Source organism: Peromyscus maniculatus, chromosome 13 (genome assembly GCF_049852395.1).
Source record: "Peromyscus maniculatus bairdii isolate BWxNUB_F1_BW_parent chromosome 13, HU_Pman_BW_mat_3.1, whole genome shotgun sequence".
Taxonomy (NCBI): Eukaryota; Metazoa; Chordata; class Mammalia; order Rodentia; family Cricetidae; genus Peromyscus; species Peromyscus maniculatus.
The window spans coordinates 35,822,364-35,894,452 of NC_134864.1; the positions used below are offsets into that span (position 1 = coordinate 35,822,364).

At 41.0% G+C, this 72,089-nt stretch overlaps 1 long non-coding RNA gene across 1 annotated transcript; it reads left to right on the plus strand.

Moving 5' to 3' along the window:
- The first annotated feature begins 10,361 nt into the window (after window positions 1-10,361).
- Window positions 10,362-35,736, plus strand: LOC121821907 (uncharacterized). Its single transcript, XR_006062775.2, has 3 exons — window positions 10,362-10,529; window positions 33,623-33,919; window positions 35,421-35,736. It is a non-coding gene; the product is annotated as an uncharacterized LOC121821907 (long non-coding RNA).
- Window positions 35,737-72,089: the final 36,353 nt, after the last annotated feature.

The following is a 72,089-nucleotide window of genomic DNA, read 5'->3' on the forward strand; positions in this document are numbered from 1 at the left end:
GATTTAACTCAGTTGCCTTTACAATCAAATATCTCTCTGCAGTTAAAAATCCCAAAGACAACACAATCCAGATTCTCTGGGTGATATCCATCTTTACATGGCTTATTTTTTTATATTATTTTTACTTTGTCTTTAAAGAATTTATTTTTTTAAACTTTCTATTTTTTTACTACAACAGTCTATATTCCTTTTTTTTCTCTTCCAAGCCTACATATATTTTTATACACATTGTAAACCATTTAAAGTCTTGTTCCATCTGAATCTGTCTCATTGTGAGTCTATTGTTTGGAACTGCAGCATTTTAAAGACTAAAATGGCTGTTGTGGCTGCTGGCTCTGCCCACATCAGCTTCCCAACATGGCAGTGGTACATTTACCGCCAGCTCTGGGAGCCATCAACTCTCAGAAGCAGTGGGTCTATGCTTCTATCAAAGTAGCGTGTAGCCCAGAAACCTCTTATTTTTTTTTTGTACTAGCAAAGGCTAAATCCACCATGCACCATGTTGCATGGCTTACAGAAGAAACCTCTATGTAACATAGCATAGGTCAAGCCCGCCCGCCACAAACCCACTATAGAGTAGCTCAAACCTTGAGAGAGCCAACTAGGAAGCTGTTTTTAGCTCTGTTTTAGAATCTTCTTTCTCAGGTTTTAGGTGGAAACTCTTGTAAACCAGTTGGGTGCCATTTGTAGCTGGAGAGTTTCTCTCCAGCTCCCGTCAAGCCCTGGCAGTCCTGAAGCCCATTTATAAAATAAACACACAGACACTTATATTATTTAAACTGTTTGGCCTAATGGCTCAGGCTTCTTGTTATCTAGTTCCTATATCTCAAATTAACCCATATCTATTAGTCTATAAGTTGCCACATGGCTCGTGGCTTACCGGTACCTTACATCTCACTTTTCATGGTGGCAGCTGACAGCATCTCTCTGCCTCAGCCTTCTACTTCCCAGAATTTCCCTCCTCCTTGTCTGACCTTCACTATCCTTCCTGCCTAGCTACTGGCCAATCAGCATTTTATTTATCAATCAATCATAGCAATATATATTTACACCATACAGGACATCCCATAGCAGTTATTTCTTCAGCAAAATTCCTTTTGTCCAGAATTATGTTGGCTATTCTTGATCTTTATTTAGTCACTGCAAAGAAATGAATAAGTAACATCTCAATTCATTCATCTCACCAAAATGAGGAATTTAGAATATATGGCTTTATATATATCCCTATAAAATATTAAAAACATATTACTTGGAAAATAAAAATAAGCATCAGTTTCTTAAGAACAGGGAACTTCAGAAGGAAAAACCTAATTTTATATAAACTTTCCCATATAAGATGTTTTGCAATTCTTCAGTTGTTTAACTGTTGTAGTGATGTTTATTTTCCCCTTTGATCTATTAGATATGTTTATCTTTTTATTCATTGGTATTCCTTTCAGCATCCTCTGTAGATATGGTGTATTAGTCATGATTTCCTTTAGCCTGATTTTATATTAAAAAAAATTTTATTTCTCCTTCAAATATGACAGGTAGTTTTACTGGGTATAATAGTCTGGGGTAGTACCTGTGAACTTTCAGAATTTCTAATACATCTTTCCAAATCCTTCTGGACTTTAAATTTTCTATTAAATAAATAGATGTTATTGCAGTTGATATGGCATTATATGTAAATTATCCCTTTTCTTTTGCAGTTCAAAGAAAGTACCCTTTCTTTGTTCTATAACTTTAATGTTTAGCTATAATATGAAATGTAGAGTGTTTCTTTATTGGAGAAATTATTTTGGCCACTCCACATAGTTAAAAGGATATTTATTTAATGGCGTAACTCACAAATTAAGTAATGGGTAGGTCGCAGGGTCTGGGGAAGGTGTAACGCAGTCCAGCGGTATTGTCCGGAGCTCTGCACAGTCAACCTCCACCATTCAGCGTCCCGGCACCGAGCGAGCGCACCGAGAGAGTGCTCGCCCATCCAGCTCTCGGTCCCCCGGCGCCTCCCCTGGCCCCGCCTTGTAGGCGTGACAGTTGCCAGAGTCTCAATGGGGGTTGGAACTTCCAGATCCAAGCTGGAATGGCTACCCACTACATCTCCCCCTTTTTGTCTAAATAAGAAGGTTCTAAACTAATACAAGAATATATACAAAGGAATGGTTATCAAATATTGTCCAGAAATAATGAGGGATAATGACCTAGATAAGATGTAACTACAACCAATGCAAACAATATCAAGCAAGAAACACATGCTAAAATCCAGAGGAGTATAGAGCATAGGTAAACGGCATGTTATAAAGATCATTCAAAGGTGTCCTATCCTAAAGAACCTGAATCTAATACTTAATATGTTCTATCTAAGATATTATATATACTAAGTTGTAACTATAACTGCAAGTCTTCAATCTATCTCTTCTTAGTTGTACCTTTTGGGGTCTAATTTTTTGTAGCTCTATCTTATATCCTAAGTAATTAATAGAATCTCCTCTTTGTATTTTTTCAGGAGCAATTTGCAGTCCCCAGCGAGGCAAAACTTTTTCTGGTCTTGTTTATTTTATGTCCTCTATGCCTCTTGTACTACCTGTACTGGCATCTCTTTCCCTAGATTTAAAAAATTTTCTTCTATCATTTTATTGAAAATATTTCTCATTTCTTTGTAATGAAATTAGTTTCCTGCTAGGTTCATAATTTATATTCATCTTTTAGTGGTGTCCCAAAACTCTTCTCTGTCCTGTTCAGCTCAACGTATGGAGTTGGAAACTAACATCATACACAATCAAAATCAGAACTATGAGTCTGATGAGGATTCCACCCCTCTCTAGAAAAGAAAATAATTATAGCTGGTCACTGCTTGAACTAGTCTGTATTTACTAGTGTATTTATTGCTATTTTTCAGATAGCTAAAGTAGATGATAATTAACTTACAAAAGATTTAGTCATTTCACCGTGTGGATAGTGGAGCTAAGAAACATTTGGGGTCTTTCAAATGAACTAATGCAGTTTTATAGTGGTAACTTCTTTTTTTCCTCCAGTCCTTTATACTTTCTGATCTGGAGGTAGGAAGCTTGACAACTAGATCTGGTGCAGGTGATCTTCATTATTGGTGATATTTAAGATGCATGCAATAATCTTGTTCTAATTATTCCCAAGTTTTGTGAAACTAACATATGTGAATGTAATAATTTTTGTCTTATAAGTAAAAGTTGACACAAAGATTTGCTCATAATTGAGAGTGATTTTGAAATTCTGTGTTTGATTTAAAGTTTTTACTTTTTCCACTTAACTTTTGGTTAGGATGGAATGATTTGCAACAGAACAATGCCTCTACAGAAACAAACAAAAAACCCTACAACATCAATACAAAATATGTCCTATAAAAATTATCAGAGATTTGGTGAGTGGGTGGTGAAGGCTTAGACTCTAAGATGGAAGAATCCCATATGGTATCTTGGATAGAGTACGAGTCACAGTTTGCTATGGGTAGAAGATCAGAGAAACCAGTGCAACCATTTACAGTTATGTGGGGCTGATAGACAAAAGTTGTAGACTTCCCAGAGACAACCTCTCTCTGGGATTCTTAGTTTTAATTGTCAGTTCACACTCTAGACCCTCCTCAGAAGAGTCTCAGTAAGGGATTATCTAGATAAGGTTGTCTTGTGGGCATTCCTGTGGGTGACTGTCTTCATTACAAATGTTAGTTGATGTGGGAAGAGCCAGCCACTGTGAGCAGCATCATTTCCCGGGATGGGTCCTGAACTGTGTAAGAGTGGAAACAGTGAGTTGATCAAGTAAGCATGCATCTGTTTATTCTCTGTCTGTTCTTGACTGTGGATGTGACCAGTGCTCAAGTTTCTGCCTTGACTTCCCTGCAATGATGGATTGTAATCTGGAATTGTGAGCTAAATAAACTCTATCCTAAGTTGCTTTTTGTTGGAGTATGTCATCACAGCCACATAAATAAAACTAGGGTACTCTTCCAGGACATAGCTGACTTCTGAATCTTTATATAACATGACACCAAAAGTTAAGTCAAAATCCAGCAAATGTAACAAGTTTTTCTTCTGTCTTATGGGTATAATATAATTATAGCTATAGTTCAGAATTCATCAGGATTGATTAATGATCTCTTGTTCAGGAGAATAAACCAAAGAGAGACTAGCCTTATTAAGATGGCAATATAGTCCTTATTCAACTTGTACATGGAATCGGTCATGGTAGCCAGTAATTACTACTTCCCTACCAGGAAAAGGAAAACACTCTCCTGAGAGATGCAGTATATTGCAGATCTTCCACAATGAAACAAAATAAAAATTTAATTTTTAAAATTTTTGAAATTTAAAAGTACTATGTACTTTAAAAGTAGCATCTTATAACCAAACAGTCAAAGTGTGGGAAAAGAGAGATAACGAGGGAGAGAGAGATAGAGAGAGAGAGAGAACCTGAGGTAACCACAGTATTAGAATTCCAGACAAGTGCCTCAAAATAAATATGAATAATGTTCTCATGAAGCAAGTGAGTCATTGGAAAATGTACATAAAATTATAAATAATTTCAGAAATATTAGAGTCTATATTAATCATGAGTAAAAGTAAATCCTTTCTCCCTTATTTTGTTTTATCAAGGTATCCTATCATAACGACAGAAAAATAACTAATACAAGAGGCATAGTTAATTTGTAAGTCCCTTTATTTAAACTCACAAACAAAGAAACAAAATGAATCTATGATGAATGAATTCAACTGGTGTGAAGAACGAGACATATTGAGAAGTGGAAGAGGAAGTCCTCGTGTATTATACATGCTCAACCCTGACCTGAGCATTACACAGTCTATGTATTTGTAAAAGGTCATTGCACTGCAAAGTTGAGATTGTGAGTATCACTGTTCAACACTAATTCTATAAGAAGAAGGGTTATAGAGAGATAAGTCTCACCAACCTCATTTCTCTTGTTGAAAAGGTATTGCTGCTTCATGGCATATTCCATGTGCTCAGGAACTAGAAATCGGATTCATTTCCTTGCTCACTGACTGACCCTCAAAGATGACAAGACTCCAGGGAGAACAGTTAAATGGATTCTGTTTACAGGTAAAAGCACTCAGAAGGTTTATTGACTGCCCTGCCAGTAAACCCAGGGACTAAATCAATATGGAAACCATACTAAAATTTATAGAGTAATAACAACATAATAAAAAGTCTTCAAGATGTTTACAGCCTAGTTGAAGAAATACAACACCCTGCAATGTATATAAGAGGTAGAAAACGGCATACAAGCAAATTAATACAATGCCAAGAAGCCAGTTTTCTCTCAAATCTACCCAACTATTAAATAAGACCTTCAGTTTCAAGTCAGCTTACATTTCCTTACTTCCCTTTCATTTCTAGGAAGAAATAAACACTAATTGTGATAAACTTGCTAAAATCTATGAACATTCTATTTCTTTAGAATAATCTTTTCTCAAGCCTATGATTGAAAAAAAAATTCCTTTTCTTTCCGAGTTAAAAAAAAATCTGTAAATACTTAGTTAAAACCAACATTAAACCTGTGAGGTGAAATTTAAACCATTAATCAGAGAAGAAACCAGCTTTATTGCTCATAGAAAGGAGAGAAAGAGCCACATCACTTCCCTTAAGACAAGAAGACCTTTAGAAGTGAGACGTGGGTGTTGAGATCAGGCTATGCTTATTCAAACTTAGAGCACAAAGTTGGAATAAGCATGTCCCCAGTAGACTTAATGTTTGAGTACTTGGTCCTCAGGTGGGTGACTCTCTTTGGGTAGGTTCTAGACATGTGGACTTGCTGGAGGAAGTATGTCACTGTGGGCGGTCTTTGAGGTTTCAAAGCCATACACCATTCCCAGTTTGCTCTTCCTGCTTCCTGCTTACAGGTAAGATGTGAACTCTCAACCTGCTGTGCCAGCCACCATGCCAGACTGCTGCAATGCTTCTCTTCCATAACGGTGATAGACTCTTATCCTTCTTGAGCCATAAGCCCAAAAAATCCCTTCCTTCTATTAATTGCCTTGATGACAGTTTTCTTTCACAGCAATGGAAAGAAAATAATGAATTCATATTGTGCGCAACAGTGCGCATTCAGGCTGTTCTTTGCTCCAAGAAATTCCATTTTGCAAGCACCTTTTGGCTCCCTCTTGAGGGTCGAGAATGGTTGAGCCCTGGATGGACCCACAAACACCACCATCTGTCTGATACCACCCATATAGTACAGGCTGGTAAACTGCTTGCTTGTAGTAGAAAGACTGGCATGCTATCAATTAATCAGGGTGAATTGAGACTGTAGAAGCACATGTATGTGTTAAAACTACCTCAGAGAAACCAGACCCAAGACATACTAGGCACACCATACTGTGAAAAGGGTGTAACTTCTTCACCTGGATTCAACCAAACAATGGACACCTGATATTATAATGGCATGGCCTACCACATACATGTCATGTGATACCTGGTGTGTACACTAAGGATTGACAAGCAGATGACTCCCAACTGTCCTGGGGCCTCAGCTCAGCTCCATTTATTGCTGCTTCCACCACCCATTCAACTGCCCTCTTGCCATCTGCCTGCTCACTTGTGTGGGCATGGCTCTGTCATTCCTGCTCTGATATGGTTCTTGCCTTTCAGCCGAAGCTGGACTGAACTCTGCGGCTTCACTCTCAACTCTGAATCTCCCATAGACTTAGCAGCAGCTTCTTTCCTGCTGGTTTGGGGTTCATTATCTTACCAATACACAATCTACTTCAATTTCTATCAGCCCACTTCTGAAACCTCTTGAACTCCTCTGTAATCTCTTTAACTTGTATTTATCCTGTAAACTGCAAACACGTGTGCAAACACCTGTCTACTGTGTGATGTATAATATGAGAAATAATATTAACCATTAAATTTGGAATAAAACAACCAGCATCTACCTCAACCATAATACCAGGGTTGCCAGGATTATCTGGAAATTGATGCCCTGAAACTGCTGGGCCTTGTGAATTTATTGTTGTTCAATAAATTCTGACACTAAGTGTCTGTCTGTTTTTGGCACAGCACAGTGGGGCTGGTAGGAGTCAGTAAGTGAGAACTTCACAAACACAATGTCTCTGTCTTTGGGGAGTATTCCTTCCCTGAAGAGAGATAAATGTCTATACCCTTTTTCTATATGGTCTCAACCACAAACCAAAATGCAATGCCACCGAAGTTTATTCTGGGGAACAAATGAGTCATGGGGCTCACTGAGATTGCTTACAGGAGCATGGGTAACCTCAAAGGCTGTTGTCCTGGAAAACCTTTACTGAGCATGAACGATGGTTTCCCTATAGTCATATAGATAGATGAGTTCACAATTCTGTTCATTTTCCCCAGTCTACACACCCTAGCATCTCCCAAGACCCCAGGCCATATAGAATTAGGGCAAAATTGCATTCAAATTGCTAAAAGATGCAAGAGAGGGTAGCCATAATCTTATGTGAAGGTCCAATGATACACTCACACTCTCTAGTACCTCCTTCTCTGAGTGAATGTCAACAGTCAATAGGCCTCACTGTGATGGTGGCATGGAAAAAAGGTTAACAGTTGATCTGATGCAGTTGGTGTCTTTTTTCTTTGGGAGGGATGATGTTCTATAATATTAGCCTAGCCACATATCCTGTCTGGCTACCTCAGCTCTGGTTCACTCTTGTTTCAAAGCCCAGTGTTGAGCATCTGTCCACGTTGCTCAGGATGCATTGCAATGAGATGAGATGAATTTTGAAGAATCCTTTCAAATTGTAGCTACTACAGTGGTCTTGTCTGGCAGTGAAAGGTTGCTCAGTTGATCACGTGGCTAAATATGAAAGAAAACCCGTGACACTGCATCTCTCCTTCCTTCTCCCACCCAGGCTTAATATGGCTGAGACCTGCCACTCGTGGGCACTCTTTGTTGCAACAAGGCAGGCTCAGACAACATGAACTGGAAAAGGAACAGGTTGGGGAAGGTAGTATAAGTTGTCACTGCCTCTACCAGCTGCTGGGCATGGCAACCAGTTAGGGTACAGCCCACACAGTGCAGAAATCTACTAGACTGCCAGTTGGCATCAGGCAATGTGGGGAATGTAGCTTGAGAAAACACTAAAATTTTAAAAGAGGCAGAGTCCTCCCGTGGAGTACACACGGCACTCCTAGTTGCAATTTTACAGCGGTTTTGCCTGATGTTTTATGGTATAAACCAGTGTGGCTTAGATATGATCCTCATTTATTTTATTGGCGGATTTTCTTTTTCATTTTGCATTAAGTCCTTTCAGCAGGAATGAGCTTTCAAAAAGGAATACATATTTAATGAATTAAACTTAATTTCCATTTTATATGAAAGTTCACAATGAAGGAGAGATTAAAAGAAAAAGAATAAAAGGTTTATGATGAATATGTAACTCGTACAAGATGTTTTTCAATCCTCACCAGCTGCCTTAAGAACAGCTTCACATAACGACGTCAAGACTCAAATCTATCAAGAATATGTCAGCATCTACTTTATAGTATTTACTCAAGACGACTGCTCCAAAAATGATGACCAAGTAAATGCATTTTCGGGGCTGAAATCCATCACTCTGAGAAGTATGGCTTCATTTCAACACAACGACAGCACTTCCTGAGTTAATGTCACTTGTTTCTCGGTACCAGATTTTCTTTGCATGTTTAAAAAAAAAAAGTAGTGAAGTGATAGTTGCTAATGTGATGGTTTCATGAACTGCGAGCTTGGCACACTGCGAAGTGAAGTCATGTTAGTCACCGTCGGTGGAGGCTTCAAATGGAAAATTAACGGTGTTAGTTCCAACGATGTCTGAATTTTCTTTTCATCCATGTCATGGAATCAGAATGAAAAGTTTTGGGCGATGATTCAAAAACAAAACAGCCAGTGCTATTGTGAATGGCATTGTAAATTCAATTTAAAAATCCAACATTGCAGAGATTTTCATGTACTTTTTTTTCCTGCAGCGATAATGTACATGCAATTTTGGTAGAGCATAATAGAAGAAATGATACTCATATTAAATTAGGAAATCTATGGAGCAGAAATGTACTGAGGATTGATGGTGTGGAGCACACGGACCTTGACTGCATACAAATGAGCTGCAGTGGTCTATCTCCAGGAGCAGAAGCTACGGGCATCAGGGCATCCAAATGCTTCCCCAACACACAGTAAAAGCCACCACCCTCCATACATTTTGTAATATAAATAAGCTGAGCTTTAAAATGAACTTTTGTTTTATGTCTGAGGAGACAGTTCAATAGGTAAAGTGTTTGCTGAGCAAGCATGGGTACATGAGTTCAGATCCCCAGCATCCCTGTGAAAGCTGGGTGTGATGGCATGTATCTGTAACCACAGCACCAGGGGCAGAGTGGATGCTGAGGGCTCACTGGGCCAGCCAGACTAGCCCTAAAGGTAAGTTTCAGCAAGAGACCCTGTCATGGCACCTGACATTACCTCTGACCTCCACAAGTGCTCAAATGGAATGACTATTCTCCCCAACATGCACACGCATGTAAACAACACTCACAAATCAGTAACTAAATGATAAAATACAATTCTTTTTTTTTTAAATCAACAATAACATGCCTTTTAACCATGGAAATTTTTCTTGGTTTAAAAAAAATGTCTTTTAATATGAATCTAAATATTTAAGATGATATTGAATACTTTCTAAAGAAGTACCTAAATTTTAAAAACCAGTCATAAATATTTACTCATTTCCTCAGTGACTGGCACCCTGAAAAACTTCAACTTACAGCATTTACAGAATCACAATTTTTAAAGAACAAATAAAAGGTAGCTATTGAGATTTGCCCCAATAAAAATTTAGGGAGAACTGAGTGAGTTAGACAGACTGTAAGAACTTGCCAAATTCTTCAAATGAGAAATAGAGGATTGACCATACTCTTAACACGCAACTCATAGGAAGAATTTGGTGGAGTGACTTTTTAAATTTTTTATTTATTCTTTGAGAATTTCATCCATGGATACAATGTATTTTGATCATATTCATGTCTCACTGTCCCCTATCTCACATGTCAAGACCCTTCAAGCACACCCTTTCTAACGTCATATCATCCTTAAGAATTCACTGAATTGTCATTGGAGAGCTTGGCAACCTACCACAGACCACATCCCAGAAGAAAACGGTTCCTCCTTCCCACAGCCAACAACTGCCAATAAGAATGAAGCCTCACAAGCCCCTCCCACATCTATGCTAATATATTGACTGGCTTGATCTTTCTCAAGTCTTTTGCAGGTAACCATAGCTGCCATGAGCTAACAGGTGCAGCACCCTTGTTATTGTAAAGTGACTTTTTTTTAATTTAAAAAAATTTTAATCATTTTACATACCGACCACAGATCCCTTTCATCTCTCCTTCTGCTCCCCCCAGCCTCTACCCCCACACAGGAACCCTACCCCAGCCCCTCGGATGCCTTGCTCACCCTTGATGCAGGGGGAGGGGCTTGGTCCTGCCTCAACTGAATGTACCAGGCTTTGCTGACACCCACGGGAGACCTTACCCTTTTGGATAAAGTGAGTTTTAACACAATAAATTTCTTACCTAAGCCACAATGGGAGGAAATGCAGAAAACTTCAGGCCTAACCTGTCTAAATTTGATAAAGCTTAAAAATCACAATACATGCATGTAAGGAAATACCAGTGAATCTCATTACTTTGAAAGTTTTACATTAATAATTGTAATAAAATGAACAAATAAATAATTAAAATCATAGAGAATTTATTTACTGGGTTTTATTTTCTTAGAATATTTGCTGAGATGGGTGATCTAACTAAAGTAAAAGTGACAGTGTATAAAAATGTTTAGGAAGAAATATTTATATGTTGGTATTAAAAATTAGAAATGAGGATAGCCCACCCCCCTTTAATGTAGTTCACTGTGTGCTCACTGGGTACCACAGCAGCTATGGGCAGAATACTTTTTAAATGTCAATTAAGGTCTCAGTAAATCATAGTTATTAAAAACAGTCAGTTACAGTATCAATGAATCCCATCATTAATAAGATGAAAGTTTCAACTTTTGTTGAATGTGTGTGTGTGTGTGTGTGTGTGTGTGTGTGTGTGTGTGTGTGTGATCCTCAAGAATTAACTATCAACTTGACACAGCATAGCATCATCCAGAAAAGGAGTCTCAAATGTACAGTTGTCATTACCAGGTTGATCTGTGGGCACATCTGTAGGGATTGTCTTGATTAAAAATGCATGTAAGAAGGCTCAGCTGACTAAGAGAAGCACCTTTCCTGGGCTGTATACAACAGCTGGGTGATCATGAACTTGTACAAGCCAGAGAGAAAGTCAGCAATCAGTATTCCTCCATGGTTCCTGTCTCCAGGTCCCCAACGTAACTGTTCTCAATGATGGATTGTGCCCTGGGAGTTGTAAGATGAAATCAATCCTTTCTTCCTCTAAGTTGCTTTTGGCCAAAATGTTTATATGGCCACAGAAATCGAACATAAATATGTATTGAAAGAATCTTTCAAAAATTCAAGTGTTAGAACAGAAAAGTAGACATACCTAAAGATGGGAACATGAGCAGATGATGTTAAGAAACCAAACTATATAAACACGTGCCAAGAAAAGCATTCAGATAATCTATATAGAATTTGTTTAAATTTTTTCTTTAAAGTATACATATCTATTATTTTATTTCTTCAAAAGATTTTATTTTGAAAGTAATTTTGATTTGGCTATTTAATTGTCAATATTACAAAATTAATTAATTGTGGTCCATAAAAATTCAGCCGAGCATGGTAACACACACATTTACCGAGCATTCGGGAGGCAGTAGCTGGTCGATCTCTGTGAGTTCAAGGCATCCTGGCCTTCATAGTGAGACCCTACTTTAAAATACATAAACTTGTCAAATTTCTACTTTGGGTACATTCTTTAATTCTCAAAATTGTCCCAGATTAAACTATGTGATGTAGTCTCCTCTCCCATGAGGAGATCAAAGACAAAACAAAAAAACAAGCTGATCAAGGGACAAAGTCAAAGGAACAGATACTGCTAGACGAGTTGGACATGATTTTACTGTTATTTTATGCTAAAGTTGAAATCCAAAGCAACTAAGTGGTTCAAGGTTAGACGTAAACACAGGCTGTTGAAGCTGTCTCCATATCACTTTTCCCTTCTCTTGGGCTCTGTGGTAGAACTCTGAACTTATCACCTGTCTTCTTGTGAGATGCTACAGAGAACCACGAGCCACCAAATGAATTGTCTCCTATTGCAATTTACTACACAGAGGTACTGGTTGGAATCAATTCAACAAGCATCAGTGCCTGGGGCTAAGGGTTTCTCATGTTTGACTGGGGGCTCAAATTTAAAATAACCAAAGGATGGCAGCATAATATTTTGGGGTAGAGTTGAAGACAATGACATGCCATAAAACTTCATTGTACTTAATTTTATTGAATTTAAGAAGCATTCTTTCCAAGCAGAGTTAGGGAGTTTGAAGGGGGAAGAGAAGGTGGCTGGCCAGGAGATCCATTAGAACAAGTGTGCATTATTCACACTAGGTTCTATGTGCCAAAAGTCTTATTCATTTCCCATGCGTCACAATGTGGTAAGATAGCGGCCACTGTTTATCCACTTGATTAATGGGGAAAACTGAGACCCAACAACTAGTTAAGTAGGATAAAGTGGCACCACTGTCAATGGCAGACCTTTCTGAGGAACTTGTATCTTAATTACTACTAAAATGGAACCACTTGGGCAAATTGTTCAAAATCAATCTAGCTCTTAAAAAAAACTACTTTTTTCTTTGCCCTAGGTGGTTACAGTTCATTATACTTGGTAGCTTTTATTTTGAAAATGTGTATTTAAAGAAAATGGGCTCATGAACATGATGTTCTTCAGTTGCCTGGATTTCCATTGTGTGCTTGGAGCAAAGGTCTTGTCTACACTCATTGAGTCACTCTGTCCTAAGTTGGTAGGGCATGTATACCCAACAGCACACCCAACAGAAGTCAATGACCATATTTGGTAGTAAGTTTTGTGAAATAGCTGTCTTCTTCATTATTAACCAGAACACTAAGGACTTTCCACATTTTGAAACATTTTCATTTGATCTGAGAGACTATTAAACCAAGCAAAACCCATTAAAGTAAGAAAATGCAGCCCATTTCATATTATTGAAGCAAGCTGATAGGTTCTACGTGTACTATATGCAGAGGAAGCATAATAAAGAAACGAAGCTGAACACCTGTGAGGATTATTCATGGCATCACATCCAATTCTGTTCACTAAGTGAAGCCACTTGGTCCTTAGGAAGAACTGAACACAACCAATGCATCAGTAACTTACAGCAGCTGTGGTCCCTGCACTGGGTCTACCCAACAGTGCCATCAACAGTCAGTCAGAAAGGGGGAGCCTTGTGAGCCCTACATGTTACCTCAGAATCATTGGCTATTGGTGGATTTGGGAAGAGGGGAAATCACTGTCTTTAGTCCAGTTTCCACTGCTGAGCCCACCAACAGCTGCTTACACAGATGACACTGATAAACTCTGTAGGTCACAAACCAGATGAATAAACCTGACTTGTGAGGAGGAGGAGGGAAATAGGCAGGGATGGAAAGAGGGTGGGTGAGAGTAGCCAGCATGCCCTGTGTGTGTGTGTAATGATTTATTTAATTATTAATAAATTAATTAAAACAAAATTTTAATTATTAAATAAATTGATACATTAATAAGATATTAATTAATAACATTAATTACATTTTAAGAATCAAATTTCTAATTGAGCTAACAATTTGATGTTAGTATTGTATCTATAAAGAAATGTGAAAATAAAAGCAATAATTTTGTGATAAATAAAAGTAGCAAATTTGAAATTTCTTAAGAGATTCCTCAGCTGTCTTATAATTAATTATCTCTAAATGGTCAAAAGAACATACTCTGGATAAATTAGTTCAAGGCAAGCACAGTTCATTTAGGGTTACCTCATCCCATTGTCAAAAACAGTCAGACCAATAGCAGAATCTTAGGTCCACAGAACTCTCTCCAAAGTCAGAGATGCCTTGTAACTAGGGCCAGGGCTGTATAAAGGTGCTTTAGGTCTATACATGTGAAGGAGACCAGCTCCCACTTATTCCTCTAGGGTACTCTTGAGAGGGAGAAATGAGAAATATGTAGATAGAGATATAGAGGAGAGAGAGACAGTTAGCACAGGATACCTTTGGGAGGGCCTGGGTCAAAACTCACCAGTCCCTTCTGTCTCTACTAAAGGGATTTTAAAGGAATGCCAGCGTAGAGCAAAAGATCTCCCCCGAACACAGCTAAGTGTAGGTCATCCCAGATACCTGGTGACCATGCATGTGATCAAACCATCCCCTAATGTAGCCATGCTGTGTAAAGAAAGCTCAGATCTCACTAGGAAACTTTTGTGGGCTCCCATAGGTCCCTCCTCTTAATTTATTAGAGAGCCCCTAAGGGCCCATCAGATAGACTGAGGTCTGTCTTAGGTCGTTCTCCATGATTACTTCTTCCATTACCCATCATGTAGATATGCTTTCCATCAAGCATACTCTGGAACCTATCAGGAGAAAGTTGCCCATCATTGACTCTCAGTCTCTGATAAGAGGGAGCACTGAGCTTAACTTTGCTCTGGCCCAGGTTCCTGCTGAGCATACAACCATTCACAGTGATCTCCATAGCTGCCACAGCTCCCAGTACAGGAGTAGAGGATGACAAAGATGGCCTATCTTTTTTGGAATTGGTCGTAAGATGTCCATAGCAATTTTAGCTGTGCCAAGCCCCTTTTCAACTTAAATTCTTGATGCAAGCTGCATCCAAAAAACTACATCCAACTTAAAGATTTCTTTAGCTTATTAGCAAACTCTGGTTCATTAATATCAACACAAGTCTAGTATAAACCTTACCATACATATTTACAACTCTCTTAATTGAACTATTATCACTACACATATTTACACTTCTTGCAAGCTTACATTAAACATTTAGACTTACATTCAACATTTACACCTCTCACAAACTCTCATTCAACATATATTTATGTATACTTCTTAAGGGGAGATTTATTTAAGAAGAACTAGTAGAAAGACTTTCTAAACTCTATAGGACTGCCTTTAACAGAACTAACTTACACTGGAAAGAACCTCTTAGCAGAACTTAAAAAATATCTATGAGATATTTCTTAACACCTACAAGAGATTTCTTAGCTAAAGTATTAACAAGACAAGAAGTATGCAAAGAATTACTAAAGTTCAGAGTTTATAGTAAAGTTCAGGGTTTATAGTCAGCTTTGATATCATTCTGAAAGCTCTTGAGAGTTTGAAACAAGAGTCTAATTCTTTAATGTCTCTCTCAACCCTGGGATTTAGTGAGTTCTGTTGCTAAACAGTACTTTATGCATTCCAGATCTTTTATAAAAACTCTATTAAGAGCTATCTCAGTTTACAGCAAGCCCAAAAAGGAAGAAAAGAGATGATGAGAAAAACCTTCTAAGGAACATTCTGTTTCTGAATTGCTCATCTGGCAGCTCAACAGACAATTTCCCATCGGGAGAAGATAGTTGTCTAAGTTGGAGTGGGGTTCCAGATCTGCAGCATTCAGTGGCTCCCCTTTGCACCAAAAACATTGCTGAAACTTCTCAGCAGTCTAGAGATCTCCTTATTCTCCTACTATCCCCAGACTGCAAAACAGAACCTCAATATCATCTGCTTTTCCCTCCAGTTCCACTAGAGGAGTATCATTGGAGCTGACATTCCTCTGTTCCACACTCATCACCAAACTCTCAATTTTCCCCCTTCTTAAATTATTTTAAAGCTGTATTCCCCATAAGTTCTTTTAATAATGCTGATGTTTAGACAAAGTGACAGCCTACAGAATGGGAAAAGGTCTTCACCAACCCCACATCTGACAGAGGGCGGATATCGAGAATATATAAAGAACTCAAGAAATTAGACATGAAAATGCCCAACAGTCCAATTAAGAAATGGGCATATATATATATAACTATATATAGGACTAAACAGAGAATTCTCAACAGAGGAAGCTCAAATGGCTGAAAGACATTTAAGGAATTGCTCAACATCCCTAATCATCAGGGAAATGCAAATCAAATTGACTCTGAGATACCACCTTACACCTGTCAGAATGGCTAAGATCAAAAACACTGAAGACAGCTTATGCTGTTTAATGAAAGAATGAAAGCACTTGAAACAAAGCCTTTTCACAGCCCTTTCAGAAAGACCTCCTCCCTGATAGATTCTTGTCTCAAACCCACTTGTTTCTTCCTCCCAGATACAGAGCTTCAGATGTCTTGGGCCACTGCTTTGTTCCTCTGCTAACTGCTTTTCTCCCTGAATCTGCCTCAGCTTTCCCTTGCTGCCATTGCAGCTACCACTTAGAACCCAGACTCCACCTCCCTGCACTAGCAGCTTTCCCCAGGTCCTGCACCTTTCTGGGAGGAATCTGTCTCTGCTTCGCCTTTCTGCCTGCACTTTCTCACCAGGCCCTTGCCACAGGGAACTCCAGCCACTGTTTTTTTCTAGCTTAGAGAGACAGCACTTAGCAGAGAGGATTTGTCTAGTTCCAAGAGGTCTTTTTGTTTTTTTCTTAAAGCAAACCACAGGTGAGATTCCCATAGATGTCATTAACAGGTGAATCTAATTTTGTCCTTACAGAAAGAGAAACTGAGAAAGAATGTTCTGAAAAGCTTTTCAGTTTTTTTAGAGAGAGATTTTTTTCCCAAGAAAGCTTTCAATGTTTGAGAAAGACCGCCAAGTTTTCCCCAAACTTCTGTTCTCTAAACTTTGTCTTCCATAGCCAAGAGAAAACGAATTCTGTTGGTATGGTGTTGTACATGTTTTCTGGGGCACTGCTGATAGAACCTAGGGTTTTTGTTTCATCCACATCTACCTCAGGGGAAATCTCTTTCCTCTGCTGCTTGGACTTAGCATTATAGCTGTCCCCAGGCTAAAAGCTTCTGCAGGAATCTCTTTTCTGCCTGTTTTTTCTTCTCATCTGATTTTTCCCAGCTTGTGTTCCTAGTCCCATAGCTGGAAAATTAAGGACATAGTTCCTGTCTTGCTGCTTATCTTAATCCTAATTTTTTTCCTTACACTATATTCCTGCATTCTACTTTTCTAAGTTTTTCCTATACTGTATTACTACACTCTATCTCCTTATTTTTCATGAATAGAATTTTAAGAGAGAAAACAAAGAAAGAAAGAAACCTAGATAGAGAGAAATATATGCTGCAGCCTTACTTGGGCATCTTTCAGCCTCTCATTCTTCCTCCTGAGAATAAAAACCCCCACCTACTTTCACTTCAAAACTGGACCAGTCCAACTACTTCCCATGAGGCTTTCTCCTCAAGCTTTTGTCAAGTCCTTGGTCCCTGTTCAGGTGCCATTTGAGGAAGGCCAGCTCCCTGTTTTTCCCCCTAGGGTACTCTTGAGCAGGAAGAAATGAGGAATATGTAGATAGAAAAATGAAAGAGAGAGAGACAGTTAGAAAATTCAGGATAGCCTTGGGAGGGCCAAGGTCAAAACCCACTAGTCCCTTCTGGCTCTACTAAAGGGCTTTTAAAGGAATGCCAAGGGGTGGAGCAAAAGAACTCCCCCTAGCACAGCCAAGTGAAGACCTTCCCAGATACCTGGTGACCATGCACATGGTCCAGCCATCACCAAATGAAGTTCTTCTATGTAAAGCAAGCTCAGATCTCACTAGGAAACTTTTGTGGGCTTCCACATACATGTGACCATTTGAGTCAATATCCTACAAGGAAGATGGGAGTAGAACAGAAGTCAGAGATTCTTAGACAAACAGACCATCATATCTTGAAGACATAGAAGACTTTCTGATAAAAAAAACCATATATATATATATATATATATATATATATATATATATATATATCATATAAAATTCTATCTCTAGGTTGGCATTTTTTTCAAAGCAGAGCAAGCAATGTGTTGAGTCATCAAAACATCCAGTATTGATTTTTTGCCTAAAATGACATATAGTACTTAATAATTATTGAACACGTGCTATGTATCAAGAACTGCCATTGCACCTTAGAAACAGTGAGAGATTCTAGCCCCCAAGGCTGTTTTTCCCATAGACACAGAAGGCCTTCAAAGCAGCTCACAGACCCATGGTGGGGAAAACAGCAAAGTCCCAGGGGGAGAGAGAGATTCAGAAACCAAAGTCTGTCTCTGCAGGGTTCCACCTGTCCCACAAGGACTATGTATTCATTGTCCATCCTCACCTATGGAGGATGGTGCAGTGGGCATCCTTTATAAAGGATTACCATCCATCCAGGGTAACAGTTATCTTTGCTGATCTCATGTAAACATTTAGGATGAAGTACTGTGTGATCTTAGGGTTAAGACGGAGATTCCTACCAAAGCTCTCACCCTTTTAGTGGCAAATGAGACTATCTGCATATAGATGGAAGTACTTTTAAAATGAATTTGGAATTATAGTTCCAAATCCAAAAAGGACACAGGAGTGAAATCTGGCACCAAATCGCCAGTGAGATCCAGGAGTCCTTCTGGCACATCACATCAAAGTGCCCAGAACAGGGCACTTGCATCATCAAAGAAAGCCAAGACTTTCTTCACAGCTGGAAATGCTGCTAAATAAATAACCTTTGGTTCTCAGAAAACCTGAAGCATCTAAGTGTCATCTTTACCTTCCAGAGCTGTCCGGAGCAGCCATTACTGTCTTCCACTGTTTGACCATAGCTGTGGTAGGCATGGCTGTGTCTTCTCTCCAAACTCAGCATGCCAGCTTCTGGAACTGTTCCTTGTGTGCCTTTGTTGCCAGGCTTGTAATGGCCCAGGTGTTGAGCTTCTAAGTAACAGCTTTTAAATATCGGATTGGGGTGAAAGTCACAGCCAAACCAAAGGAGATCCTAGACCCAGAAGACTTGTTCCCTAGAGAGAATTCTCTTCATTGTAGTAAGCAGGCCGATGCCTTATTATAGTTAAGTAGTAATAGAAACTGGTTATTTTTATATTATTCTTGCTATTCACAGTATACAGTGAAGTTACCAAGGATTTCAACATTTGGGAGTTGTCTTGAGATCAGCCATGGCAAACTTAGATGACAATAGAGATTCAAAAATTCACTGGGGCTGGGAAGCTGGTTCAGTCAGTAAAGAACTTGCCACATAAGCATGAGGGTCTGGTTGTGATCTCTCGCACTCACAGGAAATAGAAAGTATGGAGGCACCATCTATCATTGCAGCTCTGACGAAGTAGAGACAGGGGGATCCCTGGAGCTTGCTAGCCAGCTGGTCTAGCCAAGGGGTGGGCTCCATGTTCAATCATACATCCTGTCTCAAAAGAGAAAGAGAACCAACCTCTGACCTCCACTCATTCATGGCTACACATGAGTACACACACACACACACACACACACACACACATACACACACACACACACACACACATGCACATGTGTATACACACACACACATAATATATCAAATGTCATTGTCTAAATTAAAGATAAATTTGGTCAAATTGGCTACAAAAGAGATATAAAATCCCTTACTTGTATGTGGAGAGAGAGAGAGGCCATTTGGAAAGCACTAACTGAAGCATTCAAGGAGCTGTGGGAACTGAGCTTCATCATTCTGCCCATATTTAGAAGGCAAGAGAAACAGATGCCATGAGAGAATCAGCGCTGGGCAGGGGAAACCACAACACAATCAAGTGGAGATACGGTGATATGCTGAGAAGATGAGCATGAGCAAGGGACTCCTGAAGTGTGGCAAAGATGTGCCACTTTTGTGCTCGGAAGTGTCGGCTTTAGCAGAGGCTGCAGCCATCACCCCCAGAACAGGAGAGATGGAGGACAAGCAGAAAGAGAAAAGGACAAAGTGGCTGACATCCATGGCCCCCAAAATTATAAATGATTTTAGTGCTGTTGAAGTAAAAAAAAAAAAAACAAAAAAAGAAAAATGGAGCAAAGGTCAGACCCAGTATGCTTTCACTGGATCAAGATAATTGCTCATTAAAAAAAATCTTTTAAAGCAAAATGAAGTCTTCATAGAAAAATAATCTTAAAACTGAGAATCTTAGGGATATAGAATTTTCTTTTTTCCTTTCTTTTCAAGTTCTTGGATAAATTTTAGATATAAGATACAAGGGTTGAATCAAAATTCTCTGCTGTGAAACCACCACACTGAAACATTTTTTCAATTCATTTTTTAAAAAAATCTAATCACTAATACAATCCCAAACAAGTTACAAAGAATCATATAGATTATACTCTAGTTTTCCGCTAATGCATTAAAAGTGAATATTAACAGAGTCGTATTGGATGGTGTGAGCTGCCCTTTATTCAACATATTCTTCTTTTTTTTCTTCTTTTTTTTTTTTTTTTTTTTTTTTTGGTTTTTTCGAGACAGGGTTTCTCTGTGTAGCTTTGCGCCTTTCCTGGGACTCACTTGGTAGCCCAGGCTGGCCTCGAACTCACAGAGATCCGCCTGCCTCTGCCTCCCGAGTGCTGGGATTAAAGGCGTGCGCCACCACCGCCCGGTGTATTCAACATATTCTTCAATAAATAACTACTGGATGCTTGTCCAGCTTCTGGTGGCTCTAGGGTCCCTTGACTAGTGGAAGCATCATTTCATTGCTCACTTTGATCTTCCCACGGTCTCTCCCTGTCTTTGTACTCTCCTATTCTATCTCTTAGAAGACGCTTGTCCCGGTGTTTGCTGCACATCCTAACTACGGATGCTCTCATCTTGCGACTCTCACTTTAATTTTATACTCAAAGGCCCCTATTTCAAACCAGATCACATTGTGAGCTTCCAAGGGGACATTATCTGGAGGAGAACATCATTAGTAGAAAACTTGTTTCTAGTTAGATTTTTCGATCTTGAAGATATCTTTCATACATCCTCATTGAGATGCAAAAGAGGTTGTCGAATTTATGGCTGTACTGTGTTTGTCAGAGTGTAGTATGTGTGTGTGTGCAGAGGCCACATGTGTATGTATGTGTGCATGCGTGGCTGTGTGGAGGCTAGAAGTCATGTTGGGTGTCTTCCTATGTGGCTCTGTTTGTTTGGTTTAGTTTAGTTTAGTGTTTATCGACAGGGTCTCTCACTGAACCTGGAGCTCACCGATTGGGTAGACTGGAGGGCTAGCAAGCTCTGGGAATCCACCTGTCTTCCCCTGTCCTGCAAAACTACAGTTACATTCGTGTATCTTCATGGAGGGCTGAGGATTTGAACTCAGTTCCTCGCCTTTGCACAGTGGGCATTCTACCAGCTGTGCTATCACCCAGCTCACTGCAACTTTGTTCTTGGTTTTGACTTTCTGTTTTCTTTTGAAGTGCTGGGGATTGAACTCGGGGCCTTCTTGATGCTAGGTAAGCACTCTACCAGTGGGCCACATGCATAGCCTGAATCTATGTTTTGAATTCAAGAGAAAACGATGGAATAAAAATAAATATTGGCTCTTTCATAGGTCTCTGGGGTATGCTGCCTCTGTATCCTGGCCCTCGGGGGTGAGCTCCCTCTTAGGCTATGGGTGGGTCTCCAGTTGGGCCCATCACTAGTCAGTTACTCCCATAATTTCTGTGCTGTCTTTACTTCAGCACATCTTGCAGGCAGGGCAAATTGTAGGTCGAAGGGTTTGTGGTGGGGCTGGTGTCCCAGTTCCTCCATTGGAAGTCTTGCCTGGTTACAGGAGATGGCTGGTTCAGGCTCTGTATCCCCACCCCCACCCCCATTGCTAGGAGTCTTAGCTAAGGTCACTCTTGTAGATTCCTGGGAGTTTCCATTGCTGTGAGTTTCTACCTCACCCCAGAGATGACCCCAGATTCCAATTGTCTCTCCCAGTACTCTCTCCCTCCATCCTCCCCCTACCTGATCCTTCCTGTTCCCATCCCCATTTCCTCTACAGCCCCCCCACCACCACCCCATTCGCTGGCACAAACAACAACAAAAAAAGTCAATGGAATGATTCCTAGTGATATTCTGCTGTTCTCATGGATTGGTGCCTAGCCGAAATGTCATCAGAGATACTTCGCCCAGCAACTGATGGAAACAAATGCAGAGACCCACAGTCAAACATTAGGTGGAACATGGAGAATCCTATGGAAGAGGAGGAGGAAGGACTGTAGGAACCAGAGGGGTCAAGGACACCACAGAAAAATTCACAGAATCAACTATCCTGGGCTCCTAGGGGCTCACCGAGACTGAACCAACAACCAGGGAACCTGCATGGGACTGACGGCCCTCTGCATATGTTACTCTTGTGTAACATTGTCTTCTTATGAGACCCCTTAAGGTGACAGCAGGGGTTGTCTCTGACTATGATACCTGCTTTTGGGACTCATTTCTCCTACTGGATTGCTCATCCAGCCTTAATGGGAGAGGAGGAGCCTAGTCTTATTGCAACTTGATATACCTTGTCTGGTTGATACCCATGGGAGGCCTGCCTATATCTGAAGAGAAATGATAGAGAAAGAGTAGATGGAGAGGAAGTATAGAGGGAAGGTGGAGGAGAGGAATTGGGAGGAGGGGATGGAGGGGAAACTTTGGTTGGAAGTAAAATTAAAGACAATAAATATTGGAACATCATCATCATAAAAATATTGTTTCTATTTTAATACATGTTCACAAAACTTTCTGAAACATGTTTATCAGTCTGACTATATATCCAAGACCCATTTTTCTACTTTCTCAATAGTAAAAACTAAGTTCAAAAACATAGAAGCAAAGAAAATAAATAAATAAGGCATATTCTAGTTGAAAGCCTGAGCATTACAAATAATATTTTGTGAAAAGAGAATTTTCATATTTTCTGCATGAAGCCATACAAATAAGGAAATTATGAGTTCAAGTATGTGTATACTTTTGAACCAAGAATCTTATGTTATATAACATGATAAATCATCTAATGTCATTGTCATTAAGTCAAGTTCTAGGTTCATGTTGCAAATACTTTATCTCCCAGTATTAACCTCTCAGATCAGCAGATTAAAGCTGAGAAGGATTCTCCAATCACAACACTACAGCCATAAAAACAAGTCTCTGCTAGGAATACAAAGAAGTCCATTTGAATCAGTGAATAAACAGAGTGAGGTAGGAAAAGCCTACGCACAAGGGAGGAAGCAAAATTAACACCAGCTTCAAGTTCGACCTTCTGAAATTCATAAAAGCTGGAGGTTATATAATATCAAACAGTTCAGGAACATATTCTGTGCTGTTACATAAGGCTTAGAATGACTCCTGTTGACCTGACACAGAAATAACCCGCAAACTCTCCCAAATACTCTTGTCGAATGTTCTCATTCATCAAACAGTCTGGTGTTCATCACGTTACCATGGAAATCATCCTCCAGTTTACATTTTCGAAGTGTCTGAATAGTGCTACATCCAACAACAGTGGGGCTTATGCTGCGGATAATTCAGCTTTTCTGGAACAATACTGTGAGTCCTTTCCAATCTCAGAGTGTCTCCAGAGTGCCACTGTGAACATCAGTTACCATCTTAATGCAATGTGAATACAGACCATGGTTTATAGGTCAGAGGATTCCATACCAAGAGATTTCTATATATTTCCTGAAATGTATATCATGATATCTACACAAATTCTTACCCTGAGAGAGGCTTTTTTTTTCTTACAGAAAGGAATTCTGAACAAAATACGTCTGACTACTTCCCATGCTTCCTTAATGTAATATTCCAGCCTGAACCACCCACTTCTAGTGAAGTTAACAAACAGATAGGCTGTATTTAAACTTGACACAGAGATTTAAATAAATCAACAATGCCCATTATCCATTAAATAAGTAACGGGATTTTTCAGCATTCTTTCTTTTGTGGACTAGATGATGACTTGATAGCAGGAATAAGCAAGTCTCAACAGTCCTAACACCATCACATTAGAAGAAGCTGACTCAGGTCTCTGGACCTTACATAGGAAGAAGACATCCAGAGACCATGTGTGCCAGATCCCCCATCTATTGAACAAACAGTGTTAATCTTCTCTATTCCCGAAGAATGGAGAAACTGGGCTTCCTATGATGCCCCTGGCGGGGGGGCGGGGGTTAGTCAGACTGCTGCCATCCAGGTGCCACCTTACTCTTCTTACAATATTGAGTATTTTTAGTTAGACCTGAACCTGAATCATTAAGTCAGGATCATATAGATTTGGCATCCACAGAAAAAAATAAAACAAAATTCTAAACTATTTCTAATAAGATAGAATTGCGGGAGAAGGCAGAAATTCAACACGGAAAGAGTATGTAAGGCAAGTTGAGATGAAAACAACTTCCTTAAATAAGCAAAAAAAAAAAAAAAAAAACAGCAACAAAAACCTGATGGGGGGGGGGGAATGAGAGGTGGTTATTTCTAATACTTGAACTTTCAATTGCAAACAGATGAAAAAGATGCAGAGAGAAGCTATTAATGAAATCATAGGAAAGCTGAGCATGTGGCTCAGGGGTAAAGCAATTGCCTAGCATGCAGATCCTGTGTTCAGTTCCAGTACTGGAAACACACACACACACACACTCACACACACACACACTCATACCATGAACAGTAGGAAGCATGGTATTTAAATGGTTCACAGAAGTAAACTACCTTCACCAGAAGACCGATAAGCTCCAAGGAGCATGGTGTCTCAGCCTGTAATTCTTGTCCTGGGAAGACTGAGGCAGGAGGATTGCTGCATGTTTCTGAGACATTCTGGGATACATGTCATTACCAGATACCAAATAACCCAGGGCTACACAGCAAGACACTGCCCTTAAACCAAAGATGGAAAGGCGGGGGAAGAGGAAATTGGAAAGCACAAACAGCTTTGATAATATGAACACACTTTTATTAGGCATAGACTATCAGCTTTTTTAAAGTCTGAAAACAAATTGGAAAATGTTGCCTTCTAGACAGAAATAACAACAACAACAAAGTGGCCGCCAGCAAGAGGACCCCATCAGACGTCCCCTCTGCAATAATTCAAAGCTCCAGGAAAATGAAATTCCCTCCACAGCTCACTAACCAAAATAACTGGAAAATCAATATATCCCTTATCTGCCATGGCTTGAGAGGACTCTGAGAATGTAGCAGACAAATACTACGCTTCAGGATAATTCTTGAGAAAGTAGTCTGACAAACAGAAAATGAATCACAATGGCGAGCTCAAGACAGGACAGAGAGGAGAGAGTCAGGGACACTAATCTATGAAACTCTGCAATGGGGAAAACAATGATGGTTGAAAGAGGGAGGAGGGAGGAGGGAGAGAGAGAGGGAGGGAAGATATGCCAAGGATCTGCAGGCAAACATTATCTTATACTCCATTCTTTGTTTGAAGTTTTTTTTTTTGTTTGTGTGTGTGTGTGTGTGTGTGTGTGTGTGTGTGTGTGTGTGTGTGTGTGTGTGTGCGTGCCCCACAGTGAACACATAGAGGTCAGAGGTCAGAGAGTCAGTCAGCCCTCTCCTGACATCATGTGAACTGAACTCAGGTCATCAGACTTGACAGACAATGCTCTTACCCACAGAGCCATCATACTGTCACTACTGCCATTTCACAAAAGTTTAACACTATAACAACGACACTTAGGCAGAACGTCGCCTAAGTGCAGACGAGCATTTCCACTAAATAGTATTTTTCCCACTGGCTAAACAGAAAAGAACAGTGCGCCACTGTCATCGAGCAACCCACGGAGTTTTCATGTGGTGTCAACCTCCCGAGCCTTGTGAGTGAAATTGTCTCATGCTACACTAAAAAGGACATTAGAGTGTCCTGCACCAAGACTGATGAGAACCATCATGACACACTGTAATTATTCTTTCCAAACATAAGCCTGGATTTTGTCACAGCTTTCATGTACTAAACCAAGAAGCCTTGGAGGGGAACCAACATTCTGTGGGACACATGGTAACATCCTGCCACAGAGATAATTCATACATACCAAACACAGATGAGCTTAACACTTCTGAACAGAGGACTGAACGATAGGTGGTGAGGTATTTGCATTGCATTGCAAATGTGGGGATCTGAGTTTGATCTCCAGAACCCCCAGAAGACCCAGGAGTGGCAGAAAGATTCTGAGGATGCAGAGGCAGGAAGCCCCCTGGGGAGTTCTGGCCAGGCAGCCACTCTGTCTAATTGATCAGCTCCTGGAAAGTGAGAGACCCTGTCTCAAAGGACACAGTATTTTTAGGTTGTTCTCTGACTTGCCCATGCTCAGCTACACACATGCATCATCATGCACACACAAAAAACAGATCTGGATAGCTACTCAGATAGTGTGCCTCTAAGCAGGTTCATCTGCTACTCCTTGTCTGAATATTGATTCAGATGACTTGAAGGTTGTCTGTATCTGTGTTGGTAACGACAAGACAGTTAGAGAAAACTTGAAAGGCCGACAGTACCTCTCACTTTAGTTTGGGGTTTATTTTAAGGAAGGGCTGGGCAATGTTTTCCCACCATGAAGTTAGCGCCGGCAAAGCATTTAACACTATGGATGTCATCATTAGCTTGGTGAAAATGCACCAGGGCAGTAGGTTTGAAGAGATCAGAAGACTTTCCAGGATGCATCCTTATAGTGACCTTGGAGCATCCTCATGGTGTGCAAAGGGGAAGGCAGACTTCTAACAAGGATTCTGTAGCATTATCTTCAAAAAAGTGTAAAAGAAAAGGTGTGATATTGATGTTCAAAGTTTGTGTGTTTCTTTTTGTTCACCTTTCCATTGGGTCAGAGGCCACAGAGCTACAACTGACTGTATTAAGTTAGATTTGTTAAAAAGAGAGAGAGAGAAAGATAAAGAGGAAGGAAGGAGAGAAGGAAGGAAGGAAGGAAGGGAGGGAGGGAGGGAGGGAGGGAGGGAGGGAGGGAGGGAGGGAGGAAAGGAAGGAAAGAAGAAAGGAAGGAAGGAAGGAAGGAAGGAAGGAAGGAAGGAAGGAAGGAAGGAAGGAAGGAAGAAAGAAAGATCTTGAGTCTGAATCATTTGTAGTTTTGTTTCTTATTAGACATAGAATATTTTTCAAAATTAAGTATGCCTTCAACTTGAAATACAAACAGAAAACACATTTCTTCTCCTACAATTGAATTTTCTATAATACAATGCAGACTTGACCTGGCTAATCTTTAGAAGCCATTGTATTGAGGACCCATCAAGAGTTCAGCAAGTGGATCATGGTGTTCAAGTGAAATCTGCTCTCATTTTTGAGGGAATACTTCCTTCTCTACAGTCATAAAAAAAAAAAAAAGAATCGGAAATAGGTCATTCAGTCAGAAAAAACGCTTGCCATACAAGTGTAAAGACCTGAGTTCAGATCCCCAGCACCCACGTAAAAAAAAAAGTGTATGCCGTGCGGTGTGTAACCATAATTTCAACACTGAGGAGGTAAGGACAGGAAAGTCTCTGGTCCTCCCTGGGCAGCTGGTCTAACTAGATTAGTGATCTCCAGGTTCAAGGAGAGACTCTGTCTCAAGAAAAAGTACTGTGGAAAGCCATTAAGGAAGACACACAAGGTTTACCTCTCGTTTCCAAAACATATACATGAACATATATATTCTCATAACATACCATTCATTCACACCAGGAAATGAAAAAAAGAAACTTTTTCAAGTTAAGAAGGACTCACCAAGTTATTTTTCTTGTGGAAAGAGAGGTTTCTAAGCTGCCTCTAGAAAATCATATCACAAAGATTTAACCAAGAAATCTTTACTAAGATCCTCATGAAGGAAAAAAGGCAAGATTTTTCTTATTTAAAGGCTGCCCTATGGATCAGCACTTAAATTAGGACTGATGAAAGAATTAGGTGGGAGACTTTTCCAGAATCTCTGCCTCCTCTTCCTCTGGCTTGGGAAGCACAGACATCTCAGAGAAGCCCTGTTCCATCACTGCCACTCACCACAGGTGTACCTCAGAGAGAAGAGTCCACAGCTCCTGTCCCCAACAGTCCTGGTCAGTGCATTCTGTGTTTCCCATGTCTTAGTTAGGGTGTCTCTTGCTGTGAAGAGAAACCATGACCACAGCAACTCTTATAAAGGAAAACATTCAATTGGGGCTGACTTAAAATTCAGAGATTTAGGCCATTGTCATCATGGCAGGAAGCATGATGGCACATGGCAGGTAGACATGGTGCTGGAGGAGTCAAGAGCTCTACATCGGGGTCATCAGGCCGCAGGGAGAGAGTGACACTGGGCCTGGCTTGAGAATTTGAAACCTCAAAAAGCCCACCCCCAGTGACACACTTCCTTCAACAAGGCCACACCTACACCAACAAGGCCACACCTCCTAATAGTGCCACTCCCTATGAGCATATGGGGGCTGTTTTCATTCAAATCACCACACATTAACACACAGCTGAGCAGCAAAGCCACAGAATTCTGCAGTCTCCTGCTGTCAGGTCCTGATAGTTAAGTGACAAAGAGAACCACCTCAACTCCCCAGTACACTTTCGGAGGGAATACACATCAAAGTCCCACTTTGCTTGCAAAGGTTTTTTTTTTACTGATTTCACATTTCATTATCCTCATTGCAAAACACAAGACCACAAAGCAGAGAATAGATTTGACTCCTGGTTCTAGTCGCAAAGCCAACCACTGTTAACATTTTAATAATAAGCACCACAGCTGTTTTCATGTAGATATCCATAGTCTTACAAATAAAATATATACATGTAGGTGTCCGCACATATGTACATACACATGAGCCATGCAACATATCACACATATGTAATGTGTGAAACTTGATGAGTCTACTTTGGGGCCTTTTACTAGTGTTTCCTTTTCCTCTTTCAGAAATGCCACTTCCACGCCTGCCCAGGTCTGGTGTCTTCCATCATTCAGATCTCTTTATAGCTGGGTATTTTGTTTGAGATGGTGTTTGTAGTCATTCTAAAGTAATTTCCCAGAAACATTTCTGTGTAGTCTAGACGGATGCCTGAAACTTGTAATCTGCCTGTCTCCCTCCTGCTTAAATATAAACTCCAATGGAGGAAGGTCCTGGCTGTCTCAGTCGTTGTTTCTGCCTGGCAGGAAAAAAAAAAGGTGATAATAATTGTTGCACATTCCTATTTATGTTCTGCAACACTCCATGTGCCAGTGTCCAAAAAAGCATCTGACACAGAAGGGCAAAATACACAGAAATGATAGAAATGACCCCTTCCCTCAAGATATTGTCTCAAAAAGTAGAATGACATGGTCAGAAATTCAACAATGTTTATTATGAAGTCTTCATGCCAGAGAATCTGGTCAACTTCCAACTGGAATGCTGAACAAGACAATGAGGGAACACAGTGACATTTGTCACAAACACACAGAACACTGCCACATTCTGCTATAAGAGTTTAATACCTTATCTGGCCTCTCGTTTAGTTTAAAACAGTGACAAGTCCCCAGATCCTTGCTTTAAAATGTCTGATGAAGATTCTTCCCAATTTTCCAGTAAACATCCTTCCCCAGGGGCCTGTAATTCCTGAATTGAGCCCAATGGTTTGCTTCTCTATTTCCTGACCCCTGGGACTGATATCGTGATATACTGGGTTCTATACAACTGGCTTCTATACAATGCCTCATGTCATTGAGAGCAACCAATTATTATATGCAGTATCCTACGAGATGCCAATACATAGATAGATAGATAGATAGATAGATAGATAGATAGATAGATAGATAGATAGATAGATGATAGATAGATGATTGATAGATAGATGATAGATGATAGATAGATAGATAGATAGATAGATAGATAGATAGATAGATAGATAGATAGATAGATAGATAGATAGATAGATAGATGTATCTATACATATATAAACATTATTATGAACTAACTGTCTTATAAATCAAAGCAAGGGCTTTGTTCCTTTCTTACTGATACATAAATAGTACATCGTAAAAATTAATGATGGCTCAGAGACAGTTAAAGTTGTAACAATACTGAGTTATCAACACAGATGGTGACTAAATGCATAAGTGACAGTGTCCAGATAAAGCATGGTAAAGCGGGCGTAGGAGACCTTGTGATGTGATCACAACGGCTCCGTGCACCTGATTCTAGACATAAGGCACTCAGGGAGGCTGTTTCTCCTCTCCGACTTCTTTCTACAAATCAGCACAGCCACATGAATTCCAGCTCGGGACCCATGCTAACTCTACGACCTTGATGACATTCTGAATCTGACTGTGCCTTCTGTCCCAGGCACTTCATCGAGCTGTACTTAACACTAGATGGATTAAACCATGTAAAGGAATAGGTGGCTGGCAGAAGAGATAGTCTATAACTAATTTTCATTCTCTTTTTTCTTTTTTTGAGGGCATCATGTTCTGCCCTCCCTGCTTGGAAACAGAAGACATAGAGGAAGGAACTGAGTTTTCTGGACCACTTAGCAAGAAAGCCAAGCTTCAGAGTCAGAGGAACTGCGTACACCCTGACAAAGATGGCTGTAGTGTCTCCTGTCCTCAGCAACGCTGATGTCTAGAGGCACATAATTCCTTATTATGAGGGGCTCTTGACACCCCCAGATTTTTAACCGCATCTTTGGCCTTTACTGACCAGATGTCAATAACTGACCCTGCACGTTGTGAGACTCAAGGATGTCTCCGGATGGGGCCAGATGTTTGTGATCTTCCTTCCATCGGCAAGCACTGTGTTAGTGTTCACCAGGAAGTCGTCTTATTCCTAGTTCATGTCTTCACGGTGGGAACGACACAGCAAGCAGCTCTGAGGCCAGGGCTCTACACCGGGAGCTTAATTTCTTGTCTTTTCTTCCAAGGCTACTAAAAGCAAATGAGGACTTGGCTTCCCACTCGCTGGCTACAAGTGTGGTTTTAAATGTGTCCCTTTGAAGGATAGTTAGTGTTCCCATAAAGCTGAAATGAGGCAGGTCTGGGAAGAACGGCCACACTGCAGACAGCTGGGAACAAATTGTCACTAACAGAGAACACGGTTTCCCAAGCAGATTTCAACACAAACCCTCCCCGAGGCTCTGAGGCACATCAGTGTGTGCCTGTGTGTACCATTTCCGGCACTAATTGAGGGTGCTGAAGAACAATGAGAGGGTCACTATCCTTGGCATATTTGTCTCTGACTGTGCATATATTTCTTTTAATGTACAGTGAGAATTAGATAGGAAGGACAAGAGCAAAATGGTAGCCGTCGGCTTTTTTTCTTTACTGTAACCCAACTCCAGTTAGTGTTGACTATAAGGACGTGGGTGTGCGGCCATCTGCTGGAGCATGGACAACCCATCATCATTTGCACCCCTGAAAAAAGTGACACCCCATCCCATAGCAACCATCAATTGCCAGTAGATCTTCACTTAGGGGTGGGGTGTTGTGAGTTCCTCCCTAACCCGTGCTAGAATATTAACTGACTTGATATTGCAGAGATCTTGCGCAGGCCACCAGAGCTGCTATGAGCTCTTGATACGACAGCCCTGTCATATCCGAAAGACACTGTTCTGCAGCAGCTCTGGCTCTTATACTCTTTCCACCCCCTCTTCCATGATGCTATGCCTTGGAGCTATTACTTCACATGGTACATCTGAAATGACATGGTGTATCTGAGGATGACACCCAAGATTGCTCTCTGACCTCCATGTATGTGTACATACATGTCCATGTGCTCACACCTATGCACATACATACTTGCATGTGTACATATATGTATATGTGAAAACGTACACACAGGCCACATACATACATAGACACACACACACACATGCACACTCACACATATAAAAAGAGTATTGAACTGACTAAAGGTAGAGCCACATGCCTGTATACCCAGCACTTGAGAAATGGAGGCAGGATTCACGGCTTGGCTACATCAGATTCAAGGCCAGCTTGAACTACCTAAGACCCTGACTCTAAATGAATAAAACCTGAATGTACCAAAACCCCTCTGTACATCTTGAAAGTGCTGATGTTGCAATGTGCTGGAAGCTCTGGAAACGGAGGTGCAGGTTTCCATTTGTACCTGAAAACACCAGGGCATTGCCACACTGAGATTAAATTTTATCTTTGAATTTGCACATGTACAATATAGATATCCATCTTAAATAACATTTTAAATAAAAATATAGCAGGTTTTTTTCTGTATAAACTACAAAACTTCAATACACCTCTATACTTCAGGCAAATGTTTGGAAGAATGAATATCTTAGTATTTCTGTGACTATGGTGCCCTTGGAACAACTTCTGACTTCATGTGCAATACTGGACGTATTCACTAAGCACCCAGCTGTCACACATATGAATCTCATTGGCCTGAATACCTTGTCTCATTTAATTCTCATTTAACTATAAATGGCCCTAGCTGACATTCTCTACAAAGAAATGATAATTGGATATTTGTTTCTAATTCTTAGAATGTGCTTTTGTTTGGACGTTACTTTCTTCAAATCATTTATTTATGATACAGTATAAAAATGAGGAGTAGTTAATTTGGTGAACATTGATTACTTTAGAAGATGCTACCATAATATCCTCAGTGACCATCTATTTTTCCAGTTGACATTTTGTAACATCTGGACTTTATAATGATGGCAATCAGCATCCATGCCTTTTCCACTGAGGCTTGCTTGGGAAAAGAGAAAAATAGGCGTGGGATGGGAATCTGTCCTTTTTACTGCTCTTCCAATATTTTTTTAAGAGATCGAAGAGTCTGATAATCTGCTAATGTCAGAAAATAATGACGTTATCCCAGACCATACTTACAAAAAGGGAGGTTTGAAATGTAGAGAGGATGGCTCACCATGTGGTATTATTGGGGGATAGGGCTCCCCCTTAATTAAAACATCATTCCTAATTGCACCACCATTTTGGGAGTAAATTTCCCATTAAAATGCATTTCTCTGGCAAGAAAAATATTACATTGAATCCATGGTCAGACTCTTTGCATGGGCTCTCACTTATAAAATCTAAACTAAATGTATTTTCCAATGAATGCCAAAGTTTATCTTTAATGGGGCTTTATTCTGTCACTTTGTCTATAACATAAGGCTGTAAAAATCTGTGAGCTATTATTGTTTTCACCAGTGCATCTTGGTATCAAACAATAGTCGACGTTGAAGTGGTTTAAAAGAGAGCAAGTTCATATCCTCCCATTCCCCACTTTTAGGGCAGGTCACAGATCAGGTCCTAGGACTGGGGAAAATGATGATTCTTTGGAGAAGAGAAAACAACAGTGAGAACTGCTCACAGATTTCCTGTACCCAAGACTCCCCGCGGTTGCATCTCCCATTGGCATACAGGACAAACCTTGGGCCCCTGGACACGGCATAAAACAAATGCACGGAGAGTGTGAAGCTCAAACTTACACACAATGAAATGCATGAAAATAAACTCTGCAATGCAATGTGTGTGTGTGTGTGTGTGTGTGTGTGTCTTTACATTTCTCTGTGCTGAGTATCATTAGATTCCATTACCATCTTAGAGACTTGAGACTACAATGAGAAGAAAGTGTTACAGCTGGGAAACAGTGCCTTAGGTCACTTGCAAACCCAACCATCTAGAGTTCAGCAGCCTCTAGAGAAGCTGCTCGTGGAACCTCCTCACATCAGTCACACTAAGTGGGAGGTGCCTTGTCTACACCTAAAGAACTGTGGCAGGGAAAGTGAACCATCAGTGTGTTTCAAGCATCTGTTTCCTTTTCCAGGCCCTCCAAAAATCAAAGCTGTTGGGATGATCACAAGAAACTAGCCGGAAGCATCACTAAAGACCTCCACACTTACAGGACTTCACAAAGATGTCAAAAGACTGGGGCTCATCATAAAAAACAAGCAGAAAAATGCTGCAGTGGTTTCCCCCAGATTTGAACTGCTTGTTCTAATGAGGTCACCCGATGAAGTCAGGTAGCACCTGGATGCAATGCCGATGAACTCCACATCTCCACAATCGGGAAGACATCCCTTTTCCATTCTGCTTAATCCCAAGGAACGAGTCTCATCTGCAGGTGTGTACATCCCTAACATCTCTCTAGTTTTTACTACCCTCATTTTTAGAGGGCAGATCTCAGATTCAAAGACATCCAATCATAAGCCATTGGGATTTCAATTTTTGACATGTAACACGAATAACTTACACTAATCTAGAATTCACCATTTGTGTTTTTGTAAGTAAATGGATGGATTGATGTAGCCATTATACAGATTTAAATATAAAGTATTTCAACACCCAGTACTCTTGTGCCTCTTCCCAACTAAGACCCATCTCTGGTTCTTATTACTATCCTGACTTCTATTTTCATAGATGAGTTTTTCTTATTCTTGACTTTTATACAAAAAGAATAGGTGCATAGCCTTCTTCCTTTCATTAAGTATGTCTTTGAATGCATCTAGTTGAGTGTTATAAAAAATAATCTGTTCCTTTTTATTGCTGTATAGTACTTCATTGTATGGACATACCAAAACTTATTTATCTATTGTACTCTTATCTGCATACTAAATTATTTCTAATTTGAGGCTATGATGAATGAGACTTCTTGGAACAGTTTTTGTTTCCCACTAGAATTTAATAACAATATTCTGATTTTATGATTTTCTTCAACAAGATCTGCCTGCCTTTGCCTCTCAAGTGCTGAGATTAAAGGCATGTGCCACCACCACCCAGCAATATCTTTAATGAAGAAAAATAATGTCGACTTTATGTCATAAACAGCAATAACAGTGTCCCTTTTAAATTCAATTTATTTGAAAAGAATAAGATTTTTAGAAAAATCTTAAATTAATAATTGAACAGTAGGGAATATATTTGTCTGAGTTCATGAAACCAACAGTCAAAACAACACGAAAATATTTTGAGATTGTTTGGGGATTCTCAGATAGTCAGTGAGCAAGTCAAACATTGAGAAAAGAAGTACTGTGGGAACTGAAGAGATGGATTCCCAAGGGCCAAGGTGGATGCAGGTCTTTGAATCTCACCGGAGCGTTACCAGCTAGAGGGAGAGAATAGTCTTACTCACACTGAGATGCCCATCATTTGGGGAAAGGGCCTGACCTTGAGTAGGTTTTCAGTTCACTTTCCACAAGTCTGGGCTCCATTACCTGAGGGACATCAAAGGCCATCTAAGGAAATAGGATATGCCTCAAGCAGGGAAACTAGGGAAAATGCAGACCTGAGGAACACAGCAGAGTCTCAGACTACCAAACAGAACAGGCTGATTGGAGATGATCCTTAGAAAGTAGCAGTAGTGCAGGACAACGGGAAGGGGAGGAGGGTCTGCCCCAGCAGGAGATAGAACCGTAGACCCCACTCCCATACCCCCACCCCACCCTGTGGACTGAAGCCAGACAGCTCATCATGGAGAGTACACACTTGAACGTTTCCCTCACTATGGGAACTTCAAAAACATGAGGTAGATGATCAGCAGAAAGCCATTCAAAAAAAAAAAATGACTCCCAGATTTCCATGGTGAGCAGGGCCTAGGCAGCTCATTGCATTCTTCTTTTTTACAGGGGTTTTCAGCAGTCTCCAGCTTTGATTGCAGTCTGCCTAAAGACCAGCATCAATCTGACAACGAGGCATACGCCTAGCCCTCTGAGCCCCAGACGCCCATATTCCAGGAATCCTGCTTCCAGAATTGAGTCTTTATCATCTCATTGTCGTAGCTGAATGCGCCACACACATCCCGTATTTCATCCAAATGGGAAAGTTTGCTAAGAAGAGCCCTCCATAACACAGCTGACACTGGTTTTGAAGGGGCTAATTATGTTTAAAACTAGTCTGAAGCACAGGAGGCTTTGGGCCGTGAAATATCTTTTCATTAAAAAAAAAAAAAAAAAAAAAAAGATGTATTTTGTAGAAGTAAAGAAGCTGAAAAATCTGTGTCTCTCATTAGGAGTGTGTTTCATGATGCAGACAGAGATCTAAAACTCCTGACCATAATTATTCTGATGGGCCTTAAGAATCATAATCTTCTCTCCATCTCTATGAAGCATAAACTTGAAAAATATAACAAATAAGTATAGGTAATAAACTTTGTAAACTGCTTAAAAACATCTCCTGAGCACACCAGTGTTCGTAGACTCAGGATGTGCCCAGAGCAAGGCAAGGCTTGTGAGCACTCTGGGAGTTGGCGTCACGACCCAAGGCAGAATGGGTAATGGCTGTAGGCAATGCACTCAGAGCTTAGATCTGGGAATAATGTCTTTCTCCCATTCTGGAGTATGTGACTTCGAGTGAAACACATCACTTATCCATCACTTTACACAGACAAGAAAACAGGTACAAGATGCGAGGCCTTATGTAACTCTTACATGTCAGACCAATGCTACCTTCTATTGCGATGAGGATGTAGAGCCCACTTTTGAGTAATGCCTAGGGAGCAGATGAAAGGACTTCTCTGAGAGATAATTCCAGTAAAAAATAGCATTTAAACCCACAAAGTTGAGGAGAGGGCTTTTCCCAAGGCGAGCGGGCAGCAACCACTGGTGACATAGATGAATGAAAGGGAAGAGGAAGAGTGAACTCGCTGTCTCTGCTAGAGGTGGAACAACACTTCCTGTTCTGCACATAAGTGCTCCGGTTCTCAAGTCTTTGCATTCACAGCAGGGCTTGCATGGTCCGCTTCCTGGTCCTTGGATCTGGATCTTCAAACTCCAAGTTGAGTGACACCATGCATTTCCTGCTTCTCCAGTTTGCATCCCATGAGCCAATTTCTACGATCAATAAAATATGTATTAGATCCTATTGTATGCATTCTCTCTCTCTCTCTCTCTCTCTCTCTCTCTCTCTCTCTCTCTCTCACACACACACACACACACACACACACACACACACACACACACTCGATTTCCCCAAAGCTTCCAGACTAGTTTAACAATACGAATCACCATCACTCCATATTTCACATAGAATGATAATGCTTCTAATCCACCATCACTGAAATGCACCTTCTAGGCTGATTCTCAAACAGTGCATGAGGTAGTTGCCACTATTAGCCTGTGGCCATTACACATTCGTGCAGTCAAAAGAGGTGATAAAAACAAGTTCACAGAAACATTCACATGAATCCTTTAACTCCATACTTTTCTTATTCCCCTGGCCAGAAGACTCTCTTCAATCTCAACACCACCTTCGTCCCACCTTTCACATCCAAATCCATGACAGGTCTACCATTCTCTTCTACTCCATGGATAGAGTGTGCTGCTGGAGGCCATCCTGGGTCTCCTAAGTCTGCCAGCACCGTTTCCTCTAATTACACATGCTACTTCGAGCTCTACACTGAATTTCAGTAAGCTTATAGTATTTTCAACCAACTTTTTCATTGTTCTTGTCTCTTGTGGTCCTGTGGTCAGGAATCTTTTACATTATTAGTGATTATTTGGGGCCTTCCAGAAACCATGCTCATATGCGCTCATGTGTGAAACCCATAAATGTGTGTGCTGGCCATTCCCCTTCTCTTGCCTCTAGAGAGGCCTCTGTATTTCCCCAGATACCATAATATTGAAATTGGACCGATGAATAACCTACAATGGCCACTAAGTGCTCAAGTGAAAGGAAGCGTTGTGTGTCTTTCATGTTAAATCAACAGCTAGAAATGGTTGCACGTGGTGAGGAAAGTAGGTGAAAAGCCATGGCAGTCCAAGTGCTAAGCCTCCTGCACCAAATGGGTGGCCACGTCGTGGAGACAAAGGAAAAGTTCTTGAAGGAAATCGAGTGTTGCTCCAGTCAGCACACAAGTGGGAGAGCAAAGCAGACCTGCTTGATCCTGTGGGGCTGGCTTTATCAATCTGGACAGAAGATCAAATCAGCCACAACCTTCCGCTAAGCCAAAGCCTTATCCAAAGCAGAGCCCCAACCCTTTCTGGTTAATTCTATGAAGGCTGTATGAAGAAAAGAAGAAGCTACAGAAGAAAAGTTTGGACCTAACAGAGGTTGGCTCAGCAGTTTTAAAGAGACATGCCACCTGAACGACTGCAGGCGGTGATACAGAAGCTGTAGCAAGTTACCCAGATATCTTGCTATGATCACGGATGATGGTGCCTCTACTGAGTGGCAGACACTCTGCATAGAAAAATCAGCTTTCTATTGAAAAACAATGCAATCGGGTACTGTGTGCTGCTTGGTTTCAACTGTCAACTTAGCTCAATGTAGGATCAGGTTGACCTGTGGGCAGGTCTGTGGGAAATTATCTTAATCGTTAATTAACATAGGAAGACCCAGCTCGTCCTGAGCAGCACCATTCCCTACGCAAGGATTCCTGGGCAGTATAAAAGAGGATCAAGCTAATGAAAAGAGCAAGCAGGCAAGCAAGGATGCATGTCTTAGCTCCTTTCTACTCTTGACCATGGATGCGATGCCACCGGCTTCCAGTTCCTGAACAACCATAACCTGGGATTATAAGCCAAAGAAACTCCATTCTCCCCTAATGTGATTGTTGTCAGAACATTTTATCACCATAACAACCGAAATGAAACTAAGACAGGCTGTCGGGGCTGGCGAGGAAACTTCAATGCCTGGTTTCAAACATTCAGTAAGGAGGCTAACTCTCCTACCAGGGACTAATGTTGGTGACTTTAAGTTAATGCCCATGCTTCTGTAGCATTCTGAAAAGTCATGGGCCATTAAGAATCAGAATCACTCTACCCATGCTCTGTAAATGGAACAGCAAATCCAGATGACAGCACATCCATTTGTAATACACTTTCCTGAATATTTTTAGCCCAGTGTGGAGAGCCACTGCTCAGCATTAAAAGATTCCCATTCATCGGCAAGTCCCTCATCATCAAAGTTCTCTGATGGGCATTTACAAGATGAATGTTATTTTTATGCCTGCCAAAATAGCCTCCATTCTGTAGCTAATAGATCAAGGGACAATGTGGACTTTCAAGCAGCACTGTTTTGAAGAAACACATTTCTAAGGCTATAGCTACCATAGAAAAGTGATTTTTCTGATGGATCCAGACAAAGTAAATTAAAAACCTTCTGGAAAGGACTTTCTATTATAGATGCCATTAAGAAAATCATGATTAATGCAGATTGGAACAAGTTGATTTCAAGCCTCACTGATAACTCTGAACAATTCAGATCTCAGTGGAGGAAGAGAATTGAGATGCAGAGGAACTAGAGAAAGAAGAGTGGGAGTGGGGAGAGGCACAAAGGGATTGGAGTGGGGAGACAAAGTCTAATAATGTATGTGTATGGAAATGCAGTAGTAATATTCATTGCTGGGACCGGAGAGATAGCTCAGTGGTTAAAAACACTTATTGCTTTATCAGAAGATGGGAACTTGGATCCCAGCATCAACACTGATGGCTCATAAATGCCCATAACTCCAGCTCCAAGGGATCCAACACCCACTTTTGGAATACACACACACACGTATGCATACACAAGCACAGATACACACAGACAAATATTTTAAAAGACACATTGCTTTGTATGCTTATGTAAAAAAATTTTAAAAATAGCATGATGATAGGCCCTGTGATCAGTTATTTAATATCAAGTGGTCAACCCTGAATTCATTTTTACACAAACAATACTAAATGGATTTAGCATGTTGTACGTGTGTGTGTGTGTGTGTGTGTAACAATTAAGGAAAAAGAGGCCATGAGCATGAATGAGAGTATCAGACATGCCAAAGTAGACAGGGAAAAGCCCATGAGGCCTTAACCCTACACAAAGAACTACAGGTAACTAAGGAACACTGAGAGTGGGAGACAAAGTCTTCCTCAGGGAAGAGCTCACCAGTGAGTGATCCGATACCAAATGCTTATCCCTGAAAACAAACCTACAAGTAGCGTTATACAGACTGAGCAGGCTCTATTTAGGAATACATATATATGTGTATATGCATACAATAACAATTAATGAAAAAAAGAGGCCATGAATTTGAAGAGAAGCAAGGAAGAGTATATGGGAGGGCTTGGTGGGAGAAAAGTAGTAATTATATTAGTCACAAAAGTTTTTTAAAGTAAAAGAAGATAGATAGATGATAGATAGATAGATAGATAGATAGATAGATAGATAGATAGATAGATAGATAGATAGATAGATAGTTAAGTCCCACATTTAAAGATAGTATAATTTGGGTACACAAATAAATGGCCCCCAAAATGTGTATTTCATCTAACTTAAATATTCTACTTTGCAAATACACAAAGCTGCTCATTCCAATGTATCAATCATTTATAGTTGTAAAAATGAAAAATTGTGTTAAATGTCATTATAGATGGTAAACCTCCCTTAGTATGTCATTATTGCCCACTTTGCTACAATGGTGGGTACTTTTCATTACATGTCTATATGACCCATAGAACATACAACATCAAGAGTGAACCTTCATGTAACCTAAAGCTGTTTTGTTGTTAGTCTTTGTGGAGACTGCTACATTCATTAGGAACCTGTAGTGAGCCCTGGTCTCATGGTTTCTGTGCCTGAAAGTGGGGTGGTGGGTTACAGATGTAACATGCTTTGGAGGAGACATTTGGTTCCTGGAAAGTTAAATGTCTTGTGAGCTACATTGCCTTCCAAAATACTCAGTAAACTAAATTGAAAGAGAAGAAGGAAAATAATTTTTCCAGACACTCATTTTCGAAGGGCTGAGGGACATCATCCATATCAGACGTGTATTGATCTGCTCTCTCCTTCTCTCCATGCAGTTCTGTGTACCCAGAAGGGACAGTAGCGGGGTCATGTGCAGATCCCACGCTTTGATTCCTGTCAGCGTCTACGGCTTCTTTTTGATTCAGCTTTTCCTGAAGACCGTTCTTGTTCAAAGTTCCACAACTCCTTCTTAAGTTCGCTTTCTCTCAGCAGTCTTTAGACATCGTTATTTCAGCTGGGTCTTATGTAACGAGAGGGGAAAATGTGCTCCCAACGTGCTTCCGTAAAAATTAAACAACAAAGCAACAGCGGATGTGCCTCAACTTAAGATCGGGTCATGGGCAGATAAACCCATGGTGAGCTGAAAATGCTGTGCGTCAAAAGGCGTTGAATGTGGAGACCCTGCTGAGCAGCTTAGCAGTTTGATTCGCGGTAGAATGGAGAGTTTTGGTTACTTCCTCTTGTGATCACAGGGCTGACTGGGGCCTGTACTAGCTGCCACTACCAGTGCCATATGTCAGTAGTCTGGAAACTCACCATTAAAAGTAGTTTCTGGTTGAACATGCATCACGTTCATTAATAAACTAAAATCGTTCATCTTAACTATCTTTATTTTCTGTACTGTGCATACAATTTTTCAAAAAAATTGTTTATTATTTATTTAGGCTTAGTAAGTTATTTTTATTATGTTTATTTTATTTCTTCCTTTTCCTCCTCCTCCCCCTCTTCCTGCTCCTCCTCTTTCTTCTTCTTTTGAGACAGGGTTTCTCTGTGTAGCCCTGGCTGTTCTGGAACTCACTCTGTAGACCAGGCTGGCTTTGAACTCACAGGGATCTGCCTGCCTCTGCCTCCTGAGTGCTGGGATTAAAGGGATGAGCCACCACCACCTGACTATATTTTTTACCATTCTATATGAAAGTTTTATAACTATACAGAATGTCTTTATCATAACTACCCCAACTCTCCCTGTCAAATCCATCCAGAACCCCCACAACACTTTCTCTCCTTTCACATCTTTTTTTCAATTTTATTTTGAACCCACTGACTTCAGTGAGTACTGGCCCTATATGCTCAAGTGTGGGGTCATCCACTGAAACATGGTAAACCTACCAATGGACATGCCTCCCCAAAGAACTATAATTCTACCTCCCCAATAGCAATCAATTTCCAGGAGTTCCTGAGCTAGGCTTGGAGCCTCAGCAGCCCCCTCCAACCCACACACATGAAATTGACCCTATAACAGTGTGGCATGTGGCACTTATCAGGAAAATGAGCATGGTGAACTAGAATTGTGGGTGTGCCAGGCAGCAACAGTCAGATTTGCTGATGAGTGTCCCAGGAGCTCTGCCACCCAGCTGTCTTGATCTTCCCACTTTTCCTGTTGTTCAGTCTCCAAGTATTTGTATTGCTATCGATAGCTGAAGATATTTCTTGACAGTCTTTGGGGTGAGTGGAATCACGTGGGACTTCTCTTGTGGATGGATTGATTGGGTGGGTCAGTGGGAGCTGGCAAGTGTGATACGGGGAGTATGGCAAGGCTGGGACCTCCCTTCATGTGGTACCTCATTATTCAGTCAATTTCAGTCCATCTTTCATCATATAGCATCTAAGCCCCTGAAAAGCAAAGATGGAGGATTCATAGAACTTTGAGACCTAGGGTCCAAAATTCCCCAAACATAGTGCCAGCCGTATGTACAATGACAGCCAAGGCTCAATATGAAGAGCACTAGGAGGTACTTACTATGCTGTGGCTATTAGGGTAACATCCCTCTGAAGGAAAACATAATATGAAATGGCAGTCCCAAAATGGTGGTATTAGGAAGTGAAACTGGGGAGTGTCCTAAGTTCTCAGGACCCCACCCTCATGCTTTGTATTCCTAGTCTTCTAGAAAGGACTTAGAGAGCTTGCTTCTTCCACTATGAGAGGACACAGGCTGACATACCATCTTTGAACCCAAAAGCACGCCCTTACTAAACTGTGTCTGCTGTATCTATGATCTTGGAATTCCTAGCCTGGGAAATGTGAGGAAATAAAATTGTGTTGTTAGTGAGTTACTAAGTGAAACGAAGAATGGCATTTTCACAGAAACCCTATTAAGACAGGCAGAATGGTGGTATCGTATTGCAACCTCTCTCTTACCTTCTACACTAGGGTCCCTATTTTCAAATTATGTAAACTTTAACCATATTTTATAAATATGGAAATCATGTAAATGGCACCTAATGACTTACAGCTTCCCATAATTATCCCTTTATGTGGCTTCCAAATTTCCATTTGGATTGGCCATGGGTCTTCAGGAAACACAAAGGTCTTGTATATTGGGAAGAGTTCTCTTGGCATGCCATTTGACACAGCTATCCCATTTAAAAAAAAAAAAAAAAGCTTGGTATGAAAAATGACCCCCCCCCAAAAGAGCTCAGCTGAGGTCAGATGCCAGAAGTTCTGCTCTTAGACACATTGCACAACTGAGCCTAATAAGATCTCCAGAAGGCCCTCCATGTCAACACAGAATCCGACACAGACACTACTGACTTCGGTCTATTGAGTTAAGGAGTTCCCAACAGTAGAGAACTGAAAAACACACAAAGAAAAACTACTCTACTCAAAAGATAGCCTAAATCATTGCCTCCTTGCAAACTCATTTCATGTGGTAGACAAGCGATTTCCCCTCTGAGCTACACCCCAACTCTCCACATTGATAGACTCTATTTCCTTCTGAAGCCTAGTTTGATTGTTTCCTCAAAGACTTCTATGTTGTCAGGCTTCCCTTCTGAAAGCACAATTTAAACATCTAGAATCGTATTATTTCAGAAAAGGTTTAGAGATAGCGGAATCCAAGGTCTTCAAAATACCTTTGAGATATAGAAATTGCTCCTAAAAAAATTGCCTGTCCTGGTTTAGCTGCAGCTGCTATGATAAACAAAACAAAGACAAAGAAACAACAAAAAACCTGATCAGAAGCAACTTAGGGAGGAAAGGGTTTTTTATATTTTTCAGGTTAGAGGCCATCATCAAGGGAAGCAGGGCAGAAGCCCAAGCAGGAACCTGGAGGCAGGAACTGAAGGCAGAGACCGAGGAGGAGTACTGTTGACTAGGCTTTCCCTCACTGGCTTGTTCAGCTACTTTCCTTATACAGACGAGGACTACCAGGCTGTGGTCCAGCTCACAGTGGGCCAGGCCCTTCTTCATCAGTTAGCAATTAAAACATGCCCACAAGCCAAGTCGATGGCTCCCAGGTATGTCTAGGTCTGTGTCAAGTTGACAAAAACTGAGTAGTACAGCACCTTACTCAGAAACGGATGTCAAAGAAGGCAATTCTCTCATTCGGACAAATTTGTTTTACTGGTTCAGATTTATGGTGTTTATTCATAGAAGCCAATTAATTAAAACACATATCTATTTTCTTAACACAAAACCATAAATCACAATCAAAGAAGCAAATGAATTGCAGTTTCAACTTCTAATTAATTTAGATATTTTCTTTCAGTAACACGGCATAAAGAAAATTCCTGCTCAAGTAGTTGAGAATGCTCAGGCCATTCCTCATTTGTCTGGGAGTCTCAGGACACTGAGGAGATGGGAGAAGTGCTAAGATTTGTGGCTACGGAGAAAACAAATGAGCTCACCAATCCCAGAAAATACAATGAATTGCAGCCTCCAGTGAGTTCATTTTTAAAATATAGCACATTCGACAATATAAAGACTGCCATCTTTAAATAAAAAGTTTAAGCCTATATAAAACTCAAATTAATTCTTCTAGAGTGATCTAAAACACTTGGAAACTGGTTTGCTTTGTTAATGGATCCTCAAATGAAGGGAAGCTACCCAGACATTGTAAAAGAATGAATTCTTCCCTGTTTGGGGTGTCAAGACATCCTTAAAACCATGTGTTAGGCTCTTCAAAAGATGTTTATTTCACTTTTTTTTTTTTAGTTTGTCAATAAAAGAAAATTAAAGGAATTGCCTCACCAAAGAAATATGTGTTAAAACTGTGTATTATTTTTGAGTTTGTTTGTATGAACTGGGAATACACATGTTTTCAGGAAAGGCTGACTTTTAGTTCAGCCAGCAAAAACTCCTGTTCACCTTCACCACTGCCCTTGCTGAAGTTGACTGGTCAGCAACAGGAAGCTGTGTGCTCTTCATCCAATTTTAATGAATCCTTTGCTTCCAAATGGGCAGCACAACAACAGAGAAGTCTTTGAGGAAACCAGGCAATTCAATTATCAAAGTAGATTTCAGAAGGAAATAAAAGATTTGTCAAGAATGTGGCAGGCCAAGGACATAGTTCTGCGGTCAGGGTGTTTGCTTAGCATGTGCAAAACCCTGGGTTCCATCCCCAGCACTGTATAAGCTGGCCATAATGACTCACATTTGAAATCCTAGCACTCAGGCACACATGTGCACATACACATTTAGCATAAACATACACAATAATGAAGATGTTAATACTAAGAAATATAACCATTAGATAAGCCAGCATAAATAATGCATTGTCTTGCAGCAGAGTCTATGAGAAATAAAATTATGAGCAGTAGGGAGATTTTTTTTTTTCAGTAGCCCTTTCCTAAACTAGCATGAGCCTACCGGCCTCCTTTCTACAGGACTGGTCTAGCCTCTGGGACTGTATGGCATTTCTTGTTGATTGTTATCTCAATGTGTCTGCTATCAGGATCCGGCAATCTCGTGAACATCCTACCCATGCATCAAGGGTGGGCACAGCCAAGCTTAGCTAGTTAAGGAAATCCTATGGCCTAGACAAAGTAATTTGTTCTAGGATGGGCACATGGCCCAAGTCTGGTAGGCAAGGATTCATTGGTGGGATGTTCTTGCTAAAACTAAGCACAAAGACTTCTGGTTTCTGGAAACAATTTACTGTCAGCCTTTATGTCTGCCCCTTAAAATTCTTTAAGAGATTAAGTTTAGGACCATGCTTCTTCAGGGAGACTTTATAATAATCCATCGTCCTTGGTGCTACTTGTTTTCTAGGTCGGTATGTTTTTCTTTTTCATGGCAGATTCTTGTAGAAATCAACAAGGTTAATGTGTAATTTACTTCTTATGGTCATCTGATGGGAGAAAAGTCTCCAAAAACATTACATTATTCAGGCATGGAACACTGAACTCCACAGTAATCAGACACACACACACACACATGCACTCAAAACCCCTAACTTCTCATTGCCTAAAGTCCGGTTAAGCCATAACTGGTGTTTAAAAGATTACAGACATAAAGGTGCAATCACAAATTATAATCAGTACAATAAAGGAAGGCTTCATCCTATAATAACAGTGTGTCAACTAAGTTGATAAGGCTTCTTGGACAAGCTAGTTCACCTCCTTTGTCTGGATTTCTTCATTTATAAAATCAGAATATTAATGCCACAAAATATTCTGGAAATTAAACAGAAGTTCTGAGAGGAGACACACAGGCCCTCACTGATGATCAACAAAATTTAGTTATTATTAATAGCATAATCCTCACCACCACCAATATCATTGTTATTTAAAGAGATCAGACCTGGTCTATGGGTAGGAACTTTCCCTAAGGAAGTGGCATTTGAGTTGAGCTGTAAGGATTGCCAAGAGTTTTCTCAACCAGGGGTAGAGATGTGGTAGTTTCCAGTGTCCCTGGGCTAGAGTGCTATAAGGAACAATTAATGGTGGCAGGAAGCCTGAAACCTTGAGAAAGTGAGAGAAGCCAGTGTGTTGAGAATGCAGGGGTTAAGGGAGAAATAAGTGAGCTGTGAAGATGGCAAGGACTCTGATCATGGACCTTGTACGATGGCAAGGGAGAAATCAAGTGATATAGCCAAACTTTAATTTTTAAACATCACTTTGCATTTTTGTTAAAAAGAAACTGGTGCAAGAACAGAGTGGGTGTGGAAAACCCTTTGGCAAGACATACTGGTCACTGGTCACAGAGTAGAGGTAGTGTGTATGAGTGACAGAAATTCTAGAGCTAGTTGATATAAACCCTCCAGAACTTGAGGATAGTGTCCAGTGTGTGAGTGAATACTGAAGTGAGTGATAAAGGGACCTATTATGAGGTGGATAAAGAAGGAACAGGGATCAGGGAGAGATCTGATGAAATATCAGACTCATGGTGCTTGAGGGTTCACAATCTAGAAGAAACAGAAATAATGGGGACTCCTAAATACCCAGGGGAAATGAACCTACTCATGACACTACTCAAGGAAGCCTCCAAAAAGGAAGGCTTCCTCCCTCCACCTCCCCTTGGCTTCTCTCACTTAACAAGGCATTCCTCCAGTAAAGATAACCCAAATGTCACAGGGCAGGAGAAAGTGAATGAGATGTCTTTCCCCAGAACAATGATTTCAGAATGAGATGATCCAGGACAAATTCATGAGCCAGCCCCATGATATCAAATCATCCATGTACTTCCAAAAACCTGATATTCACCTGGAATTTATGGAACATAACTGAAAGAGACTCGGTCATCTCTAATTTGGAGACAGGAGAAAGCTTAAGCCAGCCTGGATCATGAAGCTATATGAATATACTGCTTGAAAAAATACGGTTTTGCCCAGTTTAGGTTTAAACACTTATTCTTTCACAAAAACGAGGCAACAGAATATTATCTGGTGGAGTCTGTGACAGAAAGATGTTAAGGGGATGGAAAAATAATTATTTGAAATTAGCATACCAAGGCTTTAATGAAATAGAAATTATAAGGGACACTGGTTTCAAATTAGAAAATTTGAATAGTTTAGCCCCCAAATTATTGTTTAATAACTTGAATTAGTAGTCAGTATTTAAAAATCCATAAAACCCAGGTGAATATCAGGTTTTTACCTTGGCTTTTTAAATGGTAAGTTCTGGCAAGGCTGGGCACACATGTACATGAAATGACGGTCAACATGCTTCCATCCTTTGGATGGGGATCCATTCTGGTCGGTGCTGTGACTATTTCTCAAGGAGACCTAGATGCCCAGGCCAAGTGGCAATGCTGCTCTTTGTTAACACAAACGGGAATGTTTCTTGTGTTCATAGGAAAATTAAAAGCAAAAAGATGGCCAGGCATGTTTAGGAAAAGTGAATGAGCATGGGTTTCTTGAGAAATCTGAAGTGATTTCTGTGTGCTCACTGTATAAGTTGGGCCTGGACTTCAGTGCACCCCATTCCCTTCACTCACTCTCTTCAGGCAGTTTCATCATCTACCTGACCGCTGAAGACATCCAAGTTGTGGCTTTAGTTTGTGTCCCTAAAAGCGGACCTGAAATAAGGGTGCATGTAGATGAATTGCTAAATAGTCCTATTAAGTATGAAACACAGAGCCAAATACAGAGTTAAAAGCTGGGCGGTGGTGGCACACGCCTTTAATCCCAGCACTCGGGAGGCAGAGCCAGGCGGATCTCTGTGAGTTCAAGGCCAGCCTGGACTACCAAGTGAGCTCCAGGAAAGGCGCAAAGCTACGCAGAGAAACCCTGTCTTGAAAAACAAAAAAAAAAAAAGCCAAAGAGATGAGAACAAGAGCCATGACTACCTTTAGCTTACCACCAGCAGTTGCTTCCACCAAGAGAGCCTTCTAATGTCTGACTTGTGATTTTATTGTCTTTCTGTTCTACCTTCTCATTGGCTCTAAGCCCAGCTACATGACTTCCTCATCACTGCCTGTCTATACAGACCTCCAGGTCTCTATGGTTGGTACTGGGATTAAAGGCTCCTGTTACCACACTTGGCTGTGTCCTTGACCACACCGAGACTCTGCCTGCCATGTGACCAAGATTAAGGGCGTGTGCCACCACCACCTGACTCTGCTTATAGTTCCCTTTGACCTCTGGTCTCCAGGCAACTTTATTTATTAACATACAAATAAAATCACACTTCGGCACAAATAAAATATCACCAAAAATCAGGTACTGAATATTTATTTGAGAGATTATCTTAGGATGTAGGAGTGAAAGAGTAGAGAGAGTGAGGGAGAGGGAAGAGAAGAGGGTGAGGGGAGGAATGTTAGACTCTCCCCACTGTAGACCACAGATCTAAGAAAGGTGCTATCATCTCATGAATTTTGCTGTAATAAGATATCTTGATCAAAAGAAACTCGAAGAGGAAAGCTATTCATAGAGCTTATAATTCCTGGTTGTAGTCCAATATTGCAGGAGAGGCAAAACAGGAAGAGAGTGGAATACATGCAGCCATGCTGGCTACTTGCTCTGTACTCAACTAACCCTCTCAAAGCCTATACAATCCAATGCCTAGCCCATGCAATGGTGCCATGCATAATAGCCTTCCTACATCAATTCAAAATCAAGACAATCCCAGACACAGCCACGGGTCCACCTGATCTAGACAATTCTTCTACAGAAGCTATCTTCTCAGTAATTGTTAGTTGACCATTAAAAAACTAACCATCACGAAAAGCCAACAGAAGGCTTCCAGAACTCAATCATGGGAGATGAGGGAAAGGACCACTCACTCATTGTCTCCTAACCCCTACTAGTGGATGGCTGCCCCTGGGTTGTTAAATCCCCTGCACTGACAAGTTGCCCTTGCTCCCCAAACTGAAGAGCAAAAGGAAGTCCTAGCATGCAGAGCAGAAAGACAGTCCCTGCACACGGGAGGCAGGGCTGGCTTTTTAGCCTGCAGTGCATGTGAGCAGGCACAGCCCACGGAGGAGAGTGACACTATGAATTTAAAAGGTGCAAATCCCAAACTGAGAATGGTCACAGCTCTTGGGACTCCTTTGATAAGGACTTAAAAAGCATAGACTCTCACACTGAAAATATAACAGAGACGGCAAGACACAATGGTTCTGAAAGATCAGTCAGCCACAGCTCTCTGGTTTGAACTGTGGATTTGATACTTCCGGTCTGGGTGATGGTCTAACCACTCTGATTGACTGTTCTCAGCTATAAATCAGTGATGATGATCATATAGGAACCTACTTCATGGGTGGTTACTATGACTACATGTAATAATGATGAAATAATTATGATAACAATAAGCACATGCTTTTGCTATTCTATTTTTCTTACAACTGCATCTTCACCAGCAATATAAAACTAGTTTTATGCTCTAGTTAATTCACAGCCATTTCTCCATGGCAATCTGAACCAATGCATTGCTTTTTCATGTACCTAGAATCACTTAATTCCTTTGGAAAATGCTTAAATGAAAATAGGTATAAAATATATCTAAGGTTCCTATATAATTCCTCAAATAATATTCTAAGTTCCAATTCCCAAAAATAGAGGTTTAAAAAAAATAATGTTATTTATCCAGTGGAAGGTTGGAAACATCAAAAAATCTGATGTTGGATTCCTCCATTATTCAAATAAGCTAATCAGATTTTTAAAAGCTGAAGATTGGCTAAAGCTTGGTTGTTTAACCTGTCCTGCCATGCCTGCATCCTAGAGATGTCTATCAGTAATAGGGACTCCACATGTTTCTAACATACACATCGTCTGAACATTTTATTAAAAGCACATTCTGTTCAATAGGCCTATGGCAAGCCAGTGTCAACATCCTAAAATATTCCCAAGTAGAGATTGCTGGTCTTTGGACCACATTTTGGATGGCAAAAAAGAACAAAAAAACAAGAAAACCTTCCAGATAGAACCTGAAAAAAGAAAGCCTCAAACTAAGCCAGAGAAAGGGGGCTACAGGTGCATCTGGGAAGCCACACTGGTATCTGGCAGGAAGGACGGCTATGAGCCAAATAGAATCTCTACCTGAAAATTTTGGAGGTTACCCAGTCTTGCTGATGGGACTGCTAAAGGAACTTCAAATCTGTGCCTGTAAAACCAAGATGGGTAACCTGGCTAGTTAACCGCTTGAAGTCCTCTTCCTGCGTACAAGGAACATTCCTCTAGAGCAGCGGTTCTCAAACTCTCTAATGCTGCAATCCTTTGCTATAGTTCCTCATGGGTGGTGACCCCCCCAACCACAAAATTATTTCATTGCTACTTCCTAACTGTAATTTTGCTACTGTTATGAATCATAATGTAAAAATCTAATATGCAGGACACATGACAAGTTGAGAACCACTGTAAAGATTCACAGTAGATCCCATCCCACCTGCCTCCAGATGCTTCAGGGTACTATCCATATTTCAGTTGGGCCTCAAGAGTTTGTACGGTCACCTTATTACCATCAATTTGGTTTAGAAAGTCAAAATCTCGGCGAGAAATCTTATTCAATTATCATCATGGAAAGTATAAATTGAACTGATGAATCTTTTTCCATCTCAAACTTCCTGATCAGTTTAGTCAAAGACCTAAGCGACCGTGAATCGCCCATTGCTATGGTTGCTATGGTTTGTGCCCTAATGACCCACGGGCCAGATGCTTGGTGTCTATGATGATCATATTGAGAAGGGGTGGGACATTAAAAATGGGGCCAAATGGTCATGATTAGGTCTCTGAGGGATCTGCTGTCTTGATGGATCATGTCCTTTTTGAGAGTCTGAGTTAAGTCCTTTAGAAACTGAGTTAGCCTTATTCTTGTGAATAAACTAGGTCTCCTGGGACTGGATTAGTTATTACCAGTATAGGTTGTTATAAATTGGGTTGGCTTCCCAACCTGTGAAACGTTGCCATCTACACTAAAGATGGGTTTCCTCAACAAACCCAGCTAAGAAAATCCCTCCCAGGCATGTCCATGGGCCAACCCAATCTAAAAAAATTCTTCACCAAGACTCCCTTCCCAGGTGGATTCTAGATTGCTTCAAGTTGACAATTAAAACTAACTCCTCTGGGTTGTTTTCTGTACTTGTGATAAACACCATGCCCCCCCTAACAAACAAACAAATGAAAAACTTGGGGAGGAAAGGGTTTGTTTCATCTTACAGGTTTCAGTCCATGGTTCAGGGAAGTCAAGGCAAGAACTCCAGCAGGACAGGAATTTAAAGCCAAAACTTGAAAGAACTCTGCTTAGTAGCTTTCTTGCTGGCTTCTGTTCTAATACAGCACTAGCCCACCTACCTAGGACGCTACAGTTCCTAGTACACTGGGCCCTTTTATATCGATTACCAATCAAGAAAAGGCCATTCTGATGGAGGCAGTTCCTCAGTAGAATCCCTCTTCCAAGGTGTGTCAACTTGTCAACCAAGCCAGCACACCACTGCACTCATAAACTCACACCAACAGTGGTTACTTGCACAAGATGGCGCCCATCATATTCCACGAGGAGCTTTGATAGTTTAATTGTTGCTGAGGGAGTGAGTCATTTCCTTCAGTGGTATCACTACTGATCAGTTGCCCACGCTCCAGGAAATAACCCCACAGCCATGCAACTCTAATGAAACTCAGTGAGTCACAAAAGAATAAAACCAAACAAACAAGATGTGAAAATAGAAGAGGAACTTGTTTAGAAGAGCTCCAGCAGGAGTGGGGGCGGGGGGGGGGGGGGGTGGTAAGAGGAAAACGAGGCTGAATGTGACTAAAATACATGATATGTATCTATGAAATCATCAAAGAATAACAAACTAATTTTAAAAGTTAGAGAGCTAAAATAATTGCACTTTGGAAATTCTTAGGATATCTTCAAAACAAATCACACAGGAAATTGAAAAAAAAATCACTAACTTGTTTAAAAAGTAAACAATAGGATGCATTCAGAATAAAAATGCAACCGTTAAGTACAAGACTTGATGAATTACATAGTGAACATAACTCGATCATGCGAGCACCACCCAGACGGGATGTGCAATACTATTTCCTCCAGCTTCATCATGTCTGTTTCTCTTAGGTGTGGCCACTTCTTTTGCTGGGCATGGTCTGGCCAATTTATCTGTCTGTACATGCACCTGTAGATTGATTTGTCCCGTGGTATTCTTCTGCTCAATTGTGTGAATACAATGGCTTGTTTGTTCATTTCAATATTCACGAGCAATTTGGGATTCCCTCAGTGTGAGGCTTTGATTAGAAACGGAGATGACAAATGTCTCTAGGCAAGTCCCTAGCTGCGTGTGCATGTGTATCCACTGATAGTAATTGGCTGTCTGACAGCATTTGTCTTTTCCGGCTTACCATAGCCAGTGCTCTTTCCCAGCATGGTTCCATCAGAAGTCTGAGCATCTTTCCATTGCTTATCCTTGCTCCTGTCATGCTTGTGGGTGGGCGTGCATGTTCATGTGTGTACATACATGTGTGCATGCAGGGGGAGGCCAATGATCAATGTCACATGTCTTCCCTGGTCATTCTACACCTTTTAATTTTGACACAGGGTTTCTCGGTGAATGTGGAGCTTGCTAATTCAGCTAGACTGGCTGGCCAGCAGCCCCCAGGAACCTCCTCCCTGCACCTCCCCAGTGTTAAAATCACAGGCTTGCAGTCATATGTTATTGTATCCAGCATATTTTTTAAATTTGGTCCTGGAGATCAAATCCAGGTCCTCACGTGTAAACAGCAAGCACTTTGCCGTGTGGGCTGCCCCCTCCGGTCCTGTCATTCTACCTCACTGTACCTGTTCTGCACAGGTGTCTCACTGAAGTATCTCATTATAGCTATCTGTGTCCCTCTCATGTTAATGAGGTTGAACAATTTCTTAAATGTCTTTGGTCGTTTGGTTATTCTCCTTCATTTAGGGGCTTTTCAATCTCTTGCTCAACTTCCTGGCTCTCCTTCTTAAGAATTTATGAATTCTTTCCATGCTGTGGTTATACACTGCAATTATCTCCCACATTATACCTTATTTCCTTACACTTTTGGGAGCATTTTGGGGAGAAGAAAAGTCCTGGTTTTAATATAACTTTTAAGCTTTTCCTTTGCATTCACAGTTTTTTATCTTATTTCAGAAATCTTTTAACGTGGCAAAATTATGATGTTATTCTTTTATACTATCCTTTAGAAGCTTTGTTATTTCATTATGTAATTAGATTTCAATGCTTCTTGAGTTGACTTTGTGATTAGTACAGAATTCAAATTTCCTTTTTAAAATAAAGATATCGAACTTAATGCTATTTACTAAAAAGGACATCTTTCTGTCACCATCCTGCAGTACCTTTATTTGTCATAAATTAAATATGGATGGGCCTTTGACTATAGTTTGTACAATATATCCTGGCACTAATGGAGCAAGGCCTATTAACTGCTATTGAGGTGTGCACACTCAATCCACTTGTGTTTTAAACATGTTTTCAAAGAAGGGTGGTGTGTGTGTGTGTGTGTGTGTGTGTGTGTGTGTGTGTGTGTGTGTGAACAAATTGAGAGAAAGCAAGGTGGGGTGCATGGGAAGGTCTGGAGGGAGGGAAGGGAAGGGAGAAATAATGCAACTATATAATAATCTCAAAAGAGAAAACACAATAATAAACATGAAAATAAAGCAATTACACATACACACACACACACACACACACACACACACACACACACACTCACACTATTTACTTGACTGCATGGTCCTTGGTTTTACTATCAGGATATAAACTGCAGTGGATATGTAACTTATCTATCTTGTTACCACTCTGTTTCCAACAGCCCCCTTTAAAAATTTGTTGTTTTTATTTGTATGTGTTCATGTGTGCACACATGCACAGGCGCTTGAGTATATGCATATATGTGCAGGTACCCACAGACTCTAGATAACAGTGCCAATCCCCTGGACCTGGAGCTACAAGTGGTTGTGAACTACCTGATGTGGGGGCTTGACTCCCTCAAATAGAGCAGCAAAAGCTGCTAACCATGAGCCATCTCTCCAGCCTCTCCCTTTAAGCACACAATAAAAATCTGTTTAATTAATAAACTAATAGCTCGTTCACACAAATAAAATGCCACTATCTGTGAATTTACCAAATGAAGTCAAAACGATATGGACTCATGGGTATTAAAAAAGTACGCCAGCCAGGCCCACAAACTTATCAGACCTGCTAGACCAGTGAAGGATGCAGCTCCTCATCTGGATAAAGAGGACACCTGATACTAGGGTACTGGGGTACCTACCATTAGATGGGCAGTACATGTGTCATGGGATCTGAGCTCCCCGCTCTGACCCCAGGGCTCCAGCTTAGCATGGGCCACTCAATGGCTGTCTGTCTGGACCTGTCTGAGACCCTGAGCACCTGCAGTTGTACACCTCCGTTCCCTGAAACTTCTCTTCAGATCGCCAAACGGCCTTTTCCTCGCTTCTCTCTCAGCGCTCTGCCTCTACCTTCAGTACAGCCTCTTTGAACTGCACAGCCTCTCTAACCCTTTTGTAGTCTGTAACCTACATATCCTCCTGTGAAGTGCAATGTGTGATCCGAAAGCTAATATTAGTAACTGAAATGGAATCAAAGAACCTGTGTGACCCCCAGTCACACAGTCAAGGGAAATCAAGATTGCTTGGTGGACCACAGCTACTAAAACTGATGGAACGTAGGAATTTATTGTTACTCAGGGAATTTTGACATTGCAACCAGACACAAATGCGTCCACCTGTGTTTCCGGTAGAGCAGGTTCCTAACACTGGGACTGCTATAAGCTAACAAGTGCAGTGACCGTAAATGCAGCAGAGATTGTCAGTAACGAAGTCTCCACGATTACAGCGGGAGCCAAGCCAACCACACCTGTCTGCTCTTACTGCCATTCCATAATGTCAACTGTCCCTCATCATTTATCTGAATGATTTTAATATTCTGTGGTTCCGCTCCACACCACTGGTCTTGCCTCTCCCTGATTTACCTTCCAGACTTCTATGAAGTTCTATTCTATTTAACAGATGGATTAAGTCTCTGGGTTTGGACTCCAAGGTGAGAGCAGAGGCACTCTCTTTCAAATCATCAGCAGGACATTCAAGGCCCCAACATGACTGACAGAGAGTATGATTCACACACTTGCTGAATAGCTAGGCTCCACCTACATCACTACACTCTCTTACATTGCCAAGTGCCATTATTGCTACCCAATTCTCTCTTCCCTAACCAATTCATGCCTTCTCCATTTCTGCTTTGTGCTCTGTATGTATGTGTTTTTAATGTGTATGTGTTCATGTGTGCACACATGCACAGGCGCTTGAGTGTATGCATATATGTGTGGGTACCCACAGACTCTAGATAACAGTGCCAGTTTCCACCAACTCAGTCTTTAAAGATACAGTATGTTCCCAAATCCATCCTCAGATCTCCAGAGGAGAAGACAGTGCTTTTTTTCCACTATATTCCAAACTCTTTCAGAAGTTTTACTTCGTAATTACTAGACTGCTTGGAGAGCTTCCATCTATTCTTTCTACTACTAACTATATATTTATTTAAGGTGGCTAATTAACGAATGGTTATCAAATAAATAAACTCCCACATAGCTGTCCTCATCAAGGAACAGTCACGGAAAATCGTGCTGTTCTTATCCAGCATCACAAACATCACTAATGCTGCAAAGGACAACGTGTGATATCTCTTAAGAAACTAAGATTGCTGGATCTGGGATTGATGACTAAAAGGAGAAAAGCCTTTTTTTAAAAAAAACCAATAATCATGAGAGGGGGGTAATGGCAACAGACTGTTCAAGTCACCTCATCTATCTATGTTCAGGAAGTGACTCCACTGTTGGTGGTATAGAGTATCCAGGTCCCCTGGTCCCAGGTATTGTAGATGAGAGTCAGTGGTCTCCATCAGGCGACTTCTGTGACTCCATTCATTCTGAGACCAGAGAGAATGCTAGCAAGACCAGGTGCTTTATCCTGCCTGTGGGATAAATAAATCTCAGGGAATGATCGCCCTCTCAAGAGTGATTGTTTTTCTAACTTGCTTTCAGGCTCCCAGCTCTTAAATGCCACAGCACATCACACTGAGGGTCCTATCAAACCACATCAAATCAACACAGGCCACCGAGAAACTCTGAGAACACACACATTTAACATCCATTTTAAATCACGCTTTACTCTGCAGGTACAAGTCAGGAAGAAAATGGCCCTACCACAGACCAAGAAGAGAAAAAGAAAAATCGGCTTCAACTCCCAGTTCACCTCTTCTTCCACCCTTGTGGAAATGACTTCCAGAAGCAGCAAGTCCAGACTGGCACCATGGGAGTGAAGACTGAACATCATTAGCATCCTGCCAGACAGTGTACTGTCCAGAACCCCTTCCTAGTTTCTAGGCCCTTCCTTCTGTCAGTCACAAACAAGCCAAGACTCACAGCCAGGAGCCATGCATACCTTGGACATTCACTTGGAGAGCGGAACAATGAATCCCAAGTCAGAATGGATTTTAGAGACTTTCCGGGCACTTCCATACTGCATCTAGTTCAACCTCTGTACCCTAGAGAGGAAGGAACCGTGCTCTTAACAACCCCACTTCTGAAGGACTCTGAAAGGAAGGACAGTCTTACGTTACACCAAAAATCGCCCTGACTGACCTCCACTTGTCTGTTTGCACACAGCGGCCCAGTCTGTCTTCAGGTTGGAGCTACCCACCTGAGTAGGGCCAGGGCTCCACTCACCTGTAATCACACACTTCCATGTTAAACACCACTGGTGAAATGGACAGGGGATGAGCAAACAAGCAAATTTTAAGACCTTTTCTCTCTCGGCTACTTCCTCTGCCTCCACACCAAAGCCCAGTAACTGCTGTCTATTCGATCCAGAAGCAAGTCAGAATCTTCGATTTCCAGAGCCTGGTACACCAAGGCAAGGACCTTTTGTCCATTTTGTTCATCCATGTGCCCCAGTGTCTGTCTAGAATAGTGCCCATCAGACTATAGGCCCTCAATTAAATACTCCACATGAATAAATATCAGACTGCCATCTGCCCCCAAGTTTATTCCTTGTTTACTGATAGTTTAACCCCCAAGTAAATGTTAATGTGTTTGAGAAAATTGTATTTAAAGACTGAAATACACAGCAAGCATCCGTCTCTTCTCCTGAATCTCTTGGTTCTCTCCCTATGTGAGCAGAGCCACAGAAAGTCACTAGACTACATTATTTTTATACTCCATAAATGTCTTCTCAGTGCAATAATTAACATAATACCATCTGCTTCTGTGTAGATTTGGAATATGAAATGGACATAGAAAAAATGAGTTTAAGTCTTCTGTAAAATTGCTTTCGAGGAGATTTTCAATTAAGTTGCTTATTGTCAACAAACCCACAAAATAATTTTCTCTTAAAGTATTATGTTCAATCTTTGACTTGCCTAGGAAACAGTATGCATTGTTTATCAGACAATGTAAATCACACAAGCCATTATACTCGGGTTGGTTTGTCTCCTTGCCTGAACGCCAGGAACCACAGAGTTTAAGCCAATGTTCAAAATTATTACAAGCAGAGTTTCCATGTAAATACCCACACTGAGTCTCAGATGCACAACTTGTTCTCTCTTGTTTGAGATCTGAGTGCACATGGGTCCCTGACGATCTTCTAATACCTTCTGGCTCATTCCTTCCCGCTTTATGCACAAGGATCTACAGTAAGGACTGAGGAGGCCCCCTCTTTCTGTTCTTTTCCATCCTGTGCTCTGCCCCCCTGCTTTGCACACCACCTTGGGAATTTGGTTTCCTTTCTTAGCCTATTGAAGCCTTTCCTCTAACTAATTAACGGATAATTTTGTGAATAGCTCACTCTTTGCCACTTTCCAAGTCACAAGTTGATGTTCCAATGCCTAAGATGATTATTTCATGTTTTCTGTTCTTATAAACACCACACACACACACACACACACAGAGAGAGAGAGAGAGAGAGAGAGAGAGAGAGAGAGAGAGAGAGAGAGAGAGAGAGAGTCCCTTCTTGTTTCTTACTATCATGTGATGACCTTGCTGCTTACTCACTGAGGAAACAAACCCCCTAAAAGGCTAATGACAGCCTTCCACCAACCCAGCCAGCCACCCAGCAGTGCTGGCACATTCCTCCCTGCCTACCTATCATCTATCATCTTTTCATCTGAGACATCTTCTTAGATTGTCCAGGGTCCTATATGGCTTGTTTATCAAGGGTGCTCTCTCTGCCATTACTGTCTTTCTCTTACGCACAGCCCTTTTTTCTCTGTCTCCTGAATATTTCCATAGCCACACAAATATGCTGAAATACAGAGGGAGAAAGGAGGACATATAGATGATGTGCATGTATCTGTATTTCCCCTTCAGTTCTGCTCTGGTTCTCCCAACACTTATTCTTTTTAAATCCCACATTTAAACTCCAAGCAGTGGTCCATATTTGATGTCTCTATTAGTCTTACTTTTTCATCTTGTCCTCAAGCCCGTTCAATCAAGCTTTTATCCAAACCTCTCCCATCATCAGATCCAAAAGGCCTCCTTCTCTAGACCTGTTCATGGCGCATGCGCTTGACCACTAATTTTGAAAACTATCTCAGGCCCTAGGCTTTAGGGACGGCCTTGGTGTAGCTCCTAGTTCTTTGGTCATTCCTTCTCCAGCTCCTTTTTAGTTCTTTTTCCCCCTCTTCTCAGACACAGGTGTTGATGTGCTCCAAGACCCAACCCTGGGCTTGGCTTTCCTCTATTAACACCCCGCCCCTCGATGCTCTCACTTTATGCCATGGCCTTAAGTACTCTCTGTCCTCTGATCACTGCAGACTCCTGTGTCTGAGCCATTGCTTTGCTAACCTTTAGACTAGTACACCCCTCTGTCTACCTATCATCCTTTCTTGGACATCTAATGATATGAAATTTAACAACAATTCTTAGGTCCCGTTCCCCTTAGCATCTCTCTGCTCTTGGCAACAAAATTAGCCCCTCTTTCTGGGGAAATCCTGCCCCCTTCCCTGGGATGCCCTCACTCCCCAATGCCTCCCTTCAGGACTATACACTAGGAGATGCCTTAACCTTTACTTCTTTTCCTTTCTTAGTAATGAAAGCACCAAATTTTAGCTGAATACATCGATCTCTTATTTTAACTCAATCAAGACACTGTATTTGTCACCTTTTTCTGTAGCTCTCAAGAAACTTTGGAAAACAAGAGAAAATACTGCATGAAACATGCTAGAAACCTCCTTATAGGGAATTCAGGAATGAAGAAATGATAGCCAGAGTTGTAGCAGTCATCTTAGACCATAAAAGTAAATAGGGGATACACCCTATCAGTAAGCATCATTAATTAAAAGGATCTGGACCACTGCTTTGTGCAATATGCTAGGTCTAGACTGCCAACCACCAGGCTTCAGTAACATGAGACATAATCTTCTCTTCTGTATACACAACTATTGGGATTTCTGCCAGCTAATACAGTATGATGCACAGGAAAGACATTAGCATCTGCTCCTAGCAGGGTCTCTCTTGACTTGCTTGGCCCATCCATGGGTTCTGAGTTCTAGTTTTACATATCTGAGCCCATGGACTAGAGCTTAAGTTACAAAAGAACTCGTAATTTTCACCCTCGATAAGCAGGCTTCCCTAAGTTAGGTGTTTCTCTAGATGGCACCAAGGAGCCCAGAATAATGGAAGACTAGTCATTGAGCCTGGCCACTGGTATACTTAATGGTGCAGGTGCACACATGCCTAAGATTCTGGAAATGTGAATCTCATCCGAGGGAGGGACTGTCCAGAAAATCAGAGGTTGTTTTCCTGTGTTCAGAAACGGAGCTAACAAGATCAATAGATGACAGTAGTGTCACAGTGAAGCCTTGATCAATGAGTCCCATGAAGCTGACATGTTGTATTCTAGTACTTACTCTTCATAAGCCAATATCAAAACCTGATTTGCTCAGCAGAGCAACCAAGATTCAAATGTGTTATTACAAATAGAAGAGTTTTGGGAACTACCGACTTAATAGACAAATGTCCTAAAACAAAACTGAAACACATGCTTAAAATAGGTCTGGCTGTAGACACAGGGGCTTGACAACCCAGTAATCCAGGGCTTAAAGTAGCTTCAGAAATTTCAGTAGAGACAGTGATTCATTACTCTGCCGTCAAAGATGTCCCTCTGGGACATTCAACATCCTACCTGTCTTTGTCAAATATCACACCCATGTTTCTGTGCCCTAATTATCTCCTTCGCGGTTTGGTGGGTGCCCCAAGGCTTCATGTGCTGAGAGTCTGGCCCTCAGTGTGTAACACACAGAGGCGATAGGACTTTTAAGGGGCGGGAAGGTTATTTCTGGCTCCTTTCTCACTCTGGGTTTCTGTTTTTGCCATGTGATCTCTCCTTCCTGCATGGGCTCATGCTGTTCTGATGCTATCTGCCTGAGATCATTACTAGAGTGCCTAGCTAATGCCAGCATCGTGCCCTGGGTCCTCCAGAGCTCTGAGCTAAAGGAAACTCTTTTTCATTATGAAGTTCTTAGCCTCTGGTGTTTTGTTATAGTAATAGAGAACAGACAAATGCACCTCCTGGCTAAGAATAACAACATGAAGCACCTTGCTTCAGAGTTTGACTACACAGGTAGCCAAGAGGTAGCAAAGACAGGTTATATACTTATTTTTCATGTTTCTTCTATAGTCAATATCACTATCACAATTTCATATATCCTCAGGACCAAAGTCCATCTCCTCAAATCATGATCTCGATAAGGTTCTTGGGGGTAAAAAAATAATAATAATTCCTACATCTTCCATTCTCTCTCAGATTACACTTGTGCTCTTTGCCTTCTGGAGACCAGCACTCCCTGCTTTCACTGCACGTTTCAAAGAAAGGACTGAGCAGCGCGGCAGGAAAAGGATGTGTAACTGCCGTCAGGATTCTTGTCTTTGGAGCTCCAGACTATGGTTCATAGCAGAAAGAACAATGCCAAATAGTGTCTCGACTAAAGCTGAGAGCTACATGGAAATCATTGCCCCAAACCTCAGAAAACAACACTGTGGAAATCACAGCAAGAGCGGGACTTCACAGGCTTTGCAGACCACACCACACTCCCCCCGTGTTCCTTGATCCTAACAGACCTGACAGCATTGACTTCACTCACATCAGATCACCGCCTTCTTCCCCACACACAGTCATAAAACCACGATACAGAGCCCATCCATGCCTGAACTGTCATCTGCAAAATACATCAACCACCCAAGTGCGTGCTAATAAATCAGATGTTTCCAGAGGTCAAAATAAAGAGAATGTGAACTTCAGAGCACTTTTTTTTACTGAGCATTTCTCAAAACTACTATAAATTATCCAAACTTCCCTTAATTAATAGGCTTTCTTAGAGATTTATGAGTTCCCAACATGGCCTTTTAAACTCCAATTAAAGGAGCATTAACTTCTGAGAAATAATAAGTTAAAGATCTTGAAAAGTATACCTTGAAGGTGTCTCTGTCTTTCCACTCGCAAAGTACAAAAATAGCTAAGAGAAAAATATACAATGGATTATTTTAGAGCCTTGATCAATATTCACATGGAGTTAAATGCTGATAGTGTTTCCAACACACAGAAACTAGAAATGCTGTTTAAATAAGGGTGTTGAGTTACAGCTGTTCCGGTGATTCTATTCGCCGTGGTGCCAAGAACCAGGCCTCAGGCTGCTATTATTGTTGCGTGACATTTGATGTTAGCATTGGAAGTAACTTCTCCCCAGGCTAAAGATATATAAGTGATGGGGAAAAATATTTTAAGAAATATAACTATTTCATTTCAATGGCCTATAAAAACCCAGCAGTAAAATTTGACCTATCTAAAATATTTACACATGGGAAAAGCCATCTTTTATTAGTGTCCAAACAGTATGTGAAGTGTTCACATGGGAAGTCTTAGCACTCTGGCAGGGAAAGAGAAGGACATCCTGGTGTAGACGGTTCTGGTTTAAAATCAAAGGTGGTAGGGATGGATGTGGGTGCATGTTAGGCATTCTTTCCCCAGTGCCTCTGGATACCTCAGATCATAGATCATATGGTCCCTGTGTTTGGGAGATATATATGTACATTAAACAGAAAAATAAACCAATATATATTTTCTCCTAGAAACTATTATATAAAAATTTTCCTTTAACAGGATCCCTCAGGAAAGCTAAATGTATTAATTACAAGTTTTTGCCTCACAGCTGCTTCCTCTCACCAACAGGGTGTGAGCCAGCCAGTCCCTCCCCCCATCCACGTGATGCTCCTAGTGTGGCTAAAGAGACCCCGGGGCAGTGATCTGTACTTGCCGTTTAGATAATCACTTGAACTGACAGCTAGGTTAAATTCTCACTCGTGTCCACCAATGAAGATTAATGTAGAGCCATCAAATGACCCCAGGAGACGCCAACCACGGTAAGGTTTGGTTGCACACTTAAGTCTCTCAGTGTTGAGGGAACTTTTATAAAATCCACAGATGTGCGGTGCTGTCCTTTGCCCAGAATCTCATTGCACCTGACATTTCAGTAGATTTAAAAGCCTTGGGGGAGACCAAATGCTTATTCTAGCTGATATTTACTTCCCAAAAGTCAGAGCTGTGTTTACTCTCCCTTATTGCTGCACGCTAAATAATAGCCTCATGAAAAGCAGAGAAATCAGATAGGAAAATATGACGCTTAATCAATGTGGTATCTATCAGGGACTCCGCAGCCTGGTAGTCCAAAGCTGCCAAACATATCTGCTTTTCAGATCGTGCCGGGCTAAAGGTAGGTGTCACCTCTCTACATTCACTACCTGGATGTAAATCGTAGTCCACACAGGCCTGCTGATGGCTGTGACCCCTGGAATGAATGATCTCCGTGTACAGAGAAATCATTACCTATGGCTAAGGAACCAAATGAACCAGACTCTGCATCCTGGCTCCAACACTCACAGCTGTATGGTAAGCTTCCCTTCACTTTAAGGATGACTGAAATTCCATTAAGTGCAAACCCTATTTTTTTTTCATCTTTTTAATCCACTAGAAAAAAAAATTGAGTTTTCTGCCAGTTTCTGTCTACTTTAAATGATGTCACAATGAATATGGATGTCGAAATACCTCTTCAAGATCCTGTTTTCAAATGTTTCTAATATATACCCAGAAATGGGTTACTCTGTAGTTACTTTTGGACACTATGGGTATTTGTTAGCAGAGGCAACACTGGAAACCAGGATGCTTCTGAGCACCTCAGGTCATGGTGTCAATGACACATGATGCTGGTAAGCAGTCAGCAGAGTAAGAAACAAAGCAAAGGGCAAAATCCCTCATAATCCCATTTTTTCCTCTTGGCTTGTCTTACGGCCCAGTAACATTAATTGCTTTTGGATGTGGAACAAATTTACCTCAGAGCTAGAAATTTTTCATTTGGGGGAAGAAAGAAGATAAGAAGGAATTGCATTTCTAGGGCCCTCCTAAATGAGCTTGAAATTTTTTATGCTGATGAGCCTAATTTAACTTTCGAAGGTCCCTTAGGGATCTTTATAATAATTAAGCTGTAACCAAGGATACATGAGTTGGAGAAGGAAACTAGATCTTCTCTTTACTGAGGAGAAAGTGTTGTTTACAGAATCCCAAACGAGCAATGGGGCAAAGCCCGAGGCCCACAAGAGCAAATTCATCACCGTAGCAGGTATATTAGTATGGGTTTTTTTGTCGCTATGACAAACACTGTAGCCAAAAGCAACTCCAGTGTGTGTTGGGGGGTAGGCTCACCTTCCACTTTAGAGTCTGTCCTCAATGGAAGCCCACACAAGAATTCATGGCACAAACTCCAAGGCAAGAGCTGAAACAGAGACCACAGAGGAGCACTGCTTCCGTGACTTCCTCAGCTACTTTTCTTATACAACCCAGACCCACCTCCCTAGAAATGACACCGCCCACAGTGGACTAGGTTCACCTACATCAGTTAGCAGTTTAGAAAATGCCCACAGATGTACCCACGGTTCAATTTGATGGGGGCAGCTCCTCTTCCCAGGTGACTCAAGGTTGTGTCAAGTTGACAACCCAGCACAACGGTTCTGACACCCAGAGGCCTCGCTACCCCTACAACATTGTGTTACCTAGACTTGGGAATCATGGTTATTTGTTAGAAAAGAGGGTTGAAGCCAAGTGATGCCTGTATTCTTAAGATTCTTCTGATTGTGAGGGGAGCAATTTAGCTAACACCACCAAACTTACTCCTAGCTCCTAGACAATGGCCCACTTCTCTTTCCTAGTAATTTGCATGTTATACTTTTAAGATGATCTAATGGGTGGGACAGTCTCTGAGAAGCATCAGGGCAATCTGTTACCTTTATTTTCAAACCGTACATTCGGGAGAAAGGGCTCTAAAATCCACATGTGACTAGCAATGAACAGGAAACAGCACAACACATGTGTGTATCACAGTTCTACAATGAGATAAAACCCAAAGAAGACAAAACTCTTCTTTCTGCACTCATTCATTAAAAAATATTTAAGCATCAATGACATGCCAGATGACCTCCTGGACAGCTGGGACAGAGCAGTGAATGAAGCTCATCACCCTTTGCTCATGGGAGATAGAGGCAAATAACTGTAGTTAATTATACATAAGTCATACAGTGTATTAGAAGGGGATAAGTAGAAAATTTCAAAAAATAGAAGAGAAAATGGGTACTGTTAATGTGACCTGGTAGGAGAGTGGTTATTAGGGAGAGGATAATTAGGATAGACATTGGAAGGTGAAATGGGGGCTCAAACCTGAGGAGAGTTAGGCAAAATCAATGGGAGAATGCCTATCTCCAGGCAGACATGAGAGCCTGAACAGTCCCAAATGCTGGGGCATGCCTGGAGTATTGGACAGACTCGGAGGGAAGAATGTGCCTGATGTAGGGGGTGGGTGTTTGGGCACGTGATGAGGACAGGAGGGACGGGCAGGTCATCTGGGATGGAATGATCTCTGGCTGCGAGCCCACCCCTGTCAGGTGCTGTGGGCAGCAGCTTCCCTATGACACCAGATACTCCAGGGTCACCTCAGTCTTTACATGTAAGGCTCCCAAACTTAACACTGTCTTTGTCTAGGTCACAACGAAGTTCTTTCTTTGGGCCACCAACCAGTTCCCAAATCATGACACAGAGACTTATTGTTAGTTATGAACGCTCAGCTTTATCTTAGGCTTGTCCCACTAGGTCTTATAACTTGATTTAACCTGTCTCTGGTCTTATAACTTAATTTAACCTGTTTCTCTTCATGTACATTTTGTCTCGGGGCTTTTTACCTTTCTTTCATTCTGTATGTCCTACTCTGTGTCTGGCTGGTTGGTGCCTGGCTGGCTGGCTGGCCTCAGGCATCTCCCTCTCTTCCTCCCTCATTCTCTCTTCTCTCCTACTTCTCTCTGCCCGCCAGCCCCACCTATCCCTCTACTGCCTAGCCATTGGTCATTCAGCTTTTTATAAACCAATAAAGTACCTTAGGCAGGCAATGCAACACTCTTTACATTGTTAAACAAATGCAGCATAAACTAATGTAACGCACCTTTATATAATGAAAGTACTATTCTGCAGCATAAATAAACGTAACACATGTTTGTCTCCTTAAAGTAGTATTCGACAACAGTTTGGCATTGATGTTAAGACAGAATATTTCAATAAGATAGTGTTGATTATAATGGATTTGAAATAAGTTTAAAAGATTTTTTCCTTGTTTATGTACATGTGTGTACATATATGCATGTAGCTGTGTCTGTGAGCACACAGCACATCACATGTATGTGGTGGTGTCCACACAGGCCGGAAGAGGGTGTCAGATCTCTCAGAGCTGAAATGATAAGCATTTGTCAGACATTGAACTTGTGTAGGTTCTGAGATCCAAACTCCAGCCCCCATGCTGGGGCAAACAAGCACTCATAACCACTGAGCCATTTCTCCAGGCCATGAAATAATTTTTTTTAACATTTTATCTTAAGATAAGTACCACTGGCACACTAGTGTAAATACCTGTTCGAATCTATCTGAAGTCTGAATCCTGAGATCCTGGCTTTTCACACAGATATGGTGAAAAATATCTATATCTTATATCTTAGAGCTCGATGTAACCTGCTGCTGCCTTTCCTATATTTACAGAGTATGTATTCACTGAAGAAACAGGATGCTCTTATCTGTCCATTACATCAACATTTAGAAAGATACATCCTTCATTATTATAAGCTTTAAAACTAAGACTAATCTTTTTAATGGTTTACCTAAAATTCCCTAAGGAGGAGGCAACAAAAAACTCTGCAGATTCATTGGGGGAAAGGAGACAGGAGGTAGCATAAAGTATATTTATAAAAATGTACTGTTGTGTATACATTGAACATGAGGTTGAGGGGGGCTGGAAAATAGATTCCCATGATTCTTAAGAACAGAATATGCTGTAGGCACATGGGCCTCCCTGGCTCCAAATTGGAAACATCTGTGTAGTTCACGGGCTCACTTTTTCCCATAATCAAGGAGGCAGCTCTTGAAGCAGAGGGGTCTTTTGAAAGATCACCAGGCTTCCTGAAGCAATAATGCAGAATGTCCTGACTTTCTCTTAACTATTTTTGCTTCTTTGGAATTATAGGCTAAGTTTTCATCATTGGTGGCCTCAATCATTTTAGTTATAGAACTGAAACAGTATGAGTTCCCTGTTTTGTTTATGATACCATAAATTATCATTTCATGTGCATCAAAAAAATAAAACTATATCTGGTAAGTAACTATATAAATCATATTTTATGAGTATATATACATAATAAAATGTAAGTGCAATAAATTTGTTAAGGTGTGCCTAAGTCTTCTCATTAAAGGTTCAACCTTCTGAATAAATGTTCAGCTTAGACAAATAAATAGTGAACAAGTTCTCCTTGACTCTCTCTGGATTTTATGCCAGCATCCATCCTGTAAGCTCTGACTATTGGTACTTCCTTCAGGTTACCAAGTTTCCAGTTGAAAGTTTTCAAACAACCAGATTCAAATCCTGTTTCCAACAGCCCAGAAATGGCTTCTGGATGGCAGCACTGAGGGAATGTAGCCATTTGGGGCTGTGAGTGTTTTCGTTCTCTGAGAATTCTAACCGTGCTTGCTCCTGTGTAATCAGGGGCCCTAGAGGAAAATATGTGACTGATGTTCAGCCAAATGGACATGTGGCCAAATTGCCTCCCAAATATTTAGGTTTATCCCCATGAACTGGTGCTGCTCTCAGCCGAGGTTGGAGAAGCTGCTTCTTGTAGAGGGCGACTGTGAAGACTCATATTGGTCAGTGCACTGAGAATAGTTGATTGCTCAGCTCTAAGGAGAACATCTGTGTCACCTGCTTCCAAGGCTCAGGGAACAAATGAGGGTCAGAAAAGACTGTAAGAGCTGGGGGGTATAGAACAGTGCTTCAGTTCAGACTCTGTCTTCAGGATACACACACACACACACACACACACACACACACACACACATACACACACACATACACACACGTGGATGCACATGGGGATAATAGAAGTCTACTTAGGACGTCAACAGGAATAGGAAAGGAAGAAGAGAGTGCAATGGGGGTAAATATGTTCATAATACATTCTACACATGTACAAAGTTGTCAAAAATAAAAGTAAACTTTAAAAAAGTAAATGAAAACCATATCTCATGTTCGATAGCAATCTTAAGATCCATGTTAATCTTAAAGATGTTGGTCTATTTTTTGAATGAGTGCCTTTGAACTGATTAATTATGGCTCTCCAATCACTCTACATCATGCCAAACACTTACATAGGAAGGTAGAAGTCAAAGCTGAGATCATTACCAGCTCCATTTCTACTGGTCCTCGATGACCATCCATCTTCTGAGGAGTAACCAGCTTTAAATTTTGGATAAGATTATTCATACAATAGAATATTATTAAGACATAAAAATGAATGAGAAACTGACAGATTAAATGACTTTGGTAAACCTTCAAAAAAAATTTTGGATAAGATAACATGAATCGTAATAGTAATAATGGAGTTTTAAAGTCTATTATTCTAAGGATGTCAAGTTTATCAAGTCACCTAGCATCCTAGTCGGCTTTAACTGTCAACTTGACATGGCCTAGAAGCATCTGGAAAGGGTTTCCACTCAGTAATTGTATTCATCAGGTCGGTCTATGAGCTTGTCTGTGAGGGCTTGTCTTCACTGTTAATTGGTATAGGAGGGCCCATCCCACTGTGGGAACAACCATTCTCTGGGTAGATGGTCCCGGGCTATATATGAAATCGAGTTAAGCAGACACCCAAGTAAGCAAGCCAGCAAGCAAGCTTCTACTTCAAGTTCCTGCCCTGACTTCGCCCAGTGACATACAGTGACCCTGAAATGTAAACAAAACAACCCCTGTCCTCCCTAAGTTGCTTTTGGTCAAAACCTTTTATCACAGCAACAGAGTGCAGCTAGAACACCCAGCAAGGCTGTATTCCCCCAGTGCATACCTCACTACCTACCAAGTCAACGTTAATGCTTTGGGATCAGCTTTCCCACAACCGTAGGTTTAGAAGCATTTGTATTTATTTTCCAAATCATCAGTACTGATGAAAGTCATGTGATAATAAAAAAGCAATAAAAGAACTTATAAATCCTTACCCAATAATGAGCTCTAGCCCATTAAGCTTCTACTAACCAAATCACCTCCAGCACAGCAAATAATGACGAATTCCAATCACAGCTTTAATTTCTTAGGCTCTGAGTCACCTCAAATCTGTTTTAGAAGTGGGTGGGAATGAGCTTTAAATGAATTTAAGGACTTATCACATTGCTTCATAATGTTCCAGAGAAGTTTAAGATTATATTTTGCATGACTAAAATCCAGCATGTTTTCTCATTAATGACAAGCTTCAGGAGATAAGTAATAACATTTTTTTTTGTTAGAGACCTCAGCTTTAACTGGAATGGTTAAAGGAATTTCTGAGCAAGGAACTTATCAGCCAAGTGAAAAACTATTCACTTCCTACAGTCTTGAAAACAAGTGGAAAGTATTTACCAGCCTGTGACTTTTAGTAGTCTGCTTTCCCTGAAGGAATAGGTATAAAACAAATTAAAACACATATCTTTTTCTACTCAGCCTGGCATGAGATGTACTTGGTGCTTAAACAAGCAATAATAATCAAAGATTTCCTCCACCAGACATGATAAAAACTATGCACAGAACCAGATATCACACACAAGAGTGATGGTCCCTGGGTTTGGAGGCATCATCTGCTAATTAACGCGGGTTAGTACTTGTCTTCAAGTAACTCTGTACTTTTATTATCTTGTTTTCCCTTCCAAATCCTCTTGCTGAATTAAAAGTACCTTTGTTTTCTTTTTGTTGTTTATTGGGAGTATAAGATGGACCCTGATAAGACATCACTTACTGAAACCAACAATGAATGTTGGAACTCCTTGAAAAATGAAAGTCAGGGAGTGGTAATTATCAGGCCTAACAAGCTCATAAATATATTCATATATTGAATGTAGAGCAGTTACATAGCATGACAGATTTTTGAAAACTTTATGCTTATCATTTGCTCTTTCAGAAACCTAGAGGGAAAGCTGGGCAGATGGACCAGTCAATAAAGCGCTTGCCACACAAACATGAGAACCTGAGTACTGAGTTCAAATCCCAGCATCCATATAAATGTCTGGGTGCACCAACACATCCCTGTAATCCAAATGCTAGAGAGCTGGAGACAGGAGGATCCCGGCACTGCTGGCCAGCCGGACTTCCTGAGTAGGTAGAGTCCAGGTTCATGAGCAACCCTGTCTCAGAAATGAAGATTGTGTAGATGGCTCAAAGGACAAGGTGCTTGCCACCCAAGCCTGATGACCTGAGATTAGATACCTAGACCCTATGTAAAAGCTTGTCACATGTGACACCGGCATCGGCAATCCCAGGGCACCTGTGTGCAGAGTTAGAAGGTGAAATGACCAAAAACTCACAGGCCAGGTGGCTCTGTATGTACATCGGTGAACAAGAAACTGAAGAGGCTCTGTCTCAAAATAAGGTGAAAGACCATGGTACACGTGTGTCTCATACACACACATCATACACACACATGAACACACACACACACACATACAACATACACCCATCCAAAAAAGGCAGAAAGTGATTGAGAAAGACACCTCCATATATGTATATGGTTGTCTACAGGTATACATGCACTCGCCTGTGTACGCAGCTGCACACATATGTGTACATACAGGAACGTGTATATATCACACTAAGAAAATATTTAAAAGAAGCCTAGAGAGAAACCAAGCCGTGGTCCTCATGAACTTTAAAGCTCAATGACTTGAGGAATCTTGACCTCTCCTCTTCTTTCACAGACAGGGACATCAAGGCTCCAGGATGGCTGGAGAAGTGCAGTCGCTGGACTTCCAGACCAACGCTCTTACCCCTTTGCACCCTATATGAGATGGCAAGGCCTCAAACTGTAGATATTGCTAAACATTTTGGTTTCCCTTTGATCTAGAAAAAAAGGCTAGAAACAAAATCAGGAGGGCATCAGATAGTCTTCACATTAAAGGCTGGGAATCAATGCACCCGGGCCAGGTTATTCCTGAAGACGAATTGACAGCAATTCAGCGCTCACTGGTAGCTCTGAGCTCATTACTGACACTAATTAGCGAGTGCTATGCAGTATTCCTCCCAGATGAGCTAGGCTTCGTTAGCACAGATGAGGAGCTCACATTTTATACCTTTGTTGCCTGGTGCCCTAGCTACTAAAACTCAGCAATGCGCCCCAAATCTACGCATTTCTAGGACAATAGTGAGACCCTAAGAGTACAGTACAGGGTACAAATCTGTTTTCCCATTGTCACTCTGCTTGTCCAAAACCCGCTTCAGGCTTGCACTCCTGCCAAGCTTTCGGCTTGCGAAGCTGGACAGTCAACAGACCCCTGTCCACTCCCTGCGTCTGCCGTCACCACACAGGACAGGGGTCACTGGAGGGAACCACCACACTGAGCCAAACACAGCCCTGCCCGCCAACCTGGAGCTTACCCTGGAACCCCACCCCGATCCTTTACATAGCATTAACTTATGAGTAAAAATAAGTAATGGAGCACTAAGATGTTTTGTGTGACCTGTTATCTTCAATCTTCACCAACATTCAACCAAATTGTCCCAATCCCTTACCGTGTATCTTACCTGTGCAATGGGCTCAGCATGGAATGGAGCCTTCCAGGCAACTGGTAGCCTATGGCTGACCTTTGACCACAAATTTACTCCAAATGAGAGTTTAAAAAAAATGAGCAGGAGGAGCTCAAAAGTATCATGTCCCTGGGCATGTAGACTATGCCATCTCCACAGCCTATGAGGCAGGTATCATTGGTGTATACCACTGTACAAATGAAAAAAGCTGGGATGCCAAGAGCAAAGTCACTTACATAGGGGGCAGAGCCAAAATTCACGCCCAAGCCTGTCTGTTGTCAATATTCGTGTTCTTGTGTTATGACCCACCTTGGCTATGATCACAATAGCAAAGACGATGAAGAGCTGAGTTGTGTCCCACCTGCCTCTAGCTCTTCTTGCTATGAGCAAGCTAGTCTTCTCTTAGCTGAAATAAAAATAAGACCAGAACAACAGTGGGGTCAGGGTGAAACCTGCAGCCCTACACAATACAGATGGCATTAACTCTAGACCATTCGATTTAAAGACTAGACGCCATATGAAGGTAGCACAAGCTACCATAAACAAGAGGGAAAAGTGCCGCTGTTCATCTAGATAGCCCTGCCCTTGCCAGATATTATAACCAGACCATTGGGTCTACAAACGATGGTTCCACATTCTCACTTTTGAAGGAATAACCTCTCTCTAAGGCTTGAATCACTAAGCAACATACTGAGTCTTAATTGTGGTTGACATATTGCTCATGTCAACTACATAAAGCCCAGGATTTAGG